Genomic DNA, 72,089 nt, shown 5'->3' with positions numbered 1-72,089 from the left:
CAAAATAGAAATTAACGTTTGCATGAACAAATCATAAGCTACAGTGGGATCCTCATTATCATATACATCGGTCCAGTCCACTCTGTTTAACTCGTCTTGTAACCTAACTATATTGTCAGGTGTCATTTTCCGCAAACTTACCATAGGAGGCTTTAAAGAAATTCTACGGTTAATGGGAATACAAGAAAAGATGGGATAATGGTCAGATAAATCTGATAAAATAATTCCGGAGGCAGGTAAAGGGCTGATGTTACAGAATATATTGTCGATAAGTGTTGCAGAATGATTGGTAACACGAGTTGGTTTTGTTATAAGCGGTAAAAAAGACGAAGAAGTCATTATATCCAAAAAATTTTGGGCAGTGTTTAAAGTCTGAAACTTTAACAAATCAACATTAAAATCTCCCATAATAAAACAATCTTTATTATTAAAAGTTCGGTTTGATAATAAGGATTGTACATATTCAAAAAAATCATAAATATTAGAATTAGGAGGTCTATATAATACTGACACAATTATATTCTTTGAATAAGGGACCTTAATTTCAATAACAAGTGATTCAACAATTTCACACATACAATTCAATTCATCATGAATAACATAATCCAGATTTTGTTTTACATAAAAAGCAACGCCTCCGCCCATTCTCTGATTTCTGCTATTATGTATGAAATCATAACCTGGGAGTGAGAACATAGAAGTGGAACCCTGAGTGGTCCATGTTTCACTAAGACCTATTACATTGTAAAAGGATCCATGAGTGCCATCCATAAATAAGCGAAAATTATCAAAATTATGATTCAAACTCCTTATATTCAGATGCATTAAAGACAAATTATTGTCACAATCATTACCTTCAACGAAAGATTTGATATTGTTAATAGTGAAATATTCTGAACTTGGATATTGTTCATTGTTATTCTGACAAAAATTAACACTATCCTCATAAAAATTAAAAGGTAACTGATAATCTTTACTAGAGGGGTCATTATTTGCCTGTGTTTCCGTGTTATTACTGAACATTTCAAAGAACTCATCACTGTTTAATGAATGAAAGGCAAAGTCTTCGACTCGCATCATCTAGGAGTCAGAAAGAAATAGGACGTACTCGGTGCCATCGAGCGCCAATGTGCGTTCGAGCAATGCATGGCAGAGACCCCAGGAGGATGAGATAAGAGAGAGCATAAAAGAATGTAAGGGGACGAGAAGGAGGAGGAAGGAACAGAAAAAGTGGTAGAAGTAGAAATAAGAAAGAAAACGTAAATACCGGAGAATTACAAGAGAGCAAAGGACAAACAGTAGACAAAAACAAGACAAACACCACAAAAAACACATACCTATCGAATCATGACTAAGGTACATTTCCGAAAGGCTAAACCCAGACATTGCTCTCCCTGCCCCCCCCCCCCCCCCTCCTCCCCGAGAAAAGTATGTCAAAACTGGTCAGGCAAGATAGACTCCGAATAATGCATTTACAATTCTTTTTGTGAGTACAGTAAGTAAGAGCACTGGATGAAAGTTGCCAGTGAACCCACACTTGTTCGTATGGGATAGGCTGAGAGCCTCGTCGCTCCTCCGTCACCCAACACACAAACTTGACGAGGGAGGTGGGGTATAAATATATTTAGAGTTTCAGTGCCGCCATTACGAGATGAGAAAGCTACATCTTTGACGTCAACCATGGAAAATTATATAAAGAAATGTAAAGAAAATAGGCATAGTTTCACGTTTCTAGCATTACAAAAGGAGCACTTGATTTACTTCTTCCAGAAGGGGGTGGGGGTAATATTACCCTTAACATTATGGCAACGACAAATAAGTTGAGGCAATTTGTACTTTTTATTTAGAATCAGATTTTATGGAATTCCCTTGATATTTTCTTCATATACGTTTCCATACATGGAAGTGACACTGAAACTTTAAAAAATGCATAACTTCCACTGGATCATACGATTTTCCATGTTCACTTATGTGTTCTTATGATATTGCTCCAATCCACGGGTACATTTGGGTTTCATTCCCCTTGAAGTACTGTTTGAGGTATCCAAATGAAACTTTGCATATGTATGTACGATTGGATGAAGTTACTTCTACCACCTTGTGGGTGCCAGCGTTCAAGGTCAAATATTGTAGGTCATTGTCAAATTCTACAATGTCATTTCGTGCTCTTTCTTTGTATCTCACCTTGTAAGCACTGTCGACATAGTATTGTGGTGTTCTTTTAATAACTTTCCACACTTTTGAGCTTTATGACCACCAAATTCACTCCCCAGAACATCTAAAGATGGCTGTCAAGTGTTGATATTGGTGAAGTCCGACTCCGTCAACAGTCAAAAAGTCAATGAGCTTACATTTGAAAATCAGTGTAATCACAAATTCGATATGTGGGCAAGACATCACTTCCCTTTTACCTTGTTAGATGGTGAATATTTGTGAAGCTTCCGTTTCTAATTCATACAGGATCAGCATACCTTATGTCTGAGAATAGTGGTAAAGAAGATTAGATACTTTGGCAACAGCGTGTAAAATTCGCAAAATTTTATTTTGTGCCTTATTTGCTGAACAAACGTCGTAGGAGGACTACAACCTGCCAGGCAGTATGGCGGAACAATTACTCTATTATTAGCGTCATAGAATAAATGACAATGATGTAGTTCTGAAGCACGTTATTCATTAGATACTTTTGCAATGACTCCATGTATACTTTTAATCGAACTAGGTATATAATCACCAATGTCTTGTACTTGAATAACGACAGAATGATTTCGGTGAGGAAAGTTTTCTGTCACGTCATTTAGGAATAAGGGAACGTGTCAATATTATGCTATTTGTTCCATAGTTATTTCTGAAGTGGTTAAATGTATTTTCCTTTAAAAAAATCATTTTATATATACCTACGTTGCATCCAGATGCCTATTCGTTGAAAAATATGGGCAATGTATTCAAAGGACAAAGATCATACACTAATGGGCCTAGGGTATACAACATTTCACTCGTTGTTGTTGTTTTGCTTTGTTTTGTTTTGTGGTTTTTTTTTTTGGAGGGGGGAGGGGGGGGGGACACGGTTCAAAGTGTCCTGAAACCTTGTATAATACATGCATTTAGTCATGTATGATGCCAAACTGTTCCCGCTCATACAAATGCAGCCGTTTCAAGGAAATAACGTAAGATTATTCTTATACTCCATGATTTGGTAATGCTTAAGTGGTTCATAAGAGTCCAGTGAAACTGTGTACAGAACAAAAAGTGGATTTGACAATGGTATACGATATCCGCAATTTACTCTTTGACGGGGTCTATCATCCGATTAATATGTATAAGCACGGTAGTCCCCTACTCAGGAAACTACAAGTTAGATAAGCTGCAAACATTTTGCACGCGACCATGGCGTTATAGCCAAAGGTGATCTGCAAATCCCTGTGTGCCTACAGAGGATTGGAAAACGTAACAACTTTCTATGTATAGAACAACGAAACAGAAACTGGTGTATGTATTATTCTCAGTCACTTTGTTAGTCATTATGATGATTTGCTCATTGCAGTTCCGGAATCTCAGCTCGAGGGACTCGAATTGATCACCCAAAACAAAATCTTAATACATAACCATGATAACTGCGATTCTGCCTATAGTCTCCATTGGTAGCCCATAAGGGCTGGTATCAAGTTCGATTTTCATATTATAATTATACCTTGTATTTAGATGTTTTCATCGAAATGCCCGTATACCTGAATATGGTATGCGTATGTCAGTTAAGTATCTAAACCATAATGAATTGTAGTCGTAATCTAAGTGCCAAGAATCTCATGATTTGAATAAGTGTGAACACCAAGACATGTCGTGATAAGGACTTTAAGACAATTGGCATCGTCATTATAAAACAAACTCCTAATTGTAAGACATGTTTTAAATTTTTAGATAAATTCATGTCTATGCTGGAAACATATCTTTTTGATGATTCATGATGACGTCACTGTTACATGAATATTGTACGCATGGAAATATGTAGGCCTATTTGTTTAAATGCATACAAACAACTTGTTAAATCCTCTTACATTTTTTTTTTTTAGATATGGTGCATACTTTAGAAATGTACGTAGCATGCTTTTGTTTTTTGAGGCTTTGTGTACTGGCAAAAAGCATATCTTATTCTTATAGATTATGTGAATAAGTACGTATTCAAGTACGTTTTGAATAAAACGTATCCAGACAAATGTATATCATATTTTTACCTCTTCCTTCATGCAGATGTATGCTCTTGCGTAGAGGGTTTGTTTGATAGATAGTGATAGTGCTCACCTCATTGGAAAGGTAATTGGGTAAATATTTGGTTTTAGTATGTCATTCAAACACAACTATAAGTTAACTTCTACATTAACATTTCAAAACTCACAAATTCCAAGCACACATTTCATGATACACAGGATCCAAATTACACCAATCTTATTTACTTTGCAGAGTGCAACAACAGCATAAGTTTGATATACTGAGCAAACAGGCTTGCATTAGTTCGCACTATTCAAGGTTTAAAGTAGTTAAGTAACCAAATTGTACCTTGTTATGTATATTAAGTATATTTACCTTATAGGTATAATGTTGCAAATATGTGGTGCTTATTTCATCCATAACTGCTGCAAAATTGCTTCTTTAAAGGAGCCAATCAGTGTCACTGCCTGTTCCTCTAGAGACGCAATATTGCCCAGTAATCTCAAGGTTCACTTGAGGTTATACTGGGCAACATTGCGCCTCTAAAGGCGTAGACAGTGACACTGACTGGCTCCTTTAAAGAAGCAATTTTGCTGCAGTCATGGATCAAATAAGCACCACATAGGTGCAACATTATACCTATATATATGGCACAAAATTGCACCCTCAAAAGAGGCTACAATCTTGGAACTTAGGGTGCTTCTTTGCACCCTCACGAAAGGTGTAAAGTTGCACCAAAAGTAGAGGCAAGAGAGGGTGCAAAGTTGCGCCGAAAATTAAAGGGAGAAAGATCGCACCCTCAAGAAAGGTGCATCTCAGCACCAATTAGTGTGGGTGGAAAGATGCACCCTCAAGAAAAGGGTGCAACTTAGCACCACTTAGTGTGGGTGGAAATATGCACCCAAGGGAACCACTTCGCACCCTCAATAAAGGGTGCAATGTTGCACCTTCTTTGGCGGTGCAAAGGTGCACCCACAGGTTGCAAGGTTATACCCTTGCGCAAGGTACCACTTTTGCACCCATTTCTCGAGGGTGCAAGATAACACCCATAGGGAGCCACCAGTGTGACATCACTTTGCACCCTTAAAAGGTGCAAGAATGAATCATTTTTTCTTAGTGTGTAGAATCAAATGAAAGCCAGTCCGTTTTACGAGAGGCTGAAGAGATGGCTTTAAAGGTGGGAGAGAACTACATCCAATGCATCTCATACCATGAATTTAACATACTGTTCAGGCAAATGGCAAATAAGGTGTGGCTTAACTTCAGAACAGTAGAAGAGTACGATAAAGAGAGCTAGTTTTCGTGATTTATTCGAATCGAGCAAGCTAAGAGTGCAAACTCAGCTCTCTCACTCACATTGAACTTTCAAACTCAAAAACAAATTCCACCCCCCCCCAAAAAAAGGAAACTTAATCAGCTGTCGAAATGAATAAGCTCTATATTGAAACGCATGAACTCGTGTGTGCATAAAGGTAAGAGGTTTGAAAGCAGAACATAATAATTAGAAAAAAAACCAATCAATCACTATTTAATCCCTAGCTATTTCCAACGGCGTTTTACATGGTTATTCTTAAACAAAAATCATGTCATGAATTTGCGAGAACCAATAGTGCATGAAAAAATGGACCATTATAGCTACTCCGGAGTCACGGTTGTGAAGAGTTAGAGCAAAAGTAAATTTTAATGTTTCCGGCGTGCATACGTCCACTGGTAATAAAATGGTAAAGTGATAGGAGCTTATTATCATGTGAAAGCTGAACATCAGGGAGAAATGTTAGACCAGTCTTCTAACGCTATTCTGGTTACTTTATGGGGAAAATGCTTCTCTTTGTCAACCGATATATGAAAGTTACATTCTATACGTTTCCGGAGATATATTTGTATCTTTGTATATATCATTATTTTTCAGCAAGAAAGAAAATGAAAGCAGGACGTAAATCAGAGTACACTGATAAAGCAAGAATTAAGCCCTTTTAAAACAAAAACAAAGTAAGAAAGGGCATGAATTGTAATTAAGGAAACCTGGTTTCCCTACGGACATAGAGCGTGGTAATTAATGACAGGCAAGATATATAGTGTAACACACAAGCAAACATTGGCATGAAAACCACAACCTTCTGTCCTATAAGGAAGAGGTGTTAAGAGATAGAGAAAACAGGAAACATACTACATCACAGCTGGCAATGCTCACAAACAGCCAGCCCCCCCCCCCCCCCCCCAGTTTCTCTCCCTCTCTGTTGCTTAAAGTACAATTCGGTACGATGTTTCATTAATGAAACTGAGTAAAATTTAACGAACAGAGCAGTAGAAATTCCATCAAAAGCAGAATGGTGTAAAATGGTGTAAAAATGGTGTAAAAGTAAAGGAATTTTAAAGGTTCACATGCATGGTTTCGTCGAATATCAGACAAAAATGGGAAGAAGCGATGATGGCGTCATCACCGCACAACCCTCTTATTGGTTGGTATACCAAAATATTTTCAACATCATGTTTTGGTCGATAATTTAGCTGTTGCTACCTCTTTCTCCTAAAATTCATGGTTGCCAAGTTATTACACGAGTATAATTGGATGCCAAGGATACATGTTTTATTATCATTATTGATATCATGTAAAAAAAAAAATAGTGAAAATTTCTGTCCAGTTCAGTGGGAGACCAGATAAGTGATGACGTCATCACATTAGCCAATTCGAATTGGCTAATGCAAAATACAAGCTTAGTTTTTTAGCATGTCTCCTCCATTTCCTGCAACTTTAGTTTTAATTCAATTTTCATTTGCTTTTTTTGATGCGTAGTATTGTTAACTTCACGTATTTTTCTTTGTTGCTACATTGTATTGATGTTGTGTTATTTTGTGTATGAAAATGTTGTTGGAAATGAAATAAATGAAATGAAATGAAAATGAAATGAATGTGTGGTTGCGAGTTATAATCACTGCATCGTTAAAACATGGGAACCTTTAACATTCTTATACAATTCTCTCATTTTAGGTCCGATTTTAACGACGCCTCTTGCATTCTTTTAACTCTTAAAGGAGACCTTCGGATGATTTTTAGTCTTTCGCATTTGAACATCTATCTACAGACCGATTCTTTACGTAATGCATTCAGATTTAATGCATACCCTGTGCACAAAAGTTGCCCTAAACAACCACAAAGCTTGCCGGAGGCTTGCCCTACCTAGCAACAACTGAGTGAATTCCTGCCTAGGAAGTGTGTGAATGAAATGTTTCGTTACCAGAGTGTAGGAAAATAAAGATCCATAAATTATTGTAATTCGTTACAGAAACGGTCTATGGTTAAATGCGTATGTATTGAATACAGAGTTTCAGAATTTATAGTGATTGGGATGAGGAGTGAGAATGTTTTCGAAATACATCTCAAAGATCACAATAAACAAATATGATGACATATAGCAGCTTCACGTAAGAATTTATGATTTGGTGCTCAAGGAAGTAGAACAAAAAAAGAAAGCATGCATAAATTCTACACAGGTGAACTTATCAAACAAGTGGTACGGTAATGAATTACATTGCTACATTACTGGAATATATGAGCCTCCTATGTCATCATTCTTGTTCAGTGTATTCTGTTTTGCGTTGCGTTTTCAGAGTATACATTGCTTTATCTGCTCAAGGACCACAATAAATTCGACAGATCTATACTGGCACTGGCGATTTATACATGTGAAACCATATAAATTGTCTGCAATACGGCTAACTTGAACATGATGAGAAATTACCCTTTAAAACGGAATAATGGGACTTTTCTTTTTTTTACATGGTGCGCAATCACACCTCAATTTCACTTTCGGCCTTTACCCTGTGGTTGTCTTCGGTGAAACTCATACGATCTAATGAGAGACTTTCATTTATAACAAAAACCATACAACATTGGAGCTTCACAACATTGTACCTGGTCATAATTGTGAAAAGATTAATCTCTAACGCGCCATTGTATGAAGAGATTTGAATTTGATAATATAAAATCTTTGGCACGTGTTTGGATGGGATTGGGGCGAACAGGTTGTGGGCTTGAAGTACTGGTTAAAAATGTAAAAAGTATAGAAACATTTATTCCTTGTTTTGTATAAGCTTTACTTAACTTCTTTAACGACATGAAAAATATGTCTTCCCATCAAATAATATACTAGCTGTAACCACTCAGCAATGAATTTGGGAGAGGAGGAGTTTAAAAGTTGCCGGACTATATTAACAGGACATGGTTTTATGAACAAACAACCAAAGGGAGGAGTTAGAGGCAACCACATCATCACATGTTTTGCATGATTATTATGTATAATATAACCAATAACATCGACTTTGAATAGTGAGTACAACAAGGTGGCTTTTTTTCGGCACTCAAAGTACGAAAAAGGTGACATGGTTAAGTAAAGCTTACTAAACAAGGAGTAGAAAAATATCGTCACGAATTTTCGAGAACCCATAGTGCATTAAAGGACAAGTTCACCTTCATATGCATGTGGATTGAGTGAAGGCAACAACGTTAGTAAAACACATCAGTGAAAGTTTGGGGAAAATCCGACAATCCGTTCAAAAGTTATGAATTTTTAAAGTATCTGTGCAATCACTGCTGGGGTAGAAGACTACTACAGTGTATGATGTCACATGCGTACAACGATATAAGGAAAATAAAAAGAGAATTTCACAAAACTTGACTTTTTGAATAAAGTGCACATTTCCTCGACTTGTTACTGACTTATGTTAGGGGTAATATTATTCCCCCTGACTTCTGAAAGAGAGAAGTCGAGTGCTCTTTTATTATGTGAGAAAAGTGAGAATATCTTGAATTTTCTTTACACTTTCTTTATGTTGTACTCATATGATATCAGAAGCTATAGTAGTCTTCTCATCCAGCCATGACTGAGCAGAAACTTCAAAAATTCATAACTTTTGAACGGATTGTCCGATTTTCCTCAAACTCTCATTGATGTGTTCCACTAATATTGCTGCATTCACTCAACCCACACGTCTATGAAGGTGAACTTGTCCTTTAAGTAAGAATGAGCAGCAATGTTAGGCAAAGTCAAGATTCTGAAAAGTAACAGCAATAGTAATTCCTAGTTACAGGTCTGCAAATACCTTCACGAGTACATAATTATTATTGTTGTAAAATAGTTAAATGATATGCTCTGTTAAAGCTGGGTATCAAAGAGGAGGAAGAGAAATATAAAATTGAAGTTTCGACCGGGTGTACGTGTTTACTGCCCTCTGACGTTATTTAGATGACTCTGTTAACCCTTTCTGCGCCAATGAGTCAAATTTGCACATATTTCATGCACAAACCTATGTATATGAAAGGGTGACGCGACACTTGCTCCTGAGACAATTCATTGCTCCGGTCTTATTTTCTCCAGGGTTTGGGTTGTGATAAGGTTTTAGGCTTAGTTTGATGCGAGGATTAGGATTAGGGTTAGGGTTATGTTTGTTGGTAAAATATATGTTTGGCTTAGCGTGTAAATATTCATGGGAGCAATTGTTGGAGGAGCGATGTCATGGAACAATACAAAAAGATCTGCCGAATAAGTAATACAGGCTACACTTCATACTTCTACTCATCGACTACTTATCATTTATTAGTTTTGGTATTTGTTTGCTTTCTTTTTTCTTTTTTTTTTTTTGGGGGGGGGGGGTAAAAGGTTTCATCTTTGGCGTTAGAGAGCTGTGCTTTCACTTTGACTTGCCTAAAAAAGAGGAAGTCAAATATAACGAATGATTGTTTTTATTGAAATCGGACAGAACATGAGAAATCGATGAGCATTTCTAGTTTCATACAACTCGAAGGAGAGAGACGGCGCACTAAGTTTTGCATAGGTAGCATACAGCGTACAATCGCGCTTCTTATGCCCGTGGTCGTATGAAACGCTGCGACTGATCAGTGGACGATTCCACTCTCCAGTGAATGGCAGAGTTCATAGAAAGCCTATCAATGAAAGCATCTCTTTCTACATGATAAATAAAATAAATATGAATATTCAAACTAAATTAGATAGTCGGATGGTTTCACTCCTGTTAGTATACAAATACTTGTTTACAGATTTACTTTTCAATCACTTTGTAGTCAAACCAAGAAGGTGGAAGAGAACCTTCCTGGACCCTTGTTGCATAGAAGTTAAGATCAAACATAAAAGTCAGCAAATCAAACATAAGTTGGTGAATACTCAATTTTGATTGGCTGATTCCTGACTCATGTCTGATTTATGTTTGATTGCATCTTTTTATGCACCAGGGTCCCTGTCAAACAAACATATGCTGAAAGGTTAAAGGGCATGATGTCTCCAGTGCTACATAATTATGTGTGTATTTATACAGTAGCCTGTGCGTTCGTTTAAACGAAAGAAGTAAATTCTCGCGATTCATATACTATCTCGTTAAAACGGGGTTTGCTTGAACATGCATACAAATATTCATATATATCTATATCTATATCTATATCTATATCTATATCTATCTATATATATATATATATATATATATATATATATATATATCAGCGCTTGACACTATTTTTTTTTCTAAAGAGCAACTAAAATCACTAGAAATGCTGGTGCCCCCCCCCCCCCAAAAAAAAGAAATGTACAGGCGCTAAATAGAAAACAGCAATCTATTTTTAATATTAGAGTTGCACAATTGATTAGGATTTTTTTGAGAATTTGGTGGCCCATCATCAATTTTTAGTGGCCCTGGGTCACTGCCAATATCTAGTCCTGTGCACACACACAGACATACACACACGCACACACACACACACACATACACACACTTTTTGTTTTATGATATTCTTTATTGGAATTTCATTCAATATAAGGTCCATGTTAACAACGAAATTAATATGAACAAAAATAAGCAGCTGCATTCTTCACTCTTGTGCCGCTAAATAATTTTTTCCAACATACAGTACAATACATATGTATATATATATATATATATATATATATATATATATATATATATATATATATATATATATATATATTTCAAATCATGCCATGTATAAGAGAAATGACATGAAATTCTGCATGACTCAGAAAAAGCTATCTTGATCAACCTCATCAAGCCAATCCATATCTGCCTCATTACACAAAAACTTTTGCTGCTGAATCACTTTTTTTTTAACATACTTTTTTTTTTTTGCAGGGCATACTCTATATACAAAAATTTTATGAAATTCTGCACTTCTCTTAGAGAAAAAAAAAATCTTGATCAACTTGATCAATATCTGCTTCATTACATAAATCCCCTTACTCTCCCTTGAGAATACAGCATTTCCCCAAACCTGCAGTAAACTGGAAAAAAAAATCATGCTTGAATTAAAATCATTTTAAAAAAAAAAAAAACCTATCAACCTACCCCCCTTTGCAAAACAGAATAACCATATGTGCATATTGTCAAAACAAACTGTATACCTGCTTAACCCCCTTAACTTGCACACCATTACTCTACTATTACCTATAACTACATCTACCCAACTCCACCCGTCACATACTTTTCTACTCAGGCATACCCCCCCCCCCCCCCTCCCCCCGGAAACTGACCCTCAACATGCACACATACAAACACAAAACGAATAAACAAAAAAACATATCCACACGCGAACACCCACAAACACAAACACAAACACTCACACACCAAATCACACTACATACAGGACGTATCATGGTTACCCGTTTCCTAGACACACACCAGAAACCAAAACTGACCAAACGTCTGACGTGGGAAAGAAAAAAAAAATGTGACCACCATAATGCTCATAAATACTGATTCCTAAACATTAATATGCCAAAAGCCGAAACTGACCATACGTCTGACATGGGGGAAGAAAGATTAAAACATGACATAATTAAAATATATAATTCAAACCATCAATCTGGACACCTATCCATGCCAACAATGGGGATGAATCATTGAAAATGCAATCTCTACAAAATCTTCAACTGTTCCCATTTTTGCAAATGAAACCCAAGCTTGCCTGCTTTTACTGCAATTTTTTTCCCCTCCTCTATAAAGTCCAAAACAATTTTCACACACACACACACACACACACACACACACACACACACACACACACACAGTATGTCTGAGTAGGTGTGTATCAAATACAAATGTACACAGGTAGTAACTTTGGCCACAGTCTACAAAAGACAAATTCCATACACTTTCTGTTTTTGTGTGACTACTAGTATTTAATTATTGAATATTAAACAAGGAGGCTTAGTCATCATGGGACACGAGTGCTTTAATCACTTGTGACTTACATCTTACACATTAAAAGATATATAAAGAATAATGCAGGAAATAAGTGTGCATACAAATAGCTTTTAGGTCAATTTACATTATACAATTGACTTTCAATATCTTCACTTGAAAGACAAATATACCAAAATAATTTCACATTATCAATATGTTAAATATTTGTGCAACAATGCACACATTCACTCTACTGCTATTTCGCTGTTTTGTGATGTACATGTGACAAACGTGACATTACAGCAGCCGTCAGGAAAAGAATTGAGATGATACAAAACATTACCAAATACATGTGCTCTGGAATTTATTTTCGTTTTGACCTCTTGGCACTCTAAAATAACATATTAAAACCATTTCTATGCACTACATATCACAATGCCCGAATTCTGGCAAGATATGAAGTACTATGGTACACTTGCAGCAACCTACATGCAATTTTGTGACATACCAGCACAGCCACTTTTCCTTCATAAGACTTGCCACATATTTTGGCTATCTCACACTGCAATCACAACAGCAACATTACACCCATGCAACTCCTACCATATTGTTGTTGCCATAGTACAGGGGAATCTTATCATAAAATGGTCCCAACAACCATGACAATTACCCTGTTAAAACATTGGGTTTCTCACTATACCAAGGTATAAAAATAAAGAAATATAATGAGTTGGGACCTGCCAAACCACCTTTGTTATAAGAGTGCTGTGTTAACCTCTTTGGCCCGAATTCACGAAGGTGGTACAAATGAAACCATGGTTTAAACCATGGACAAAAACCATGGAGCGCCAAGTGTCGCACGGAATATTTCCTTACGAAATCAGTCATTTCATCGATGAAATGAAAATTTCGTCCACGAAATGACAGCATTTTGTAACTAAATGAAAATTTCATCCACGAAATGATAATATCGTTAACGAAACAGTCATTTTGTCGACGAAATGACCAATTTCATAAGGAAATATTCCGTGCGACACTTGGCGCTCCATGGTTTTTGTCCATGGTTTAAACCATGGTTTCATTTGTACCACCTTCGTGAATTCGGGCCTTCATGTCTAGCCGGGTTCACTGTAGTTACCACGACACAGTTAACATGACACAAAGTTGCTCTCATAGTTCAACTTCTATGTGACCCCGAGTCATCATCATTCCCACATGGTGAGAAAGAGTATGAAAAACAAATACCTTGCTCCATGGGTGTCACAGGAATAAGCCAGTTAAGAGTTAGCTCATATGCACGAGTACAAATGACCCTTCTTTTTTTTTTCAGTTGGTTAGGCACGCCACTCGTTTTCAAAGTGACAAAGTGCATAAGCTTCCTTGACGTAACAACTAATGGAATTCATCAATCATATTCAAACAAATGATGAACTTTCAGAGAAGGAGTGACCAGAGTGGTTCATCAAAATCCCACTGGGGAAAACATCCATTTCATTATTCTGCATGAATGTATTAACAATCTTTTTCTAATGACATTGCCAATACCATTTTTGGTGTTGGGTGGGATGTGCTGGCAAGCACATTTACACAAATTGATTGAATAATCATTACATCACAGACGCTTATCTTTGTGAATTTAAAAACCAACATACCCTGTTGCTGTTGGTACAAATGACCTTTTTCTGCTTATGTGTAAAGTGGAACCCTGAACTGGTATATTGGTTAGGTGTAAGGATCAAACCTTGTTCAAACATGATTCTCTGAAGCAACAAATGCCCCCTCTTGCTCACACTGACTGGTACACGCATCACATTTGTATAGCGGAATGGATGTACAGACATCTTGTCTACAGGCAATGGCACTGTTCTGTAAAGTAAGCCAAAACTGAATGTTTGTATGCTATATGGCAATTGTGCTATTAATCCTATTGCATCCTTGGATGAAATGCCCACTTTTGTATTACTTATCGTCTCATGAAATTGCGGAAAACCCCTGTTCTTTGAGCATGCAACCTCAACGTTACACAGAGTGACTTACACCCTTACGAGCAGCACTGGTAAGCTCATAAACAAGTTCATTTTGATAAATTGTAGAGCAAGGACTAACTTATAAACCTCGCGTCTTGAGATTTGATCAACTAGTACATAAAAAGAAAATCAAAACCTTTTTTTCAGAATGAATAAAAATGATATGACAAACAGAAAAATAGAAATTTGATATTTACAATCATCACGCACAACCACTGGAGTATCTAAAAGCACAATGACAGGGCGATTAAAAAGACGCATAAAATTCACAAGCGCAATGCAAATCTAAAGAAACAAAACAATGAAAATCAAATCAGTCACAGCTGTGAAGTGTTCATAAATGAGGTGGCATATACATCCTGTATCGAAACTGCACCGGAGTGGCACCGCGGCCAAGATTTTAGGAGCATGAATGCAAACGCAGACGCAATTTGGAGAGATGGCCTGAAGAGAAAGAGAGAGGAGCTGGAGAGAGAGGAACTATCTTTTCAAGTGCTTGTATCACACCTAACTGTTATCAGGGAGTAGCAATCTTATGATCAAGTGGAGTAAGGACTAAATGGTACTCAGAAGTGGCTGTTGAAGACAATAGCAAGAAATGATAGCATCAGCTCGATACTGCGCACTAGAGCTGAAACTGCAAGTTTGAGTTCAAAGTGGGCATGTTCATTTTCTCCAAATTCATTAATAAGTGCCACATCTCTTGAAAGCACTCCATTCAGTCTTAATAAAAAAATCACAATACAAGACAAAAAGAAAGTGGTCTTATGGAAACATGTTTGGTCCATGATTACTTACAGTCTAAAGGGTTTTAAACGTGGACATTTACAAAGGGACAAAGGGAGGAGCAAATTCTACTTTTCCCTTTATTTCTTTTGCAATACTCTCAAAAAGGGACAAAACACACACAATAAATGCCTTCAGAAAAGACATGACATAGATTACAATAATTACTATATTAATAGGAAAAAACACTTGAGTTTAGTTAACTCAATCTGCTACCTTAGGATAAAATGGGACATCTCTTGTGTTCTTCAAACAGTTTTGAGTTGTACTTTGTTTGAGCTTTTTCATTTTGACTGTTTGTAACTTGCTGATAATTGAAATGCTTTGTCTGCCGCCAGTCCGTAATATATCATTAATAATGACAAAGACAGATACATGGATTAATTGACAAAATTTATCACATATCTATGCATCTGGAACTAAAAGTTGTGCTCCATTTACAGAAAGAGCAAGTCATTACAAGGCATTTATAGACTGATGCAACCCCTCCTCCACAAAAAAATATTTAACTTTTGATGAAAGAAAACATGAGAAACAAAATATATGATATCTGAGAAAGGACGGAAATGTCCATTACATATCAAAGAATAAATAGGGTCACCATGTCAGGTGCCTACTCTAGAGTCAACAGTTCAGTATTTGAATACTTAAAGACCCGCTATCTTTACAGATGACATATATGTACATGTAACATACTGCAAAACCACAAATTTTTTGCATGCATTTTGGTTCCGCAAATTTCACGAGAGTTACGACTCGCAAAATTAAAATGCACATGAAAGTGCTTGTCTACACTATAACTGGATGCCAGTGGCAATCCACAGAAATTTCATGCTGCTAAAATTTCTTGCTTTACAGTATTTCGCCCCAGGAGGCCCGACTGACTCCATTCCCATGGCAACCAGGTTCTCCTCCGATACGTGGACTGGGCTCTTTAATTTCTTATATAACTGCACGCATGATTGAGCGCAAAAGTGTGCAAGTTGTGCAGGTTTGATCAGTGGCGGTTGGTCACGATGGCTGCTTTGTTTAAATTATCTGGCGGTGGCCTTCACTGATAAATTCCGGGTCAGCAATAAGGCGGCTTCTCGAATCATTTCTCGCGTTTATACAGAAGCCGAAGCTCTGACTGGATCTCCTTTTCTGAATTCTGTCTGTTAATACTGAGTTGAAAGGCTGCCTCAGGCTGCTACAGGACGCTTCAGAACCCTCTATTTGCTTACACATGGTAGCATAAATGGGGTATTAATTGCCAGGACTTTGTCATCAAAATCTAAAGTCAGGAAAATATAGCTACCTCTGACAGGTCCACTTCAATATAAAAATACCATAAGAGTACAGACAAACGCACAAAAAGTTCTTTGTAAGACCCTTATCTATTATACCAACCCCCACCACCTCTACCCCTACTCCTTCCTCCCCTACCCCACCCACCACCACCACCACCACCACTGCCTCTCCTACGGTCTCCTCCATTCCTACTTCCCCATCCTCCTCCTCCTCCTCCCCGTCCACCTCCGCCGCCCCCTCTCCGGTCCCCAAATCTCCTGAAACCGCCTCCTCCCCTCCCGCGGAACCCGCCTCCGCCGCCCCGCCGGTCATCAAATGAATCCGAGGCTGCTATTATCAGCTCTGGTAGTTCCGCTGCTACTGTGAGTTGTGCTTCTGGAGTGTCTCGCCATAAGGACTGCATATTATAGGGGAAAAAAAAACCAGACAAAAATGAAGAATCAGAGATTTTGTCATGTATACATCAAACAAACCAAACTTCCCTAATACATTGTGAACATAGTCATCCGTGTATTCAAGAAGACTTGTTAATATGCATACTGGTACTGCCCTTCAGCAGTTATTGCAGAATTTCTCCTGACAGAGCTACTACCAGTGAGACCACACTAGTTACACAGATCTTTGAATAAACACAGACCATACATGTACAAGTGGTCCAAAGACTGGCCTTTGAAGCTTCCCTGGGGTCTACACAGATTGTGAGAGCACTGCCCCTACCTAGTCCTTACAGTTCAGCTGCTCATACGACCTTCACAGCTGGTACATGTATGTCCTTGCATAGACTAATTTTTAGTGAATCGTTCATATAAACGACTGAATTATTCATCAGGTGGAGTACAGCCAAGTATAACTCTCTCACATCTTACAATTTTTCTACATTATAAACAACTGCCTCCATGAGGATTTTTAACTTGTGCAAGAAGTTCACGAGATTAGTGCAATGTCAGGAAGTTCCTTGGGAGACAGAAGCAAGAGATAAGTCTCCTTTATGTGGATGTACTACAACATTCAAATTATGGCCAATGGATATCGCACACACAACTGCCACTTGCATAGTAAAAATTTCATCACTTTACAGCCAAATCAAAGTTCTCATCACAAGGTATTAAAGGGTGTGTACAGTTCTGGTCGAGGTGAAGATTTAGCTTTTAACATTTCGCGAGATATTCAGAAACCACTCTATGAGATGTCAAAGATCATGTAGTTCTAAGGGGTATCAAAAGTTTATTAGATGAAAATCGGTTTTGAAAAAGCTGAGATATCCAAAAATAAGGAGAAACAAAGAGACACTAATAAAGTTGTGGCATGTCGCCTTTTATTATTACCACTTTTTTGGATATCTCAGCCATTTGAAAACCAATTTTCATCAAATAAACGTTGAATCCTTCTTAAAATTACATGCTCTTTCATATTTCATAAGAGGCTTTTCATTATCTCACTTAGGAATGTTCAAAACATGAATTCCTACCTCAACCAGTACTGTACAGTCCCTTTATTGATACATTTGATTCATTTCAACATTAATCAAAAGGTTTTGCTGTGCTTCCCACGTAATTCCAGAATTCCAGCAGTCAAAGAGGGGCTTGGATATGTCACAGCAATGTTTTATATTTTTCACTTGACATCTGGATTTGGCATTATAGTATCATGCTGCAAATTGATGACCTGTTTGACACTGAGAAACTTACAAATAATTTGTGTTGGCAAAGACATTTAGCTGGAGATTTTTATCCTTGGATAACCATTCGTTCACTGTGGTCAAATGTTTAAAAACAAGGCTAAGATGGCACCAGAGAGCACCCAGAGCTTCCCACAGCTTTCCCCAGGACCTTAAAGGGATGGTACAGTATTGGTTGAGATGGGGATTCAGATTTTAACTTTTTGCAAGATAATTAGAAACCAAATATATGAAATATTACAGAGCATACAATTCTAGAGGAATTCAAAGATTATTTGATGAAAATTGGTTTTGAAATGGCTGAGATATCTAAAAACAAAGAGGTCCTATCAAAAGGTGGGATCGTCTTTTCGGTCCTAATAAAAGGTCGCATCCAACCTTTATTAGGACCACTCTGTTTTACTTTGTTTTTGGTATCTCAGCCATTTCAAAACCGATTTTCTTCAAATAAATTGTGATTACCTCTTAGAATTATATGCTCTCTAATATTTCATAAAAGTGGTTTCTAATCAGCTTGCAGAAAGTTAAAACCTGAATCTCCATCTCAACCAAAACTATACCATCCCTTTAAGCAGGCCCCAGACCCTTGCCCCAAGTGAAGTGAAATGCTAGAGAAATAGCTTCAAACGTAAGAGTGACTTGGGCCATGTTTGTCTGAAGGCTTACCAAAAGATGGTCCTTGTGATCGTTGACCACATCAAATACTGCCGAGGTTTGGTCCACACAGATTCTGATCCCCTTTATGGCACTCCGCGTTTCCCGGTCAAGATATCGACCCAGAGTTCGGAAGACATCACCGACATCGAAGAGGTGTGACTGCGTCTCAAGGAATAGAGTTGTCTTACCCTAGTTTCATGTAGGAGACAAGACATTGTCGATACGATGTGAAATACCAGCTCAGGATCATCTGTTCTCTGTCAAGGTCAGCTAACCACTTTTTATCACAATTACTGCTTCAACAATTCATATCTACTGACAAGGAGATTTTAAAGCATGTCTCTCAGCTGCTATTTGGTGACTTCACAAACCTGGCACTCCAACACACTCAAAGCGTGCTGAAGTGGTAGTTGTAAATTTTCTGCCTCAACAAAATAAGCCTGCATGACTTCTGCAATGACGGGATTTCGTAAACTCTAACCAATAGAAACAGTGTTGCAGTAAACTACGGCAGTATGATGTCATGGCGTATGATGTGAAATGGTGAAATAATGTTTGACTACCACTTTCAATCCAACTAAATCTAGTCCACCCAATCCAACTTGAGTTTCCTCTCAACTTTTAATATCAGGATCTTAGGGCACTGCCAAATTTTTTACTAGGATACACCACAATATCACATGATCAAGAAAAGAAATCAATAACAGATTTCTCAACACTCTTGACGCTTGGACATATGTTCTTAAATTGAAGTTATATCATTAGATAAATGAAGTGTATAATGGCACAGGACTCTAATTCGTTCTTGCTGTGGTTTTCAATATTCATGTTTATTTTTTTCTTATTATTATTTAAAGGGGGCAAAGTTGTTAGTGACAAGTATGTACTCTGAAAACAAAATAAAGAGAGATGTGGTATTTCAAATTGGTGCCTGTTTTCCTTCAAGCATCAGTTTCTTCAACAATTGAAAGCACAGACAGTTGAAGAATGAACAACTCACAAGCATCATAAAAAGCTGTAAACTACATCTTTTGTGAGGCTACAATTAATTTGAAAGAAAAGATAAGTGCAAAATGAGTTTGATAACTAACCTTCGCTTTCAAAATTAGATGAAATACTGTCATCAAGTGGTACCTCCTCAAAAGGAAAACAGTGAACAAATGTAACAGAAATAAGGGAAGCACAAATCTTTGTCATCATCATCATAATTACCTCCTCAGCTGTGAGCAGTGATCTCGTCTTCATGGCCTTTGACCCCGAGATGTGGGCCAGGGCGGCAGCCAGGGCTTCCTCTGCTCCCTTCTCCGCGATGATCTCTCGGGCTGCATCCCTGAACAGCGCCACCATGTCTAACGAAACTTCGTTCAGAAATCTGGCAGAGGACAAGAATGAACAGCCGTGCACGTGAGACATGGGTTCAGGAATCGGCAAGAAAATTCTCTTTCCTCACTGACACAGAGGCTAGACAAATTTCAAGGCCTGGGAATATATGCTTTGAATCAACAAAGTTGATATTCAGCTTTTAGTATAATCAGGCACAATTACCCTCTAAAAAAGCTTGGCACAGTATACTGAAATAGGTGTAGTGCTTTTGTATTCTTTTTATATATTTTGGGGGTTAGGAACAACCAATCTCGGAACAAGTAAATACTGTATACGCCATATATTTTGCGAGTCTAAATTTTCGCAAAATGGGAATTCCCAACGATTTTGCGAGTGGTTAAATTCGCGATCGTGGAGTCCTGAAGTGAGCGGAGAAACGTACATGCATATGTCACATCCACATCGGGATCAGAGTCAATATTTTCACATGTCTTTAATTTCGTGAATAGTACCTGACTCACGAAATTCGCGAAAATAAAAACCTAGCAAAATATTTGGCGTATACAGTATATGAATTTAAAAGCAGTGAAAACCTTCTTTCAATATTTGACACAAACCAAAAGTTCTTATCCTTTTGTTGATTTTGTGATGCATGGTCATCCTATCATCCTGATACATGGCATCATAATCAACTTTTTTTTTTTTGGAGGAGTTGTCCTGTTAGTTTGCTATCTGGGATCGACAGACAGACAGACAGACAGACAGACAGACAGACAATTTATTTCTTGGCAGAGTAGCCAAAACGAAAGTTAAAATCCCAAATGACATGTAGAAGACATGGGTTGATCAATTTTCAATATGATCTTCAATAGATACATTCTGCTCAGGTCTTAATCACATTCAGACATGCTTCTGGCTAAACTCAGATACTGTCAACTTCTCTTTCACTTTCTTACAAATCTCTTCTCACAAACAGGCTATGAGGCAAATAAATGCTGGTTTTGAAATCTAGATGATACACAAGTGGATATTTCATACACAGTTGGAGCAGTCACCCTGGTCTGTTCCATCATGATATGAATGTAGGCCTTCTTTCATGTATTATACATCTGTTAGTGTCATACAAAGCATATAGTTTTACTCGTAATCATGATGAAGAACACGCTTAAAGGGGATGGCTAGTAACTGATCAGTGGGAATCAATGGGAATGCTGGAGGATGATTGTTCCAATCCTTGTGGGATTCATTTAAGAGGACATTACTGTTATATATCTATTGTTGTGTGAAAATTATTTGCTTCAGAATGGTCTCATATTCAAGTAATGTGCAGTTTAATGTTTCCAGGTTAGTGTGCCTGGTCAGTGACGGGGTATTAATCTGCACATTACTTGAATATGAGACTGTTCTGAAGCAAATAATTTTCACACAACAGTAGATATATAATGTCCTCTTAAATGAATCCCACAAGGATTGGAATAATCATCCTTCAGCATTCCCACTGATTCCCACTGATCGGTTACTAGCCATCCCCTTTAAAGGTTGTCAGTCGTCTACACTACATGATATGTGCGCAATATACATTTGTTCACTTGTCCGCACTTAAGCCCGCCGCACACTACACGATTTTGCCCCGATTCACCGGTCTTAAGACCTTAAGACCAGAAGTGTGACGTCACAGTCAAGCCATTTTTCAGTCGTACGACTGGGTCTTAGCGCCAGTCGTAGAGATTTGACATGTTGAATTTCTACGACTGGTCGTAGGCTTTCAGCCATTCACAATGCAGTAAAATGCAAGTGCACGCAGTGCGCACCGGTGCGTGCGCTTTACAGTCGGGTCGTATAGTGTGCCGTGTCCGGTCGTACGACTGGTCTTAAGACCCAGCTTGGCTTAAGACTTTAAGACCAGTCTAATCGTGTAGTGTGCGGTGGCCTTTAGTAGGACAACTGGAGTTTGTATAGCGTGCACAGCAGAACAAATGATTTACTGTCAGTTTCTGAGTTTGCCCAAATCTGGCGCTTAGTTTGCTCAGCTGGACCCTAAGCATTTTGTGTACATCTTGTTCATGTATAATTGCCCTTGACTCTTAATCCCCATATCGTAGAACACACACACAGCCAAAGAATTGCGTTCAACTGGAGTTGTGTATGCTTTGGTTTTTTTTAATGTACTTCGGTGCACAGCAAAAAAAGGTTTATTAAATCGAAGAACCATAGTATCTGACGACAGAATCCCTTTAAGATCCTCCTTTGTACCCATCATCTAAATAATGATCAATGGCTTTGTAAAATTTTAGTAGATACTAAGGTTTTATATTAAGTGTAACACATTCAAAAAATTTATGTCAACATGAGACTCAGATTGTCACAACATCAGACTGGACTGCAATAAATGTACAACAATGGCTACAATGCTAAAATTCTGCAACGAACAAATTGTTACACAGCAGAAACAAGTCGGGGCAGATCATTAGCAAGCCTAGAATATTACTCTTACTATGAGTCAGGGGTGTTGTCGGTTCAGTAGAAAATTAATAACTTATTGGCAGGGGTGCCAATCTTTTAAACAGCATTGCACTATTCTGAGAGCTAAAAGAGCATTTTTTCTTTGTGGAAAATCAATATTTTCCATGAAACCTGCTGTATTTTTGTGGTGGGAAAAAAAAAAACACTACAAAAATACTGTTAAACGAGATATTTTCGCTGCATGAAATTTTTGCGAGTTGCCTTTAACATTCAGTGCATATAGTGTAGACAAGAAATTTTGCGTGCAGTTTAATTTTGCGAATCTTGGCTCACGCAAAATTTGCGAAATTAAAATGCTTGTGAACATTCCTTGTTTTACAGTACTGCATAAAAGTAACAGTTGGCATTTCTGTATTGGGTAGGAAAGAAATGTCCTATACAAGAATAGCTTGAAAACCTTTGAAAACATGCACATCAAAAAATCCCCTTTCCCTTTGAGGTGAAGATTGCACAACCTTTCCTAGCAAATTTGCACATTGCATATTCTAATATTATGATAATAAAACAATTTGAAGGATTACTACGCAAAATCCTTTGTGAGACATGAAAATCAATCTGTGACGGAACAGGGCAAAATTAATGTCTTTACAAGACAAGGTACCATGTGGAAAACCATTCAGTCTGCAAGTACTGTCCATCACTTGTACATAAAATAAGAAGTACCAACACAGCGTCCTCAAGAGTTCGATCACTCCACTTACCCAGTGACGTCCTTGACTGACGATTTGATGATGTCACAGGGCTGGGGTGCAGCTACTCGTTTAAATTTGATCCCCTGTGTGACGAAACAACAAAGAAAACAACACCCCAACATGACACTGATATGTTCATATATTAATATTCTGAGACTTGCAAGTAATACCATGAAAAAACAAATAACTAATTCTTTTGTCGTTCTTCATATGATGAATTAACATGTGTGTTGTTTTCATGCACTGCAGACTGAAAAAAATGTGTATTGCCATGTATGAAATGTACTTTTCAGACTACTTTCATGGACCAAATGTGAAATAACAACAAAAAATTACATACAAAGAGACAGAAGTTTTAAGTGTGACACCTTTGGAGTAAGCACCCCCATGATACCCCCATACTCCCTACCTCATATGTTAAAGGTTTATGACAAACAAATGCAAGTGGGGGACACTCACCATTATCAGTGAATCAGCAATATACCTGACCTGAGAGAGTGTATTGATGTACATGTATGTCATTGTGATGCCTACAGATGTTACCAATTGGACCACCTTGCAAGATTGCATGCGAGGGTTTGCTGTAGATGGTAATTACTTAAAGACATGGTAGCGTGGGGAAACATAGGTGGTACGATTGAATCAGTTTTCATGCACTGCCAACTGGGGTACAGTAGAAAATCACAAATACAGTTGAACCTCTCGTATCCGGACAAGTCGGGACCGCGGCTCATCCGGATAAGGGATTTGGCCGGATACGGGAGACTCACTGCTTTATACATGTACATATACATACACATGTACTGATGTAGCCCATTGTAGTACCACATGTAGTAATGTGTATGCTGCAACCTTTTCATTGTTACACTCAGTAACAGACCCCAAAATAGAGGTTCGTGTTTGCAAGAATGAAATCATTTTCTTTTATAAATTCTTGGGATGATTTACCTAAATAATTATTAAGAAATGTATCAAGTAGATCTTGAAAATAAACAGTACGATTCGACAAAACGACGCTTCAAAATTCGATCATCATGGCCCGGCAAAGTCGACTGTAGGTCGCCATTGTTAGATTGAGTTGGGAATCCCCCTTTCCTTCCATAATTATTAAAAAAATTTTTAAAAAATCACGGCGAGATTGCATCCGTATAATAGAGAGATCCGGATAAAGGGAGGCCGGATAAGAGAGGTTCAACTGTAGTGCCAGTCAGCCACATGTCAGTGAATATGTGCATGCAAGCATATGCTAATTGGTAACAGTCAACTCTAGTTGAGGTTTTTTTTTACATAAAGATCAGTGATAAAGCTATGGACAATTTGTTACGGGGATTCTTCCAGATATCCAAGCTGGGTCACTCCATGGTATCCCCATGTTACCGGGTCTTAAAATCAACAGTCTTTTTGTGGCACTCTCAAGAGGCAAATTCCTGATTACTCACCGCTTTGTATTCCACCTTCTGCAAGTCCCTCTCCTCGGCTCGTTTGTAGAAACAGACGCAGACTCCGTTCCTCCCGGCCCTGCCTGTCCGACCAGAGCGATGGATGTATGAGTCCACATCCTGCGCACGGATTGAAGACATGAGGACACTCATGTTACCTTGTACAGACATCATGATACCAAGTTCTGCCTCAATAATATTTCATGAACCTACATCCTAACTCTCAATTGCACATGTCTGAGATTGAGATGACAACTGAAGAAACCAAAAATCTGGAGTGCAGATATAAAAACGTACTTGTCAAAGTCATTTTGCAGATTTCAATGTGGTGTCACTTGTGTGACTGACAGGTACTTTGGCAATTATTTCATTGTTTAAGCACGTTTACAGATGCATTGGTGTTTCCCATCTTCTTGAGTGCTGTACAATTTAAAATACTTACGTCATATGTAGAGATCCTTCACTCATTTTTTTCTTTTCCTTTTTTTTTTCCAAGAGTGGACTCTCGCTTTTATGTCTAATATTTGTTCAGTGTATTTTTTTCTTTTGAATGACTATTACTCACTCTTTCCATATCAAGATATCACCACCAGAGGTATATTCATTCACTCACAAAGAAAGAGAGAAATATTGAAAGTAAATTGATCAGCTCAATTTTCATGTGGCATTGTAATTATACCATATGCCAAGTATATTAAAATCCAATGTAGAATCTGATTGATAACAGCCAGTAAATGGGACTGGAATCTGAAACTGCTGTGAGATGTTGTCTTGGCAGTGACCAGCAAGGTGTGTAAATTGGACTGACCTTTGGAGGGTTGCACTGGATGACCAGGTCCACCTCAGGGATGTCGAGCCCTCGGGCAGCTACGTCTGTAGTGACCAGACACTGAAACTTGCCCTCTCTGAACCCCTATGATGTAAGGAAGACGGGGAAAAAAGCAAAGGAGAGACAGGAATGAAGCAGACAGATATTTCAAAATTAAGGTAAGACCTAGTCCAGATTCTGGACGTTTTCTATCATTACGCAGCCACGCACCGCTCCACAGCTTATCGCGCTATCCCCTGTAACCGCTCGATGCCAACAAACCTGTCCGAAAAAACGTCCAGAATGGTTTGACAGTGCGTAGGGTCAAAAGTTCATATTAGGTATGCTTACGTAATGCCCTATCTCTCGCAAGCTCATTGCGTATGCATGAAAACTACGGGATCGATCAGAGAAAAGTTCTGTGGGATCGATCGATCTGCAGCCAGCTGTGTGCATTGCACCGTGAATACAGTGCGATCTGCAACAATTACTAGCACAGAGCAGGGAGGTGCACAGAGATGCCTGCATTTTTGCACAACACACATTATCACAATCAATTCCAAAGAGCCAACTCTTTGATCACAATGCAATGCGATACATGTACTCAGTTCTTCAGTGATCCGTACCATGCATTGTTGCACAGCTGATTCGTGCAACGTTTTTGACTGGCTGAAAGTTATGGTTGCAGTCATGTCCGACCTACTTTCACGTGGTGTTTTGGACTTTGTTGTGCCCATGCAGATTCGATGATGACTTGAATATTATTCTTGAGATTGAAAATGGCGAGGTAAGTCGCCAGCTCGCCGATGTATGATTTGTGATGTGCCACTTCTAACGTCCAAACACTACATAAAACTGCAAAAGAACTCTGTGAAGGTCGTGAGATGTGGACCTCAAGAAAAGTTGGAAGATTTGTTTGGCGATGTTATTGTTGGTAAAGGGGATCGATATGTTGTGTTTTTTCTTGGGGGGGGGGGATTGTGCCAATCATATTCATTAAAGGAAATAATTTTGTCATCAATTATTCTTTCTTAATAATATTGTATGATGAAATATTCAGAAATTATAGAAATTCTTTAATTGACATAGGCAATTGTATGCACCTGTTTTCACTATTATCTGGCCCACTTAATAACAATGTAATTTTGTGATGTAAGCTCAGGGCTGTGAGATGTAGGTTCTATGAACCGCTACTTAGCTATGGTCAAGGGCGTACCGAGGGGGGGGGGGGGGGGGGGTGTTTTGGGTGTTCAAACACCCCCTTTGCCAAAAGGGGGGTGTTTAAGGTGTTCAAACACCTCCCTTGGGCAAAAGGTGTGTTTTGTAACGCTGAAATATAAACATTTTCGGCTCGCTCGCTGCGCCCACTCGCCAAAATTTATCAAAAAAAAGATAAGAAGAACAAAACGTAATGATGACGTGGAAATATAAAAATTTCGGCTCACTCACTCGTAATAATTTAGAGTATTTTTCCAAGTCCTTAGTTTGTTGGCATTAATCGTTATCTATGAAGCCGTCACTATATCTTGATTAGAATTGTAAGATTTAATAACCAAAAAATGACAAGAATTCCATGTTTTGTAAGGTGAAATACAAAAATTGTCGGCTCGCTCGCTGCGCTCGCTCGCCAAAATTTATCAAAATTTATCAGATTTTATATCAACCTCAAAAAAACCCTTTTATTAATGTGCTCGAAAAAGCATTTCAAGTGGACTTTTTTTAAGTCCCTACCGGGATGGGATTGGGGTTGAACACTGTTGGTATAAATCGTTATCTATAAGACCGTCACTATTTTTGATTAGAATTGTCATTCGAAGATTTAATAACCAAAAATGACAAGAATTCCATGTTTTGTAAGCTGAAATACAAAAATTTTTGGCTCGCTCGCTGCACTCGCTCGCCAAAATTCTTCAATATCTATTACATTTAAATCACCCTCAAAAGACCCCTTTTAAGTGCTTGAAAAAGCATATCATGTGGACTTTTTTTAAGTCCCTACCGGGATGGGGTTGGACACTGCTGGTAAAAATCGTTATCTATAAGGCCGTCACTGTGATTAGAATTGTAATTCGAAGATTTAATAACCAAAAATGACAAGAATTCCATGTTATGTATAAAGCTGAAATATAAAAATTTTCGGCTCGCTTGCTGCGCTCGCTCGTCAAAATATATCAAAATTTAGGGTTGTCTATTACATTTAAATAACCCTCAAAAGACTCCTCTTAAGTGCTTCAAGAAGCATATCATGAGGACTTTTTTAAAGTCCCTACCGGGATGGGGTTGGGGTTGAACACTTTTTCAGAAATTAGGGGCGCAATTTTCGCGCTTGCCACGGGCACCGTTTTCCCTAGATACGCCACTGACTACCAAGTACAGTCAGTATAGTAGCCTACTGGAAGCAGCAAGCTCTGGAAGCTCTGGGAGTAGCAAGTTACTTGCTACTCAATGTAATTAGTAATAGCACATGGACTTGGTAATCTTTAGTAATAGTAGATATATGAATTTTTTCAATGACTGAAAGTTAAAACTGAAAGATAACTGAGTGTGAGTCTACAAATTGTGGTTGGATGACTTTATTGCGCCTAAAATTCACTAGATATCTAGGTCTAGGAACAGTGGCGTAACTACGGGGGCATGGAGGGTTAGTAAACTGCTTTTGAAATCGACATGAAAGGATGATCAAGAAAAAAAGATATTTTTCTAAGATTTCTTTTAACCATAATAATCAAAGAGGTATAACATTGTTCAAAGAGCCCGGAGACGACAAAAGATTGTGATTCAGCGTGATTCCTGGTTGGCATTTTGAATACAAGCAGGATGTGCGCAGTGTACTCAGAATATCGGAATGGCAAAAAGAGTCGCTGCAATGTTGCGCAATGTTTGATAGGTTGTACACATTTGCTATCAAAGCTTGATCATTGATTTTGCAGTGTTGCTTTACATACTAGTCTATATTAAAATGCCTTGCATTGCCAATATAAGACTTGACCTTGGCTATTTCCTAACTTTTCCATCTATATGAAACACACACACTCACAAACACAAACAAATTAGGGGATGCTCTATATAAAGCAGTGGCGTATCTAGGGAAAACGGCGCCCGGGGCAAGCGCGAAAATTGCGCCCCTAATTTCTGAAAAAGTGTTCAACCCCAAGCCCATCCCGGTAGGGACTTTAAAAAAGTCTACATGATATGCTTTTTCAAGCACTTAAAAGGGGTCTTTTGAGGGTGATTTAAATGTAATAAATTTAGATAAATTTTGGCGAAGCGAGCGCAGCGAGCGAGCCGAAAATTTTTGTATATTTCCGCGTCATCATCACGTTTTGTTCTTATCTTTTTTTGTGTGATAAATTTTGGCGAGCGAGCGCAGCGAGCGAGCCGAAAATTTTTGTATTTCAGGTTACAAAACATGGAATTCTTGTCATTTTTTGCTTATTAAATCTTACAATTCTAATCAAGAAAATTAATGGTAACGGCCTTATAGATAACGATTTATACCAACAAACTGAGGACTTGAAAAAAATACTCCAAATTAGTACGCGCGTGTGTATGAGCTGAAATTTGTATATTTCCGCGCCATCATCACGTTTTGTTCTTATCTCTTTTTTTTTTTGGAGAAATTTTAGCGAGCGAGCGCAGCGAGCGAGCCGAAAATTTCTGTATATCAGCTTACAAAACATGGAATTGTTGTCATTTTTTGCTTATTAAATCTTACAATTCTAATAAAGATATAGTGACGGCCTTATAGATGAGGGTGATTTAAATGTAATAAATGTAGATAGATTTTGGCGAAGCGAGCGCAGCGAGCGAGCCGAAAATTTTTGTATATTTCCGCGTCATCATCACGTTTTGTTCTTAGTTTTTTTTGTGATAAATTTTGACGAGCGAGCGCAGCGAGCGAGCCGAAAATTTTTGTATTTCAGCTTACAAAACATGGAATTCTTGTCATTTTTTTGCTTGTTAAATCTTACAATTCTAATCAAGAAAATTAATGGTGATGGCCTTATAGATAACGATTTTATACCAACAAACTGAGGACTTGAAAAAAAAATACTCTAAATTAGTACGCGCGAGTGAGCCGAAATTTGTATATTTCCGCGTTCTGTTCTTATCTTGTTTGATTTGGTTTTTTGCGCCCCCCCCTTATGTTCGACACCTTTGGCGCCCTCGTTTGATCCAATAGGCGATCGCTTAAGAACGAAAGAAATAAAATTGCAGCCGCTGCTCCGTGTAACATTTTGCCTTCTAACGATGGCATGTGTGAACACAATATACATTGTCATTTTGTCCGCGTCATCATCACGTTTTGTTCTTATCTTCTTTTTTCTCTTTATATGAATTTTGGCGAGCGAGCGCAACGAGCGAGCCAAAATTTCAGCTTACAAAACATGGAATTCCTGTGTGAACACAATAAACATTGTCATTTTTTGTTTTCATCTTGTTTGATTTGGTTTTCTCCCCCCCCCCCCCCCCCCCCCCACCCCCGTTCTCCCTCCTTCCCGGTCCGGGCGAGTTTTTTTTTTTTTCTTCTTCTTCTTCTTTTTTTTCCCTTCTTTTTTTCTTTTTCTTCTTCGTTTTTTTTTTTTTCTTTTTTTTTCTTTTTTTCGTTTTCGGCGCCCCCAAAAAGTGGCGCCCGGGGCACGTGCCCCCCTTGCCCCCCCCCCCCCTAGATACGCCACTGATATAAAGTGCAGATTTTGGACATCCTTCTCCCGCTTGGTCACTTCGACGCCCCTCGCTGGTCATACCTCCCCCAATCATGAACATAAACCGACACCCTTGACTACCAGTGGCGGATCCAGGGGGCGCACCGGGCACCCCCTCCCTCCAATGCGAAAAAAATATACATGTAGCTACAAACGACAGTTTTTGGACGGTAAAATGGTGCTCGCTTCGCTCCGCATTATATGCCATTATCCTGATGTTACTGCCAGTAATTGCCAGCAGTTGCGCCCGGTGCGCCCCCCCCCCCCCCCCCCCGAATTTCCAAAGCGAAAAAATATAGCTACAAACGGCAGTTTTAGGACTGTAAAATGTCAAAATTTTCAAGCGCGCTCGCTTCGCTCGCTCGCATTTAACCGTTATATGCCATTCTCCTGATGTTACTGCCAGTAATTGCCAGCAGTTGCGCCCGGTACTCCCCCCCCCCCCCCCCCCTCCCGAATTTCCAAAGCGAAAAAATATGGCTACAAATGGCAGTTTGGGGACTGTAAAATGTCAACATTTTCAAGCTCGCTCGCTTCGCTCGCTCGCATTTAATCGTTATGCAATTCTCCTGATGTTGCTGTCAGTAATTGCCAGCAGTTGCGCCCGGTGCGCCCCCTCCCCTTAATTTCCAAAGCGAAAAAATATAGCTACAAACGGCAGTTTGGGGACTGTAAAATGTCAAAATTTTCAAGCTCGCTCGCTTCGCTCGCTCGCATTTAATCGTTATGCAATTCTCCTGATGTTGCTGTCAGTAATTGCCAGCAGTTGCGCCCGGTGCGCCCCCTCCCCTTAATTTCTAAAGCGAAAAAATATAGCTACAAACGGCAGTTTGGGGACTGTAAAATGTCAAAATTTTCAAGCTCGCTCGCTTCGCTCGCTTGCCTTTAATCGTTATGCAATTATCCTGATGTTGCTGTCAGTAATTGCCAGCAGTTGCGCCCGATGCGCCCCCTCCCTTAATTTCTAAAGCGAAAAAATATAGCTGCAAACGGCAGTTTGGGGACTTAAAATGTCAAAATTTTCAAGCTCGCTCGCTTCGCTCGCTCGCATTTAATCGTTATGCCATTCTCCTGATGTTACTGCCAGCAACTACCAGCAGTTGCACCCGGTGCAACCCCCTTAATTTGCAAAGGAAATATATGTATATATATATATATATTATTATATATAGCTACAAACGGCAGTTTGGGGACTGTAAAGTGTCAAAATTTGCAAGCTTGCTCGCTCCGCTCGCTCGCATTTAATTGTACAGTTATGCAATTCTGATGTTGCTTCCATGAGGTGCGCCCCCCCCCCCCCCCCATGTCTTGACCCACGGTACGCCACTGAACACCCCCCTCTAAAAAATCCTGGGTACGCCTATGGCTATGGTATACAAGATATCAAGCATATTCTGATTAGGGGTGGTGGAGGTGAAGGGGATAGGGTACAACCACATTACACAATTTGTAGTGCAAGGTTTTGAAGTACATGTAAGGAACCAGAAGGTGCCTTTTTTAGAGAGCAGTCTAAATTTAAAGAATTGCGCTAAGTTTGTACAACTTTTATAATTTTATTACTACTTCATGTAGGGCCTACTGGGCAGTTAGACCGAAACTATTCACTTCGATAATTTCTGTAACAGAGACAATCAGACCAATATCCCTGTTGTAAGAATACCCCGTCACTCAGTTTTTTGTTTGTTAGTCTTCATGATAATAAAGCTAAACTTAGTAAACCAAGATGAAGACGCCTAAGAGCATTTTTGCTAGCTATTGGTCCATTTGTCTCTGGCATTACAAGTGAACAGTTTTGGTTGAACTGCCCTTCTGCATATGCATATATATATATATATATATATATATATATATATATATATAACAATATTTATCTTCCTTTTTTTTTTGGCAAACCATACCTGTATTTGCTATAAATAGTAGCTCCATGTATATATACATTATTAAATAAGTACGCCTATTCATATCAAAAGACAGTCTGACAAAGCAACTTGGTTTTTTTTTTCTAATTCACAAACATTTAAGGGGGATATCAGCATGAAATTATGCTTGGGAAATGTGTGGGCCATGCACACAAACACACAAACACATACACGCATGTGCACACACACACACACACACACACACACACACACAAACATACACAAACACATGCACACACACACACACACTCACATGTTAGCAATTTGATTAAACCCCCTATTACAAATCACATCCAAATTAAAACATTGTATATGTACTTTGCACATACAGCTGTACAGTGTAGTAGACTTTACTTTTTTCAACGTTTATGGCACCTGATTATTGGTAAATAGGTTTAGATTTTGTTTTTCAGTGTTGAGGTGTGGTCAGGAAATACATCAATTTATCACTATTGTACTTTGAAATGTACAATGTACAGTGTACATGTACATTACACATATGTGCAATATATGTACTGTTAAATACACTGTGTAGTCTTCATCATTTCATGTACAGTAAGAGCAGACAGCAAAGTGAAAACAAATGGACTACGAGTAGTGTAATTTGAGCATATGTATAACTTGTACATTTTTTTTAATCACAATTACTTCTTAAGCCTTCATTATAAAAATTTGGCCATGATGGTAAAATTGTTAATGTTGTACCAACTACCAAGGAAGTTTCAAAGCTAGCATCCCACTCCCAACTGTCAATAATGAGTTCAAAAAGTTGTCACTCTGGGAAGGACATTCAAAATAATTCCTCAGATGTATAAGTGTCTTTAAAGTTGGATATTCTGTGCCACCAAGTATTCATAAGGAACTGAAATTAAATGTTCTATAGTTGATAAAATATTAGGCATATTTCAGTTGTTTCTCCAAGCTCTTGAAATTCCTTCATTATACACTTTCATTTGTACATGTACAAGTACTGTAATATGCAATGCATTTACTGTATATTCATGATAGTTCATGATCATTGTTCAACAACAGTGCATTATTTCAAACAAAATACATTGTAAACTGTTTGACTCTGAATTTTGATGTCAGAGAAATAATTTTATATGTCACATTTCAGTCTGATTACCTTGTGTAGTAGACTCTCATTACACATCAAAAACACAGGATTAACACAAACTGGTTACAAGTTATGACAAAGAAATCTTTGTTTTTTCATTTGTTGCGCTTTACAACAATTCTTGGTAAAAAATATGCTTCGAAGTTCAAAAAAGGAAATAAATTCATTGCTACACAGTTCAAACTATAGGTACAAATGTTCATGTGCATTAACAGAACTAGTTTTAGTTTTATCAAAATGGGCCAAAGAATATACTGTACTTCTCATGAATGATTTTGTATGTAAAGAAAGTATATGTAAACAAGTTCTTGGTAGTTGTACAACTCAAAAACATACTCTACACATGTGTACACTTGTATGTACATGTATGCATAGATGAACATGCGATGTACAATTACATGTGCAGACAAACAGCATAACAGTTCAATTTTCAAACACCCACCCAAACACCCAAAACACACAGCCCATCCCCACTTGGCATGGTCTGTATGTACATGTACATGTAATCCACTACATCACAAAAACACAACCTTGAACTAAAATATTTCAACTTTTCCATAATTTTATCACCTGTAATTACGATATGTACCCATCAACATGTCCAATGAAATGAAAATATTCATGCCTAAAAAACAAAGCACAGTATGAAAAGTAGGTGTGTACAAATGTACATTCTATTTGCTTCTATGAATAAGAGCAAGGTACAGTAATTGCAGTGATAAAAAGAAAATTATTGTACATGTAGCATGGAACTGCAAAAATTCAGGTACAACAGAAACCAATGTACCAACCACTCACCATTACAAAAAAACACCCACAGTGGATTCTTGTTTTAAAACAATCATATGAATTCTCTAAAAAACAATTTTCAAATCCCAAAGGTACAAGCTAAGCTACATGTAGGCCCCTACACGTGTATACGTGACATTTTTCATTAAAAAAAAAAAAATCTCAGCTACAATGTACAGCTGTACAGCTGTACATGATTCTTCATGTTACCAGTATATCTGATAAGGCCTGAAAATTGAGTGCTTTTAAAAAGTGGATATAATCGTCTAGATCACTTGGGAATCCACACAAAACGGTACTGTGTACGTTGCTTACGTCAACACCCAGGCCAGACGCAATGGTAGCTATCAGAACTCTGATTTCACCATCTGTTGCTAACATGCTGTCGACAATTTCCTTTTGGATATCAGTTTCCGTGTTCCGGTGGTACATATTTAAACTAATTAACATACCTGTGGCAACCTTCTGGAAGCAGTGCCATAAAGGTCGCGTACACATTACTGCACATTTTTCTTATCATCCTTTCACAACATGCACCATGGACCTTCAAGTCATCTGCCAGCCATTTGAACATTGTATCTAAATCTCTTGCAGCAGACTTGACAACATGTTTTATATTTTGCTTGTCCGGCAACTGATTTACCCACACATAATTGCGAAGACCAAAGTTTTCGATGATACCGCTACGCACATCTCTGGTTGCAGTGGCTGTCAGGGCAACAGCGGGACTGATGACTTGAGTTTCGATCGTAATTCACCCAATTTTCCATACACTGCTCGAAATGCTTTGGTGTTTCCAGATGCAGTCCCCCTATTTGAAAAATAAGAGAAAAAAAACAGTAAGATTAAAATAAAAAACATTTTCTACATTGCACATGTGATTTCAATAATGCCTGCAGTCTCTTCAATGCATATCGCATAGCCATAAGACTGCATAATTTTAATCTATAGATGAACAAGTATTGTAAGGGAACATAATGTGTAAACGGTTGTAACAGATATGCCGAGAGAGGGCGGAAAGAAGAACGAAAAATGGCGACTGTCCTCAGAGGACCTATGTTGACAATTCGGTACCGAAGACCGAATTGAAGTGTTCAAAAGGCAAACCCTGTCTGGTTCTAGTGTCATTCCCTGTTGTGCAAAGTTGTCCCCTTTCAGTATGAGTACATTTGCATACTGAAGCATGTTCCTATTTGAGTATTTTCTCAATGTACATGCACATGAAGAATTAGTCTGTGGGCCACAGCGTGTGTCTCGATTGCTCCTCTGTCTGTGTAGAGGAGCAAAGCCGACGAGACACAGGCTGTGGCTCACAGATTAAAGCTAAGGCAGTACAGTGTAGGCCTACGGTATGTGTAATTGCATTTGATCGAGAAAGTTACAGTAGTTACTGTACTGTACAAAACAATCAAACCAGTGCAGTTACGGTGTTAACAATTTATTACAATTACACAGGATTTGACTCAGCTCAGTACACCTAGGAACAGTCACAAGAGTAGTACTGTAGTAGAAGCCTGACATGTGTTTACCCTACCCGGCCCAGAGGCCAGACATTTAACTACATTTAGTTTTACAATCATTTTTTTTGTTGTTCAACTAGGGGCCTATGACAGTTACAGTTTGTAATTCAAGACAAGAGACACGTAATGAAAGTTGCCTTGACGAATCATTTGTAGAAACTGGATAGATCTAACGTTAAAATTTAATGATTAGCTTACCGCTAGGCCGCTTGAGTCTTCGACTTTGTCACGCAGGCCAAGCAAGATCCATAGCCCTGCTCATCTGGTCCGAATTAAAGACTTCAAAGGCATGACAACAAGAGCCACAGCTTTCGGAGAGTCTGGTCCATCATGTAGATCTAGTTTGCGAAGAATATCAACGCACAACGGTGCAGCTTGGAAGTTGGAACACCACACTATTGCCGAAACCAGTCGGCATGGAGATAAACAAAATCATGAGTCTATGACCACGCACAGAGAAACGAGTACGTGTAGTAGGGACTTCTAAGTTCTGGTTCTGCTGCTGCTCCCCGAAACCGTCAACGAATCCAAGCTTCTCAGTAGCACATTGCATTGAATGCTCTTCTCATTATCACTGTCAGAAAAGCGACGCGGAGACGCTGATGTTGACATCCATTGATCATGTAAACAAGGTTTGGAGGAAATACTTGAAATGCTGCACAGATTTTGGTCGGAAAACGCAAGACTCGGAATCAATACGAAAAGCACATTTGTTGCACAAGCTGTATGCTGTATACACGCGATCCGGGGGATCCCCGATCGAGAAGTAAAAGCCACCTCGAAATTGACATGTACGATAAGTCACGATGCTTTAAATGGGCGAATATCTTTTCTACACGTATTTATCAATTTTTTTATTTGTACTTTTTAAATTATTTTTTTCTGTCGAAAAATAGATCTAAAATGCTGGTTATTGTGATATTTATAATTTAATTTATAACAGTTATGGAAACGAGTAGAAGTTAGTCTTAATTTTACGCACGGTTTATGTACGTTCTAATTTCATTCTCCTCTTATGATCTCTAAGATATATCATTTGAGCAATTTTTAATAAAAAGAAAAATGATTTTGAAATTCCATCAATATATGTGGAGATTAATACAAATATTGGCGTAAAATACGTATGTTATATTGCTACATGCAATATACATGTTTGCAATAAGACTACAAGATTAGAGATCGATCGACTTTTTTCGATCCCACAAATTGCCTGCTGGACGCGATCTCATCGACCAATCAGGATGCTCGAAATGAATGAGGGGATGGGGGTGGGGCCAATTTTTTCCGAAATATTTCGGGGAGACTTGGCAAACCAGACTGGACTGTTTTGGAGGTCGAGATGCGTGCGTGCGCGGCAAATTAATACATGAGCATACGGTGGGGCATACGCGTGCTGTAGCGGTGTGTGCGCGCGGTAAATGATCAAACAAAACAGTCCAGGCAGTGGACTAGGTAAGACCCGACTACTGTAAAAGTGGAAATTTTCGTGGTGTTGAAATTTTCACGCATTTCGCGCAATCAGAAACTAGCGCGAAAATAAAAGCACGCGAATATTTTTGCTTGCCATATCTCCCTGTAGTTGATGTCTTGATACCGCGGAATTAAAAACACGCGAAACTCTTCTCATCCGGCCGAGCGCGAAAAATTAGTCGCGCGAAAATATCCACTTTTACAGTACTGTACTACGTACTAACCATCACATTCCAAACAAACTGATCAAGCTCGCCCTTACTTTGCTTCATTCAACTACTGGCACAATCTGCAGGCCTGTCATCTCCGCAAATTGGAATCCAGGCATACTGAAATTTACAGTCACTGAACATAGATTATGTATCTCCTGGCATTCATGAAGGACTGCAGCACTGCTACACTTAATCACGGCGTTGTCTACCGTTGCATCAAATCAAGTCTTGGAGGGAGGGGATTAACTACAGGTAAATGCTAACAGAATTGCTTGATTTGTTACAAGAGCATACACAAATGGTAGGTAAGCACAGAACTTTGATCTGTTCCCTCAACAGCGGTCACTTCATTTCTTCTATACATGATTAATCAAAATTTCTATTTACACATTAAAGCAGATCAAACTAAATACTGCAAAGAGATGTCGAGATCAATTTCTACAAAAACATGCCCGACTGTGGCAGAGCAAAGTGCGATACGGCCATTGATATAATTATCCTAACTTGTATTCACATAAATGTCATACGTAACTGAACTATGCTGCGAGCAAACACATCCCCCAGCAAGTGCACATTGCGCATATTACTCTAAACTTAAAATGACAAAAACAAATAATGCATTTACAAGCTACCCTCTATATGATTCTTAAAACTTGATTCTCTATGGAATCAACACCCAGTAGTTTCTATGATATCACTGTTTCTTTTTTCTGTTGTAGTTTTTTTTTTTGGGGGGGGGGGGATCATAAATTTTGAATCACTGACTACTAAAAACAAAAAATTACACGCAGAAACTGTCAGATACCTAGCTGCCTAATGAAGTATAATTCTTTGCAGAAACAATTTCATGAACATAGTATAAAAACAAACAAACAAACATCCAAACCAGCCTTAAAACTACCTGCTAATAATGTGTTACAGACAGAGTATCTAGCATCTTCTCTCATGGATAAATACACTGAGCAATTATACTGTGATCCAAGCTGAGTTTAAATGCCATATTTCCTGCATGCTTGGCTAGATGTGAACTTAAGGTTGCTTCCTCTAAACTGTTCTGTAAAGGGCTTTCTTAAACACCAACTCTGCGATATGTTTTTATGAAAATCAAGAAAAGCAAATTATATGTAAGAAAAAGTAAGCATCTAGAAAATCCAGTAACAGCAACATTTCGAAAAATCAAAGTTTTGACAAGTTTTTAAAACTTTAGAGGAGATGAGCTACATGATTTGACATCTATGATTTGACATCTTTAACAGAAATTTTTTGACTGTAATGACAAAAGACTGTGTCAGTCATTACCTTGAGAGTGACCTCCCTCTGTGTCTGAGGTATGTCCCCATGCATGACCTGAGTTTCCTGCTTCATGGCAGAGCTCATGGCTAGCTCGTTGGCATCCTTCTTTGTCTCACAGAACACCATGCAGCGGCCGTCCAGTCCGCCGTACACCTTGATCACGTCACTGATCACCTCCGGTCTGTCAAAGTAGCTGCAATTGATGGCTAGATGCTGTAAGGGGGAGGGGGCATTGTACTGTATGACTGACCATTTTTATCTCTTGGAAAAGGGAGCAAGGTTCACATGAAACCAAGCACGACATATAAATTTCCCAGGACTCAAGGGCATAGGATCGAATGGTGTGGAATTTGTACCTGGCATATCAGAGCTGAAGATGATATGTAGTAAAGACACCCAAGAGAACATCTCAAGAATATGTGAAAAGTGTTTGAAAAGATCTCTAAAACAAAAAGTCTTACAAAAATTGGCAGCTTGATCAAACCTGGTCTGGTTACCCTAATTGTGCTTTGTTTGCAAGTTGTATGTAGTTCTCGAACTAGTCATGAACACAATGTGCTTGATTTAAACATTAATTGCATCACTGTTATATCTGAGTAAGGATGGGAAATTCACAGTCACCTTTTTCTTTTTCTTTTTTTTTTTGGGGGGGGGGGGAACAATTACATGAAAGTAAAACAGCTCGGTTGAGTGACAACTAAAACTCTGAGCTTAATATGGATGAAATGTAACAACAGTCAATATACAGCTAATATGCAAAATGTCAGAAATACAGGCAGGATGGAGAGATTGGAAATCACAAAAACAATGGTGCCACAACTAAAAACAACAATGTGTGTAATGTTTTGTGAAAGCCATCACTCAACCATACCTACCTCTACAGTGGTGGCAGTTCGGACTCGTTCCCTGCCGACCAGGTCCACCTTCTTTAGATCCTTGCTCATGTACTTCATGGCTGTCTGGTAGACCCAGGGTGGGACGGTGGCTGAGAACAGAAGGGTCTGAGGATTCTTCTCCCTCTCCTCTGAAAAGATAATCAAGACAATTAAAATGTTATGGTTACTCATACTTGAAAAGGAACCCATTAGACAGATAAAAGCAATATTAGTTTCAAGAAAGAACATATTCGCAATTCAAAGTCAAATCCAAGATCAAGCAAAATGCATGAGAATTGTCATTCATATATTGCCAACGTTACAATTATTCCCTTCACATGGGACGTATCCATTATCAACAGCGGAGTCATGACCCACTGCTGACTCACTGCAATTTTCTATAGATACTAGACGATGCTCTTTATTATTATTATCATTATTCTATTTGGCAGAAAGCATACAATACAAAATCAATGAGAAAACTCAAAATAATCAATCAATACAATAACACAATAATACTTAAACACTGGATGCACCTGACAGGGCTGCCAGGCATTGGGCAAAGTTAACTGTAGTTATTAGCTCTCTTAGTTCGCACCAACCTGTATTGTATGCAGCACTCAAGATTTCCTCCACTTCCTCTGCAAAGCCCATGTCCAGCATGCGGTCCACCTCGTCCAGGATTACATGTCGCAGCTTGGACAGGTCCAGGGTCTTCTTGCGGATGTAGTCCAGGATGCGGCCGGGCGTGCCCACGACGACGTCCAGGCCCCGGCGAATGGCCGACTCCTGCGGCCAGTAAGCCGTGCCACCGTAGATACAGGCTGTACTGAGGTGGGGGCTAATAAATTCAAAATACTCCGAGATCTGCAGAGTGAGGAACACCAAATACACTGTGTTTAACACTGGCGTCAAGTAGTATACGAATAATTTATGAGTTGTGAGTGCATAGGGCACGAATATCGCACGAGGCGCGAGATAAGCCACTGGTCTATTCAACAAGGCGCGTAGCGCCGCGTTGAATAGACCAGTGGCGAATCTCGCGCCGAGTGCGGTATTACGTGCCCCAATGCACGAACAAAACCATAAATTATTCGTTTTATACAACAACTTGTCCACAATCACAGTACTAAATTAGTGACCGCTAACTCAGGAAGGCCCAAAGATAAATGTAACAATTAGACCGAGAATTGTAAACCACCCTGTGTACTGCTTTCAAACACTCGTCATAATTCGACCACACAGTCACAGGAATCATAAACTCCGCAGGGTCTATACCCATTCTACGCTAACGTTAGATCGAGTTAGGCCTGACTGTTAAGCCTACCTGAGATGTCGGTAGATCTAGTAGTAGGTCTAGACTTTCTCTATTTCCGAAAATGATTTTGTATAAAAACACAGAAAAATAATCAAATTACGGTTTCTCAACTTGAAATGAAGTCTTGATTTTGGGATCACTGTGGTCCACGTAGCAGATCAGAGTCAAAACTAAAAACACAGCAGTACCGCAGTAGGTAGGCCGCAATACATAATGTTAGCTAGGTAAAGTAGCTGCGCGTACACGTTAACATTGCAGTACTCCGTCGCGACTGGTCTGTTTACCGGCAGCGCATCGCAGCGCAGCCGGCCAGCACGTACAATGTAGTTTGCTGGCGCTTTGCTGCTGTGAGCCACAGAACTCTGTGAGCGGCCATGCATTAGTAGCCCCCCACGAAGCCGTGCTATAGTACCTTCGAGCCGTGCAATAGGCCTATGCCAGGGGCCTATTGTATGGCTGTCACTCTCAATGAGTTTGGTAGGTATTTTCTATTGAATGTCATGTGACATGTTCTTGGCCAATCACAATTCGACATCATTCTGAGGTGTTGTATAATCAGTGATATGATGTATCAAGTATGAGAGATGGATGCAGGGCAACTCTATACTTTCATTGGACACTGAAAGCTGCTAATTTTCATATAGATATTTGAAGAGAATTCAGCATTCTTGCAAGTTATTAATTCTTTTTCAATTAGGGTGCAGCAGAACTCCCCACTCTCCAAAATAGAGCTGAGTTTTTCCCCCATCTCTTTTATAGTTCTAATTATCGTTCATGACCTGGCATGTATCAAGATTGCTACATGGAATGAATTCACATGGTGATAGTTATCTATGTCATTAAATTTGCAATATAGCAGTGATTAAGGAAAAGTTAATCAAGGTGTCCATCCTAGCATCATGTGGCAACACAGTCCTACCTGCTTGGCCAGCTCCCTGGTCGGTGCAAGGGCCAGAACAACTGGTGGTCGTCCACTCTTCTGAGGTATCTGTTGCAGCTTCTCTACCAATGGCAGGACAAAGGACAGTGTCTTTCCCGTTCCCGTACCTGGATGGAGGAAAAAAAGGGGGGGGGGGGGGCAAATTTGACAAAATCAATCACCAACCCAATACTGATTTGTTGTTTGTACTAGCTTCTTGATGCTCTTTACAGAATTGCAACACAAAAATTGTTGTTTGGAATAAAATAATGTCCAGAAGAAGATAAGCTAAGGTTTAGGGAATACAGGTAGTGAGAAGCTTTTGCAGTTTAAACACCAGTCAAATTAATAGATGAAAACCCAAGAGCCATCCTACTTTTATGACCAAGGTCTTAAGGACATGAATGTGCTGGAATCTAAATATCCCATTTGGGTACAATTTTCTTGACAACTCTCTAATTTTCCTCACAGTCCTTCATATGAAAGAAAGCAAATACAGAAGTGTTATTATCCTGGGATATTTCTGGACAGTATGCCATTCAAATGTGAGATTGCAATATGACTTACAAATCTTTTCACACCTGCACCCCAGCCTGCACTGGTCCAAAGAAAAAGTTGAGAACAGTGACTACCATTTTTTTTTTCTTCAAACTAAACCATCTTCTCAAAACTATGCTATTTCCCCCCATACCCCACAAAGATCCGAGTGTGTTTGGCTCATAAAGCTGACACTAACTAGACACAGCTCGCAGGCATCCTGTGGTACCAGTAATGCCAACTACCACAAAAAGCATATTCATGGATGGCAATACATGTCAAGCACAAGTCAAGCACAGGTCATACTTAACATTACCTACATTGTACCTTGGCACTGAAAAATACATACTGTTTCCTTGCAAGTCATCTCTTTTTCTCAATGATTCTATGAAATTTCTAAGAACAAAGAACTGAAGCATTCATTTTTGTAATCATTGTAATATAAGGCTGAGAGCAACTCCACAGTATTGTGATACACTTACACACACACAAAAAAAATAATTGTTCAATTTCATGTTGACAAACAACATAATTCTTTGAAATGCTCAAGATTTGTTCAAATGTGAAAAGATGTACTGCCCCGAATCATCAGCAACCTGTGATCCAATGTGTATGAACTAGATGACAGGGAAGGGCAACGACAGAATAAGAGATGTGGTGGTTGGCTCACAAACTTACGTGCTTGTCCAATGACATCAAAGCCTTCTGAGATGGGTTTGAATGTGTTGGCTTGGATCGGAAACAAGAAGTTGATCCCCTTGGCTGCATAAACGATATGATTACATAAAAATATCACAAAATATCCTATCATGTGGCAATGCTCACGGCATGCAATAATACTTGAGATAATGACTGATAATGCATGCACCTTTGTTTCGAGAGTTTTCTTTATTGCAAATTGGGACTTGCCACACAATTATGACAAACCTGTCTTCATGATCTCAAAAACCATATTGATGGAATGAGAAATTGACATTGTCTCTTTACAGTTGTCGGTATACAGTGCATTTGTGTTATTACAGGAGACAGTATTTTCATGAGTTGTTGATTTTTTGAATATCAGTTGACTCAAAATTCACCAAAATAAAATTAAGGGCGAAATATATTGTGTACTGTAAAAGAGGATATTTTCGCGCGACTAATTTTTTCGCGCTTGGCCGGATGAATAGAGTTTCGCGTGTTTTTAATTCCGCGGAATCAAGACATCAACCACTGGAACATACGGCATGCAAAAATATTCGCATGCTTTTATTTTCGCGCTTGGTTCTGGTTGCGCGAAATGCGCGAAAATTTCAACACCGCGAAAATTTCCACTTTTACAGTATTCTGAAAGCTTTGGTATTCTAAGATGCAAGTGATCCTACTACTTTTGTAGTCTTTTTCAAAGGTTGTCACACTGTTGTTCGTAAAGGCAATAAAATGCGGTGTGAGTTGAAGTCGAGCATGTACGTGTGAGGGCCTTCTGAGGTTGGCAAACGCTTCTATTATGAGCTGGGAGAAATTCCAACTGTTCCTAGTGAATTTCTCATGTCAGTCACTTCAACCACTGAAATACCAAGAGTCAGCTATTCACTGTCATTACGAATTATGCATGAGCATTATCTGTGTGCAGACATGCTGAAGAACAGCCCTAGCTAAAGCTTGTACCATGCTGAAATAAAATGAATTAATTAATTAATGAACAGAGCTCCACTGATTGGATAATTTTTGCTTCCTAATACTGGTAGCAGAATTGAGTAATTCAAAGGCATTAGGATATAGGAGAAGAAACAGTCTACAGAAGCACTGTCTTGCTCCATATCTCCTGTGACAACCCTTTGCTTGTTACACTTATGACTACTAAAGGGAAAGGGTCTCTAACATAGACTAGGTATGCGAAGGTAATATACCCTAGTGATCTTCTCAACACTTTTTTCTTTTAATGCCCCAGTCACATAGACATCCCGGATCGCCCCGGACCAGATCCGGGGTGATCCGGAGAGAGATCCATGTTGACACCTTGGACATCCTCCGACATCCATGTATGTCCGTGTAGATCCAGGGACATCTGGGAGGCCAACACGGCAACTTTTGGATGTCAAAAACATCCAGCGTCATTAGGGGATTGCCATGTTGGCAGAGCAATCCGGGGTGGGGTATGTACAAATGCACACCATGCACATCTACCATTTCCTTCCTTAATTTGTCCATCGTGGCTCTCAGAAATGTCAAGATGGACCATATCTGACGGTTTTATGAAATTTCATAGCCAATTACAGAAGAAAAGTAGCTAATTTTGACTCGAAAGTATGCCGATCGAGTGTGTCAGCTCAGCGCAGCATGATGGATGATCAATTATGTGGACGAGCAATATAACGATGATATTTGATCGTTGTAGTCTGTGATACAGCCGCTTGTTTGGTGTTTAACCACAATAATTACGTCGGCTCAATAGTAAAAAGTGGAAGAAAGAAAGTAATCTTGATGCGTCTGTTTTTATCGTTTTAGTTCATTTTCTACTGCGTGTGACTGTATATCTGTCAACATTTTTGCTGACTAAATGATGGAAGGATAATATGTGTACAAAACAGTAAAAGATATGAAAAAAATGAAAATTATCCATCATGAATTCATATTTCACAATAGAATGGACCTTTACTACAAAACAAAAGCAAATATGGGTTGCAGTTCTTGTATACATAATTAAAAAAAAAGAAATGGAAAAATAAATACTATCATAAAAGCAATTATTAATACTATAAATCGAACTTATCAATTAAAAACATATTACCATGTCAATTTCAATATTCTGTTTCCACAGCACCGTGAATATCTTTTTAAGTAGAATGAGCACTTTATAAGTCCATGGTTGTACACTTTTTTTAACACTATTCTCATGAATTTATTATCATTAGGCCTACATTATAGATTACTAAAAACAAATCCCCTTTGAAATCAACTTCCTTCTCATCTTCTGTTCTCTCTCTTTCTCTCTTTCTCTCTCCCTCCCTCCTTCTAATATCCTTACCTTTTTCTTCCACTTTTCCTTCAACCTCATTATATTCCCTTCACACTATTCAAATTAAATTATCATCTTTTGTCATGATGAAATCAATACTTGCCACAATTTTTAAAGAAAGGACGTCTAAATCCTGGTAGGAATGATCTGTATCTATAATTTGAATTGTGATAATCATGATAGTGGCAATGAAAACAATCAGAAAAGAATACGAAAAAGAAAATAGGGCCTACACGTATTGCACGAGTCGTGTTCGATATTGTTAGTAAGCAGCTAATTAGAGACTACCAGAATCGATTACCCTGGTATAATTGATTGTTGACATCATTCTCTGCGAAATCGATGCACTACTTACTATGTCGGAGACTATGTTCGCGACCGACGTTCTTTTCAACTCCGATTTCTCATTTTTCTTCCCTTTTCGGCTTTCTAATTCTGTGAAAACTCTCTGATATGGTTCAATTTAGCATCTCCAATAGCTGCACAAAATTTGATTGACAAACTGCGAAGCAAACGGTAGGTGTGCATTTCTACATGATTCCCGGGGTGGTCCGTGTGGCTGCCGTATAAATGCCGGGAAGGTCCGTGTTGATGCCTGGAACGACCGTGTATGTGCCGGGAGTATCCTTGGCAGTCCATCACTTTTTTTTTCACATCAAGATCACACGGACCCACTCGACTTCCCTATAAATTGGGGGAGATTTCAACATCATCTCACTTCTCTCTGCTGCCACAGACACTGCATCACAATGGATGATGAGATGAGATTGAAGCTGCTGAGCTGCTAACTTGAACTGCAAAAGAATCAAATTGAGAACAGTATTCTGATTGCAAAAGCCAAACTTGCTGAAAGAAGGAAAAGAAAACGTAGAGTTATTGCTACAACAGTCCAAAGAGTGCGAAAGATGAGACTAATGTGGGTTCGTCAATGGCTCGCCAGAAGACCAGACCTGGGACAATATGCAAGGCTAATGAAAGAATTGGAGAACGAAGATTCAAGGGGTTTCTGTAATTTCCTATGAATGGACTACGAAATTTTCCAAGAAATCCTGTCACGTATTGAGCACAGAATCAAGCCCAAGAATGCAAATCACAGAGAACCTCTCTCACCTGGGATCAAGCTAGCAATAACGTTGAGATACCTGGCATCAGGGCACAGTTACCACTCTCTGATGTATGGATTTAGGGTAGCCCACAACACCATCTCTGTGGTCATCCATCAAGTTTGTGATGCTATTGTTGCAGAGTTTGCAGAAGAACTGGTTTCTTGCCCGGGGACGCCAGCTGAAAGGAAGGACATTGCCAAGCAGTTTGGAGAGAGATGGCAGCTACCCAATTGTGTAGGTGCTTTGGACGGGGAGCACATAGCCATTCAGTGTCCTCCTCGTGGAGGATCATTGTACTACAACTACAAAGGCTTCCATTCCTTGATTTTGATGGCCTTGGTCAACACTGATTACAAGTTCATCTGGGCAGAGGTAGGCAGCAATGGATCAGCTGGTGATGCACCAGTCTTTAACAACAGTGAACTGAGCGAAGCAATCAACAAAGGAGTTTTGGGTCTGCCAGATCCCGAGCCACTACCAAATGACGACACACCTATGCCCTTCTACATAGCAGCAGATGACGCTTTTGCTCTCAAAACATACATCATGAAGCCATTTTCCAAGAGGAACATGTCAAAGTCGAGAGAATCTACAACTACAGACTATCCTGAGGCCGAAGAATTGTCGAGAACGCCTTCGGTATCCTTGCACATCGCTTTCGTTGCCTGCCGACGACCATGCTTCAAAGACCAAAGACAGTGATGAACATTGTGCATGCTTGCCTCTGCTTGCATAACCTGCCGAGACTATGAAACAAAGTCGAACATATCGGTGTTGCTGACCAGAAGGACAATGACCACAATATCGTTTCAAGAGAATGGAGGAAGGACAACCCTTTCATGGATAAAGTGTCACAGCTGCCTAAAAACTCCTCTAAAACAGCCGCAAAGAACAAAAGAGAATACCTCCGGGCCTACTTCACCTCATAGGCTGGATCCGTGTCCTGGCAGGACGGCATGATTTGAGCTTTTTTTGATACGGTAATGGCACATCAGATACATTATCATCAAACATGTCAACTACGTTACCAATAGTTTTTTATGAGTCACAAAGTGTCGCATGGCCTATTTCTTGAGGCAGGAAGAAAGGAAAATTGAATTCATGTGTATTATTTGCATATAAATCTTTTCCAATTTCATTTTTACTGTCTTCTGTGTAACTACAAAATTTCTGAACTATATAAAAAAAAAATGGATTTATGTTTGTTTGGTTCTTGTATTTCATGTTTATCTCAAAGTTTTACTGACATGAATGAAGAGTTATCTAATCTTTCTTTCTATGACGAGATCATTCTTTACGATTAGAAGTGTGGTGTAAAATAGTCACATTGTAATGTTCTTACAAGTTAAAATGAATTCATTGGCATGATTGGCGTTGGGTCTGAAATGTACACGCTAACGGAACTTCTAATGTGTCAGATATGTTACCACACTGGTCTTCTTCGGATCCAATATGTAATCTGGCGGAGATGTTACCTGGCATTTTCTATTTATGAGAAGTGTAATACTTATTCATAATGTTTTATACATAAACAATGAGATTACTGATATAATTCAAATGCAGGTAAAAGTTAAATCAGGGCAATATATTTTAAGCCGATATAGATTATACTATGATCTTGATTTCTATTTAGCCTTCACTTTATAAATCACGATCATTTTTATCACAGATTAGACCAAGGCTGTCTCAAAAATGTTTCCATGATGTTTGTTTATGTATAAGCTTGTAGTTTTACATTAGCATTGCCATTTTAAATCAAGAAATAAGCAGACAATCACAAATTTTCTAAGATGCTACCTCTGCTAACTTATCTGACATGTGGTTTTAACATGACTTGGCAAAAAAAGGACTCTGCGTTTGGAAATTTTTCTAGAAAATAAATATGAGCTCTCAAAAATCACCCATTGATTGTTATGTATTCCTACGGGATTAAATTTTCTGAATTGGTAAAAAATGAATGAAATCTGTGATGTTGAATTTTTGTCACGTGTACAACTGTAATTACACACTTTTTCGGAGAATGGCCCATACAACCCTTTAGAGATGCAACATATATATCAGTTGTGTGAATTTTTTTGATGATTTACTCAAGAAGAAAAAGCAATGTTGACATGACGAGAACGAGAAGAAGACTGATAAAAATTTAAAATTTGCTCGCTTTTTCGTCTGCAGGTGTGGCACATGGGTAGCTGCTGTGTTGGTCCGTGTTGCTGCCGTGTTAGTCCGTGTTGCTGCCGTGTTGGTTTGTGTTGCTGCCATGTTAGTCCGTGTTGCTGCCTTGTTGGACCATGTAGATGCCGTGCTCTGCCTGCATGGACTGTGTAGATGCTGTGCTCTGCCTGCATGGACTGTGTAGATGCCAGCTTTGTCCGGCATGGTCTGTGTTAGCGCCGTGTAGATGCCGTGTAGATGTCGTCTTAGTCTGGCCTCATCCGTGTAGCTGCCGTGTGTACAGTCACAAATGCTCGTCGACGCTCCATTCGGGGCAAATCTATGCCAGATCTCCCCAGATCATCGCACACATGATCTGGGGATTGCTGTGTAGATCCTTGAGCACCAGAGTTTATATGTGACTGGGGCTTAAGCTACAATGTCAGATGAGTCATTGCTCTGTGATACAACAGAAAACTGTAATGTCTACTTGAGGATTCTATGAACATCCAGGATAAATGCACTTACTGCATAGAAAAATGAAATTCAGACTCGGGTGCCTGACCACTGGGCTTTATCAGATTTTGCCTGCAAGTCTAATAAATGATTTGCCCCTCTTGAGTTGACACATATTTGATAAACTCTTATTAATCTCATTATGATTAAAAGTCTATCTTTAGTATTTGCATTACCAATGATGTCATGCTATTTCACCATGTACAACTTGTAGTAATGGGCGCTGTCACTCTAAGACTAGTGTTAACATGTAACACACTGAATACTTCTTTCTTGACAGGTTTCAAGATTTGATTAAGTCTTACAGCCTAATTGACACTCTTATCTGCAATCTACGATCCTTCCTCTCATCTTGGATGTTCTGATACATATTCACGTACCTTTGAGCCGCTCTATCGTCTTTGGTCCAATGTCAAACTTTGAGAAGGCCCCCTGCATCTCTGCACTGTCAACATCCACATCCTGGCAAAAGATAATTGCAAGAAGAATTCCAAGGATGACTGCCTTTCCATCACAATACACATGCAGTTATTTTTCTGATTTGCTTTAATACCAGATTGGGCGATGCACAAGGGAAATTTTTCATTTCAGTTATTTGTTTATAAGCCAATGATTGGCAATAATTCTCTGCAGATGTTTATATTTTCTTTTTCTACAGACTTCACCACAACATTCATCATATTACAACACAAAATGACAGTCTGCAAAATCTGTCATGAAAATGTCAATATGTAATCACCGGTTTCATTCACAGTCAGGTCTGATGCACTTGAAAAGTGATTTCCATCTCTGTCAACTTGAAAGATGTCTGTATGATGTAAAGACATGCAAATTACAGGACAGAATCGAAATGAATTTGATTGAAGGAGACTTGAGTCACTTGATGCCTAATGAGACAAGAAATCTTTCTCACTATCAGAGGAGTTAAGAGAGGAGACCAAACAGCAAGTGATACTGTACCATATTTTCTGAAGTAGTCCTCTTCTCTTTCTCAGTGCTGCATGCCGAACTCCCTTCGGTTTTTACTTTCTTCTTGGACGTAACATCGCCATCCTCCTCGGAAGAATCCTGCTTTCTCTTTTTCTTCTTCTTCTTGTCTGCTGAAGCCGAGGATGCTGATGGTTTCTCATCTTCTTCGGCGCTGCTGATTTTTCCATTTTGTGACGGCTTTTCATCATCAGGTTTACCTTTCTGTGGCCAACAAAATAGATAGGAGAAGTTAAGAAATGAAAGCAAAATCCACAAACACTGTAGAAATCCATACGAGGAAGAGTGCTGGGGCAAAACAACAACAACAACAACAAACCTCCCCTCTGCCACAGTACCGAGAGTACTAAGAGAATTGTCAGCTATCCTCTACTCAAAACAAGTGCATCTTGATCAGAATCCCCTAAGATATGCCACTGTACCCATCTGACAAGACTGTCAAAACAGTCAACCTGGATTTGGGTTTCAGGATTTCAATAAAAAATAAGTTATGTCCCAATAATACAACATGCTGATGACATTGAATTAATCATCATCGATTCAAAACAACAACAACCTCCTTTGCCCTCTGCCACAGTACTGAGTGAGAATTGTCAGCTAGCCTCTACTCAAAACAATGGCACCTTTATCAAATAGGCTGCTGCAGCAGCGTCAGGCAGGAATGTCGAAAGAGTCAACTTGGATTTGGGTTTCAGGACTTCAATAAAAAAGAAAACATAATCAACCGAGCACTGTAACTCTGCACCCTGAAGGAGACAACACTTTTCAGTGACACCAAAGACATAGCATTACTCAAGTCATAGCCAAGGCTTGACATTAGAGGTGGCCCAGTGGCCCATGGCTACCATTATATAAGAAATTATATGCTTTGGTGGCCCACTCAGGCCACCATAATATTTGTAAGTGTGTACAGTGTTTTTATGTGTTTCCTCAGTCAGGAAAGTGGAGAATAACTCCTGGCTCAGCTGGCTGGACCAGGGTTGCCAGATCGCTGCTAGTTTTCATAGCAAAATATTTACCTCAAAAGAGAAGTAGATATACCCCTATTTTGATTTCATACATATGTGGTGCACATTAGAATCATGTTTATGCCTCAATTGAATATATTGCATTATGTTAAGACTCGGTAAATTTAGTCAGAGCAAGTGATATTGCAAGCCCATAATCATAGCTGCCCATTTTCATATAATTATCATGGTTTATAATCATTCTTATGTTTCATCAAATTATTTTACTTTTTTAGTCACAGTAGGTGGAATTTGAAGCACTTTCTTCACCTGCATATTTCCACATAATCATCATGTGTTATTGTATTATTCTGATGTTTCATGAAATGAATTATCTCTCATATTTGTCTTTATTTTTCGGGCCACCAACAAATGAAGTTTTGATGGTTTTGGTGGCCCAAATGGGCCACCAAAGAAATAAAGTTAGTGTTGAGCCTTTTGGTATTGCTTGTTGATGATGAGGTCAATTGACAGTCTGACAGCGACTATACTGAAGATGAGTCGGTTGGCGGAGATGAGCCAGGACTAGCTAAAATTGAGCCAGGACTAGCTAAAATTGAGTCAGATCTTATTTAGGAAAGATGAGATTATTTCATTGGAACAAGTAATATATCAATCAGGTCTGTCAACTTTAGATGATGAATGCAAAGAGCTATTTGCAGAAAGAGGGAGTGCATCAAAAGGAAAGCACAAAGTATATTCTTCAAAGAGAAAGCCAAGTATTGGTTGAAGAACAGGAAGGTTCCAAAAATGGTATCACTAATTAGCAATATAGACCCTACTTAGACATCACTTATCAGTCAACCGTCTGCAGAGATATTGAGTCTATCGAAACAAGGAAAAGTAGAAATTACGCGGTGCGTAACATATGTCCCCGCCGGAAGTAGCATTTTGTAACAAAATGTGCAATATAGGTAAAAAATCAAGGTCAAAGGTCAAAGAAGTCAAAGGTCAAAATTCTGTGTAGAAGTTTTGAAGCCCTCACCTAGTGCCATCACATAAAGCAAATGGAATCGAAATTGGGTTAGAAATGGCGAAGGAGTATTATTTTGTAGCCAATGTACAATATAGGTCAAAAATCAAGGTCAAAGGTCAAAGAAGACAAAGGTCAAAATTCTGTGTAGAAGTTTTGAAGCCCTCACCTAGTGCTATCACATAAAGCAAACGGAATCGAAATCGGGTTAGAAATGGCGCAGGAGTAGCATTCTGTAGCAAAATGCACAATATAGGTCAAAAATCAAGGTCAAAGGTCAAAGAAGTCAAAGGTCAAAATTCTGTGTAGAAGTTTTGAAGCCCTCAACTAGTGCCATCATATAAAGCAAACGGAATCGAAATCGGGTTAAAAATGGCGAAGGAGTAGCATTTCGTAGCAAAATGTACAATATAGGTCAAAAATCAAGGTCAAAGGTCAAAGAAGTCAAAGGTCAAAATTCTGTGTAGAAGTTTTGAAGCCCTCACCTAGTGCCATCACATAAAGCAAACGGAATCGAAATCGGGTTAGAAATGGCGAAGGAGTAGCATTTTGTAGCAAAATGTACAATATAGGTCAAAGGTCAAGGTCAAAGGTCACAACTGAAATTCTGTGTAGAAGTTTCAAAGCTCCCATGTAGTGCTATCATATAAAGCAAACAGAATCAAAATTGGCTCATAAATGACAGAGAAGTAGCAAATTGAAGATTTTGATCACACACGGACGCACACACGGACACACGGACACACGGACACACGGACGGACGGACGGACAGACGGACGGACACACGGACACACACACGTACGGAGCCCGTTTCATAGTCCCCTGCTCGAACTCGTTCGGCGGGGACAAAAATATCTTTCTGACAAACAAGTTACAGAGCTGAAGTATGATGTCGACTATGCACTAAACACTGGCCTACAATAAAGTAGATAGATCTATTTCTAGACACTCTAACTGCACCAGCGACCCCAACATGTTCCTGTTACTGGTTACAGCGCTCCGGGGTTATTAGACAATCTAACGTTAGCTTTAGTGGTTAGTCATGGAGAGTGGACATTGTGTGTAACAAAAAATTACCGTGTGAACTTGCCACAATTTATATGTCAAATGTGAGATGGATTCCCCTGGAGGACAGAAGACAACATCTACGCCTCATCAGCTTTTACAAGCTCATCCATGGTGAACTTGACCAAGATCTCCACAAATATGCCTCAACAAGAAAGTAACCAGGCTACGGTCGACACACGACACACGACGAGCAGCACAACGCCGTATCAACCTTCATCTCCACAAGCCAGCTGGCAAACTCATTCTTCCCAGATGTAATTTCCCTCTGGAACGACCTCCCAAAAGAAATAATATTATCTTAGAGTAAAGAAGTCTTCAAAACCAAACTAAAAAAATCAAAGCTCTCATAAAGCAAAATAAACTTGCGCTACCACTCTCGTCAACCCTGAGTTAATTTACCCTTCCTAGTGGAGGTCTTCCATTCGGGGATAACTACTACAAGGTACAAGGATAAATAAAAATGAAAAGGGGGCTCATGAGCATCTCACCCCCGGGCCGAGCCAAGGGCCTCTGATAAGGTGATAGATTGAGCATGGCTGGGGTGCTAATGTCCATGAGGCTGAGGAGGAACAGAGTAAAATAAAATTAGCATACAAAGCAGAGCCCCCCTCATGAGCAGGTTTCCCGGACTGCTCAGTCTGAGGCATCCGGCCTGGGGCCCTGACCCTACCTCTAAATTTATACTAAAAACAGGGGCAATTGTGCACTTTATGGCCCTATATTATCGGTGCGAGATTTTTCCCTAATCGAGAAGTGCGTGCGAGTTCGAGTTCCTATAAGGCACCGCGGTTCGACAGCGGGTCTTCCGGCACTGTACTGTGTACATGTGTGTGAGATTTCGTGTTGGGATGCATGCAGCTAGTGTGTGTGAATGTGTCAACGTGCGTGTGCGTGATGAAAGCTCTTACGGTACGCCACATGGTTGCTCTAACGCCCTTCCCTGCCTGTGCGGCACGGCGTCATCGAGAGCGAGTTGTGCATTGATTGGCACACAACTGGAACGCAACGAGTGGTACACTTTCGTGCTTCAATCATGATTTTAAATGAATGAATTTTGCGTGATATAATAAGCAGGGTATCTATCACTAATTACACCTATTGCGGAGGGCATATGTCCACTGCGGCCTTGGTGGAATTATTCTGTAAAATAACGATAAAAAAACACAAAATCTTATCTCGATTCGTCAGTCTTTTAGTGTTTATTTTGTCTACACAGTCTACCAGACGCCTTGCGAAGTGTGTATTGCTACCGATTTACGGGGAGCCACTACATGGACACACACACACACACTAGCGCAAGCCTCTCGCCCACATGGTTGGTTTGCGCGATCAGCTAGCTCTGCAGAAGTGCCGTGAGGCGGGCTTTTAGTTTTAGTGACCTTATCACTTGTCAAACGGCGTTCCATACAGCAAGAGAAGCTCGCCAGCTGCTCAGTGCGGAATGGTTTATGGGATATCACCTTGGCACACGGCGAATGAGGTACTGATAGGGCCGTAAAGTGCACAATTGCCAAAACAGGCAGGGTTTTAGTGTTCTATCTAGGCCTACTACTATAGAATAACATATGCTAGAACTTAACTTAGAAGAATTATAAATATGACTACTAACGTTAGCAACTGTTAGAACCCCTATGGCTATGTTGGCTATGAATGAGTCGCCGCTAGCCGCTGGTGTGGTGGATAGACAGTAGACCTAACGTTAGAGAGAGAGAGAGAGAGAGAGTGTGTGAGTGAGAAAGAAAGGAGACAAATATTTTATGATTAATGACGTGAGATTTTAATCAGTTAAATTAACCGGTCTATCGCTGATCAATTTTTACACGTAAACTCACGGCAATATAAATTCGCACGCGAGTTCCGTACGGGATCTTCATGTTCACGTTTACTTTTATTATAAATTTACAACGACACTAACCATGGCATGGCCATGGCCTAGCCCCGGAGACCGCGCCGCCAGGCGCGGTCCTGGCGGCTTCCCCGCAGTTTCGCTTATGTTAGTTCAAGTATTCTGTGCGCTTGTGCAAGTGATTGTGAATTCTGTGAACATCGGTGAGCTGCTTATAAGACATCATTTTGTGCATCACAAGCAATGAAATGCATCAAACAGTCGCCGATGATAGTCATTTAGGTTTCATCGACCCATGTAAGTATTCCTAGTAGTTTCTGTTGAAAAATTAAGGAAATATAGCGCCGCAAAGGCACCCGTTTGTTCAACATGAAGATCTTTTATGGGAGCACGGCGCAGCCGGCGGCTGTCGCAGTTAGGCCATGCATGGCCATGCTAACACTTGCGATGTAGCGTTAGGCCCTTAGATTCTACAGACACAGTGACCGTGTAAACTTACAATTCATGAATTTGATATTTGTTTTATACTTTTCAGCGTTTTAATTGTATCTTACCCTGTTCTTCTTCGACTTTTTCTTCTTCCGGAGATCATCGTCACATGGAATATCATTACGATCAGTTTCATCCATGACTATCTTTCTAAGATTTCCTGGGACTGAGTAAAGGCTTTTCAAAGAGTCAAGTTAACCACGTTGTGCATCGAGCACACAAGTACACGTGCATGCGTGTGTCAGCTGCAGGTGTACTCAGTCGCTGTACAAAGTAGTGTGGTGAACAGTCCCACATTTCGCAATACATGCAAAGAGACATTCAGCCAAAGAGCATACTGCACTGCACTGCGTGCCACAGTCTGCATTCAGTCCACTGCTTTGACATGCGGAGTGCTCGCAGGTCATCACATAGATTGATATATATATGGTAAGTTTACCCCTCATAGACATGAAGCATTGGTGGTTCAGTGGTAGAATTCTCGCCTGCCACGCGGGAGGCCCGGGTTCGATTCCCGGCCAATGCAATATGTTTTGTTTTTTGTTTTTTTTTTTTGTTGCATTAATTTTAACTTTCATCCTTGCAGACTCTATAACAGTTTGATCTCCTTACCAGATTGAAATTTTTTTCCACTTTTTTTTTTCACTTGGCAAGAATAAGAGAAAATTTGTTTTGTAGGAAATGCAAAACGCACATCACCTGTCTGGGAAGCCTCCGGATACAGGGAGAGTGTGATTCAAATTGCACAGATTAATAGTAAGCAGAGTTTTAAAGAGAAATTATACTAAATTAACTTTGCATGGCTAATGATGCATATTATTTCTAAATGAAACTCAAAAATCTATACAGCTCTACATCGAATGTGGAAAGCCGATTCTATTTAACAACATCTGATAGTGATACTAAAGACCAACAGGATGCTGGAAATTTAATGAAAATCTGATTTCAAACAAGAAATTTGTGAAATGTTTCACAAGTTTTCACTGTGACTGCACATAGCTCTTGCATGTTATCCAGAGGTAGTGATGTCATCAACTCGAAGGAAGCTCGGGAAGCCCCAAACAAACTTTGTGAATAAATTATACTTGAACTTCATCGAAGCATTGGTGGTTCAGTGGTAGAATTCTCGCCTGCCACGCGGGAGGCCCGGGTTCGATTCCCGGCCAATGCAATATGTTTTTACTCTCCGTATATACATTCTTTTAATTTTCTTCCTCATTTCCTTCTTTAATGATTTCAAATATATCTCTTCTTCATTTTTTTTTTTTCATGTTGCAAGAAGCAGAAGAAAACTTTTAGATAAGCAACGAGCATCAGTCGACCGTTTAAAGAGTTCCAAGCATGTTCAATGTATGAATTGATAAATTGAATTAATGATTGTTGATTATCGCATTCTGATAATTCTTTCTGCTGACACAATCATACTATAAAACCAGGCAATACAAATTTTTACAGTGTCAAAAGTGAGTACAGCGTGAGTCCAAAAAAGAGACATTTTCATTGTAAATATACACTTTTTTTAAAACTTGAAGTTGTTTACTTTTTTAACACAGATTTTAACTTCCAACAGGATTCTGCATCATGGCAACTGTAGGACTACTATAAACGCTGATTAATAATACTGAGTATTCATTGCTATTTACGTCGATGTAGGAAAATTTGTCAATCAGTTGCAATAAACCTCCAACACTGTATAAGAAAGAAAAACTGGCCTGAGCATCGGTTTATCTATTTATCTATTTATTCATTTATTTATTTATTTATTTATTTATTTATTTATTTATTTATTTATTTATTTATTTATTATTTATCTATTTATTTATTTTGCATGGGGAATAATATACTCTAAAGGAGTGATTACTACGACACCTCGTATAGTTCCACTTTGCGCATATCATGCAGAAAAAGGTCATTTACCATAACAGGCATGCATGACGATGCACTGAGATAATAATCTGTACTCTACTATACTAATTATCATTTGTATTATAGAGCTTGCCAGCACGTCTACTTGCCAGCAACAAAGAGTAAATGCCATAAATGCCTCTAGTATTTGGCCATAATAAAAGAAATAGTTTGGTGATGCACTCAATGCTAAGAAGTGGAATTGATTTCCCCCAAAGTATTACCGCCATTTCTGGTCCCCTGCATGGTCTATACACAAGTCCACTTGTTCAAGACATGAATTCCACAAATTTTTAGGTCGGGCAAGCTTATGCATTATGTTGCTTCTAAATGGAGTAAATGTCTAACAGAATGAGAAAAAAAGGAAAGGTCATTTTCCGAAATGAGCACATATTTTATGAGCTAATTATGACATATAATGGTCTAGGTCTTTATAATACAGTCTCCTTGTTCACATTTATGTAGGCCTATATCACGTAAGCAGAGCTACCAAGTCTCACGCATTCTGCGTGAGACTCGAGCATTTAGGGTCCGTCTCACGATCTCACGCATAGCACCCATTTTTCTCACGCATTGGGTGAAGTATGCATCTTGGGCCTATTAATAATGAACCTAGCTCAAAGGATTAAAGTGATAGTTGCAATTGAAGGTATTTTTCTCTTTTGTCTTTCAAAGTAGGTAAAAAATAGTTACTTAAGTATGCACCTGATCGCACCATTAAGAGCTAAAAATTGAAAAAGCTCCCTATTAACCAATCCCATACCCTCGCTCGCGCGCACATGAGCGCGCCGAGACGTTGGGTCAGGTAAATCTCACTCATACAAAATTTTGAACTTGGCATCCCTGCGTAAGTTGAGCGTGTTCTGCAACAACTCTATAATTTATATACGTAGTATATCCCGATTGGGGATGGGTGCTGTTTTTACGTTGATTTCTAGTTTGGCCATAACTGGAGGGCTGCAGTATGCCTATAACAAAATAATGTAGATTTATGCGATGTCATAGCAATGCACCTGGCTCTTATAACCCAGTGAATCAGCTCTTCTTCTATGGATGTTGGAACCCCCCCCCCCCCCAAGTTATAGCCGACATAAGTCACAGTATTTTAAATGCGAATTGGTCTATGCTCTACCTGCTCATGGGGAAGTATTTCATTTTGTCACACATGAAATCACATGCAAAGTAAGTAAGAAGCTTCGAAAACAATTCTCGATCAAGCAGGAAGCATTGGTGGTTCAGTGGTAGAATTCTCGCCTGCCACGCGGGAGGCCCGGGTTCGATTCCCGGCCAATGCAATGTTGTTATATGCTTTTTGTGCTATGATCCAATTTTCTATGTTTTCATATTAATTGCTATTGTCATTTTTTTTTCTATAGGCATCGTGTTTGCTGGACCCGTGGATTTGTGTTTTCTTTTTTTTTCAACCTATATTTACATATATGTTTTGATTGTTTCATTTCTTTTTTTAATTACTTCCTTTTTTTCTGCCGGTTCCATTCTGTTTTTTTTTTTTTTTTTTAACTATTAGGAATGTACAGTTTTGCAAGCCATGTAAAGGCTTTATCATGTACATTCCATCTTACATCATTTATTTTCAGGTGCATTATTATGTAATTTGTACTGATTTGTATAGTATCAATATTTTGTGTCATCGCTGTTTTGATTTGCATGTTATGTCATAAATTATGCTTCTTTTTATCTGTCTCGAATGATGCAGATAAATAAAATGAAATGATATGATGCAATGAAATGAAACTTTTATTTTCATTACAAGTGTCACGTCATGCACAGGACATCCTTTTCTTCCTGCCTTAACGACTTCTGAAAAAACTTCCAAATCGAGCAGGAAGCATTGGTGCAAGTTTAGTGGTAGAATTCTCGCCTGCCACGCGGGAGGCCCGGGTTCGATTCCCGGCCAATGCAATACTGTATGTTTTTTGCTTTGTTTTGTTGGTATTGTTTTGTGCTTTTTGTGCTATGATATCATTTTATATGTATTCATAGTAATATTGTTCAAACAGCTTCTATTGCCATTGGGTTTTTTTTTTTTTTTCTCTCTAGGCATTGTGTTTGCTAGACCCGTGATTTGTGTTTTTTTTTTTCAACTTATTTACATATTTATATATTACGTTTTGATTGTTTCATTTCTTTTTAAAATTATTTCCTTTTTTTCTGCCGGTTCCAATTTGTTGTTCGTTTGGCGGTTTTGTTTTTTTATACTATTGGGAATGAACAGTTTTGTAAGCCATGTAAAGGCTTTATCATGTACATTCCATCTTATATACATCATTTATTGTCAGGTGTATTACTGTGTAATTTGTACTGATTGTATAGTATCAATATTTTGTGTCATCGCTGTTTTGATTTACATGTTATGTCATAAATCATGCTTCTTTTTATCTTTCTCGAATGATGTAGATAAATAAAATGAAATGAGATAATGAAATGAAATGAAACTTAAAGAGCAATTATAGGTTTTCCCGCCCAATTTCATCAGATTTGCATTCGATTTAACGATGCGTTCATTCAAGTTCGAGTGAATTTGAATAATCACGGAGATCGGCATTCAAAAAGGTAAATAGTTCATTCAATTTAATTTCATCAGCATGCGATTTCATGAGTTTCTCACACAGGGGTGTAAAAAGGGCATTCAAATTGAAAAGGCAAGTGCAACGCATTCAAATTCGCACCGCCGTGGAGAGCGTTAAGAAATTCAAATTCACGATGTATAAGGCAAACAACTACAAAGTATGGGCAGTCTTTTTCGTTATTGCTTTTATTCTTTGAAGTTACTCAGCTGTTTGAATATGCAAACTTAAATACCTTGAAATGTGATCTTTGACTCATACTAGCTAATAACTCGTACAATATAACCCCACTTTCAAAAAAAGACATTTACACTTTATTCATACACGATTTTAGCCGCTGCTATACATTGCAGAGTATACGTGAACATCTCGAATATGGGTAGAATTAGTGGATGAAGCATGACTTGACAACCAGTAAAGCTGGCAATATAACCTTTAGGTGAAATAGGTCTATCTACAGCTAATCCGATTGCGGCAACTTATGATATGGACACAGGGAACTAAGGAATGGAATCAAAATGGATCAATAGTGATTTGGACGTATATGACCCCTAAGATATTCTGGGATGTGGCTATTTCCTAAATGTTACATCCATTCTGGTAGGGATGAATTGAAAAGTGACAGAAAGGTCGACAGGAAAGAAATACAATTAAATGAGACTTTGACATGAAAATGAAATTGTATCATCCAATCGTATGACAGTGAAAAAGACCCGTAGAAGTTGTGTATGTTGATTGAATTCGAACGTTTAAAGTGCGAAGTTGTGTTCCTATAAATTAAATTGAAACTGGTATTTGGCAGGAATTTGAACGTCTATCTTGCAGCTGGCGCGAACTGAATGCCAACTTTAAGTAGTTAAATTGAATGAATTTCTCTCTAAATTGAATTAAATAAAATCTAAAAGGAATGACATGAAATGAAATTGAATACTCAAAGAATTAAAATGAACCGTGAGAGTAGAGCAGTGACCAAAATCGCTTGAATTTTAAACGCCCTTTCATTAATTCGAATGCAAATCTGATGAATTTGGGCTGGAAAACCTATATTATTTCTTTTCATTACAAGTGTCACGTCATGCACACGACACATTTTTGTTTCTGTCTTAACGACATTTGAAATAAACTTTCAAAACGAGCAGGAAGCATTGGTGGTTCAGTGGTAGAATTCTCGCCTGCCACGCGGGAGGCCCGGGTTCGATTCCCGGCCAATGCAACGCCTGATTTTGCTTTGTTTTGTTTTTGAGTTTTTGTGCTTTTTTTTTTTTTTTTTTTTTTTGGTGATTTGATATAACTCGTTTTGTGTGTGTTTTTTTTTTATTTCGTCGTACAATTTATTGTTTAAACAACCTCTTTTGCCATTTTTAAAAATGTTTCTCTAAGCATCATGTTCGCTGGGCCCGTGATTTGTGTATTTTTTCCCACCTTAAAGGACAAGTCCACCTTCATATACATAAGGATTGAGAGAATGCAGCAATATTAGTAGAACCCATCAGTGAAATTTTGAGGAAAATTGGACAATCCGTTCAAAAGTTACGAATATTTGAAGTATCTGCGCAGTCACTGCTGGAAGAGAAGACTACTACAGTGTATGATGTCACATGCGTACAACTATATAAGGAAAATAAAAAGAGAATTTCACAAAACTTTACATTTTGAATAAAGTGCACATTTCTTCGACTTGCTACTGACGTATGTTAAGGGTAATATTATTCCCCCTGCCTTCTGAAGGAGAGAAGTCGAGTGCTCTTTTGTTATGCGAGAAAAATGGAAATATGATGAATTTTCTTTATTCTTTCTTTATATCGTTGTACTCATGTGACATCACAAGCTATAGTAGTCTTTTCATCCAGCCGTGACTGAACAGAAACTTCAAAAATTCATAACTTTTTTAACGGATTGTCCGATTTTGCTCAAACTCTCACTGATGTGTTCTACTAATATTGCTGCATTCACTCAACCCACATGTCTATGAAGGTGAACTTGTCCTTTAATGAAGTGCAAGTATTTCTCTTCATCACAAGTTTTATACGCCATGCACACAACATCATTGTGGGAAATTTGATATAAACTTCAACATCAAGCAGGAGGCATTGGTGGTTCAGTGGTAGAATTCTCGCCTGCCACGCGGGAGGCCCGGGTTCGATTCCCGGCCAATGCATTTTTTTTTTTTTGTCTTTACTTTAAAGTACCTGTATCTTTTTTGTTCTTGTTGTCGGCGTTGTTGTTGGAATCTTGATGTTGTTTTCAAGAATTCCGAAAGAATTTGGGAAATTATTTGCGGTCACACAGAAAGCATTGGTATATTTCAGGTTGTAGAATTCTCGTTTACCAATCGGAATTCCTGGACATGCACATACACGTAGTTTTTATTTTTACTGTAACACACACTTGTCAATATATATATATATATATATATATATATATATATATATATATATATATATATAATTATTTCAAAACAAAAACACTTCTGTTGCAAATCTTTTAAAGGTATTGTATTCGCTGGACCAGTGATGTGTGGGGGTTTTATCAACCAATTTAGAGTGCAAATACTGATCGAATACAGCACCCACGTTCACTTGTCTTTTTTACTCTGTTATATGATAACGCACTTCAGTAATCTTTGATTTCGCTTTAAAGAAAATCAACAGAACTCCCGATACCACCTTATGCATCCTTCTTGTTTTTCTCGCTCGTTCCAGATATCATGGTTGTACTTGTACAAATTCAGAGTATATAAATTGTTTTCCAATTTTAAGTGCATCTTTAGTAACAGCCTGGTGGAATTGACAAGTTCTCCAAAATATGTACAAAAGTGTTTACATGCAGAAAGCGATTCGTTGCATTTCCTTTGTTTTCTAAGTTTGTATCATCAGTAACTTTTCGAGAAAAAAAAGTGTTTTATCACATATCTCGGTTTGATGGAACACAATGATCAATAAAAAGTTTGTATCATCAGTGACTAAAAAAGAAGAAGAAAAGTTTAATGACATACCTCGGTTTGATGGAACACAGTGATGAATAAAATATGCAGGTAGTGTATTCATAATTGTTCATTGAAATCACAGTAAATATCTACCGCTCTGACATAAAGGGGAAATTTGCAACATTTACTGTTCAGTAGCGTAAATATGACAGCTTTGTGTATAAAAGCTCTATAAAGTGCAGTGCCATGTAACGATGTTATGTTCAAGTAGACTCTATTGGATGGAATCAAAGCAAACAAACAAAATTGTGAAATTAATGTACTAGTAACTTGGGATGTAGGATAATTATGATACTTCATTATTTATGATAAAAGAGCAAAATCATGTTGTTTATTGTACACATTTTGATTTTTATCTTCTCTTTGCGTTATAATGACTTATTACGATGACTCATAATCAAGCTCTTGAGGCCTTTTGGTCTTACCTTATTTCTTAAAAAAACAAACAAACAAACAAGTATCACATTCCTTTACTCATGTTGAAAGTTGAAATGATGCTATACTTATCTATATCGAATGTTTACTGGCCAATAATATATTTATTTTTCATTGTCGGAATATGAAATAGAATTAGTCAACCAATCAATTGATTGATTAAAATCGGCAATAACAAGAAAGTAATCAAATTTTTAAGCTTCTCCCTGCAATATATTTAAGAAAGAGTGATGATACATGTTTGGTGCTATCACAATAATATAACACAATCCTTTTGGTGCTGAATATATATCTGATTTCAAAACAAGAATATTGTGTGAAGATTGTCTGTAGGTCCTTAAGAGACTTGTGAGGGGATGGCATCATCATCCTCTCTAATTGGAATTTATTGCATTTGCACCAGATTGTATTGTTTCTTGAAAATGTGTGAGATTGAAAATTCTCATAACTGTGATATTAAAAAACTACAGTTGTTCTTTGACACACCGCTCAGGGCAAAATCACTGTGATGTTTCAAGCAAAAAAAAAAAAAAAAAAAAGATCAAGCCACATCAATTTTTGCATTATGATGCAAATACACAGTCACCTCATCAAAATACATGAATGTCAGCTAAACATAGTATCATTTTATGCTTATATGTATATCATCTTTTTATTATCACTCAAACAATATATTTCGTAGTCAATTCAAGACAGTGTGTAAATAGTACATACATGTACAAGTATATATACATGTACAATACTGAAAACCATTTACATAAGGTCATAAATGGCATGTTACTTTCAGTATGTGCGACACACAACAGTTTATCAACAAGGTGACATCTTTTGAGTTATATTTCATTACCTTTCAACCCTTCCAAATTTACTGAAACTATTCCAAAGTTAATGTTTCAGAAAGGAGAGCTTTAAAAAAAACTAAAAAAAAAAAAACACCATCGAGTATTGATAATTTCATCAGAGTGATGTATGTATCAAATTCTTTGTTAGCTTACAGCTGGTCATGCCCATTGCATATTTCTGACTATGACTTCAAACATTAGGTATCATGCAACTGTGAGACAGTAATTTCTCACAGTGCCTAACAACATAAGTTATTATATACTTCATATATAGAATCCTCTCATCTGATTGGTTACAAAATGAGTCATGAAAATAGCTGTGCCCCAATTGTTGATCAAAATGACGTCATGATTTACTGTGCCCTGTAAATAGCTTTGGAGACAAGTCGCAACCCCGTACACGTAGATCACTCATATGTACGCACCAATGATACGACCGCCGTGCTGTCGATCAGCGTTGATACGAGTGCTACGGTATCTATATTTCGGAATCTATATTTTCGGTATATAAAACAAATAATGACAGCTTGATATTCGGGGCACAGTTAAACTCATGTAGGCCCTCGTTGATGTGAAAACCATAACTATGACCTCAGCTTCGCTTCGGGCATAGCTATGGTTTTCACATCACCTTGGGCCCATACTTTTAACTGTGCCCCTCATAACAGTCATTATTTGTATACTAGGAGTTGAATTCTCTCCTAACAATTTGATGCTGTATCCTTCTCATGGTAGTTATGCCAGTAACATAAATGAAAGTCTCCTCATGTAGCTGAATGCCCACTTCTGCCTAATGCACAAGATTTAAGGCTCCTACTCAGAAAGCAACACTTGGGTGTGCAGTGGATAAAGGCCAATTATACAGTCGTAATATCGCATGAAAGGAAAAACCCCTTACAGAATACCTAAAAAATAGGTATGGTATCCCAAAATATCATAATTCATGCTCGACTTTGCATAGCTTGAATGAACATGTTAAAATGTATACACTGTACACCATCCACTATACTGTATTAGGCAGCCTGCTTACAATTACAGCAGTAAAACTATGTACATGTACAACACACAAGACTTGGTGTGCTTTTTTTTTTTTAAATGCCACAACGTGTTTTGTAGAAAATTCCTGGCAAGGAAGATGAATGCTTTCTACAGATTGAAGATTGTGAGAGATAGAGTAAGAAGAGCCACCATGAAAAGAGAGTACAGTGAATGTCATGTGATACACTTTCATTTTTCTTTGACATCAAAAGAGCACTTGATCTAGCTGTTTGAGAAGGCACCAAGGAAAGAAATTTGCCCTTACATATCTCAGTTATAGGTCTACTGAACATGAATGAATGGTTTGCAGATGATTTCTTCATATTGTTTCACTTTGTGACATCATACATTGTTGTAGAGCTCCAATCTTGAGGAGGCAACACATAGAAAATTCATGTTTATTGAATGGATAAGTCCAATTGCCCAGCTTTCGCTGAGTGTTTGCCTTGATCTTTCTGCATTCACAGAATCAAAATACAGTCAAACCTATCTATAGTGGTCCCCCAAGAGAAATGAAAAGAGTGGCTGTCATAGACAGGTGGCCACTGTAGACAGGTTATCCGACATTTTGTGTGTATTGCCTACATTTTACATGGATTATCGTTGTACGTGTATACATCATTGCATACTTACACATACACACAGTTGCATACACATATATATGCACTTGCTTCATGAATTGAACAAAGCTGGTAGTGTTTGCACAGTCGCGTGCGTACAGAAAGCAAACTTTTCACAAGTTCATTATTGTGCCTGAATGGCGGGTGAATGCAGCGGTGGTGATCACTGGACTGTCGGCCATAAATGACTGGCATAGCTGCAAAGCAACAAAATAATTATGCTGCATTATCGGCTCGACTGCAGCTCTGTATCGGTCTGTGGCAGCTATAGACAGGTTAAGATCTTCCTTGGGAAACAAAATTGGTGGCCGCTTGCCGTGCTAAACAGGTGGCCACTATGCACATGGCTTTTCTCTCAGGGGGATTTTTCATCTGTGAGTTAGCAACTACATTCCTCTCCCTGTCAAAGGTAATAGTTTATAAAATCATCGCATCTTTGAATGAGATGATGCAAAGCACATGATTCCTCTTCACGAATTCATGAATGAAATTAAACTTCACAGAAGGTTCACAGTCGAGGAAATGGGAAACTATGAGAGGCAATGGGATCATCACCTCATCCAGTTTGCAAAATGACTGTAATCTATATCGGTGATAACAAGAACATACAGGGAACTTTTCTAGATGCTCAGCATATCAAAAGAGTGGAGACTGTCCACGAGAGAAGGTCAGTGAGCGTCCAACCAATCTTGCAACTGGTCATTCAGTGATCGCAGGGTTTTCACAGCCTCAGCGGATGACTTTAGGCTGCACACGGCTGCTGCATTATTTGATGGTTCCCCAAAATTCTGGAAAAGGGGGACAGAAACAAAGCATTCATAGCACCTTTCAACAAATGTTACGGTTATGTAATCACATTAAAATTGCATGTCATGAAACAGCTCCTGAAGATCATATCTGATAATTAATTATTGATTTTCAGATATGCCACACTCCCCTTTTCCTAATTAGAGCATACCAGTACATGTAAATAAGAAAAAACAAATTATGAGGATCACAAATTATTGCCTTTCAGGCAACTTGTCTTCATGTACAACAGAACAAACACAAAAGCACAAAAGTCTTTGTAAAACAGTTCTGTTTGATAACAGGGAAAAAAATCAATGATTTCATGGCTTTAAAACAGCCAGAATCACCTGGAAGAAATTGATGTACAAGGCGGCTCACATCAGCAAGCAAAAGCTACTCACAAGAGTATGCAGTATTAGTCAACACTTTGTCATGGCTTCCGTGGTATTGATAACACATTGCAAAATGGGTTTTTATTAAAGATTAAACACTTCAACATTTGATACACATCAAACAGTATGCTGCATTCTACAGCCCCAGCCATAAGATTTGTTTAATTAATCTAGAGAAAACAAGAATGGGTGCTTACCAGTGTCTTGAAATCTTTGGGATGCTTGGACGCATACTTTGTGTGGAGGTCTTGGAGATCTGCAAGGAATATGCCCGCATTTTTCACTGCCTCAGGGCTCGGCTCATCTGGCTGTGTCTTCTGTTTCTTCAACTCTGCAAGCTTGGTGTCCAGTCTGTTTTGGGCATGGTGAGGTGCAGAATGAACACATTGGAATGAATAAGAGTGCAAAATCATGCTTCTTCTTCTTCTTTTCGTATGGCTTAATGTGCTTGGCTGATACCGTTTGCTGACTACAGTGCACTACTGTTTTAATGAACACAGTTAAAACGAAATTCTGGTTACAACAAAGTTAAAATTCAGGCCCCAACATTATCAGCTCTATATTCTCTATCATTTATTAGTTCGGTTATAGCAAAAGTTCCATATAATGAGAGAAAAGTGCTAGTCCCGCAGACTTCGTCATAACAGGAGTCGGCTGTACTGCTGGTTACCTGAGGTGAAACCACGAGGAGTCAGCATCATTCACCCGTCACATTCCCAGTTTAGGAATGTGGGGTGGACCACTTCACCAAGTAAGCACCCTGCTCTTTTCAAGGAAGTGAAGTGGGATCTTTTACATGCTTGCGTTGTGACATCCTCACTTGTGGGTCCTACATTAAATGTCCTATCCGACAGACAGAGTGTTTTTGCCTCCTACTAGAGGGGACGGCATGATTACGCACAACATTGCTCATCTAGACTCAATGCTAAAATGAATATGAGGCAAACCTAATGTCTCTGGAAATGTACGAAAACTTAGTGTGTGGTTGACATGATAAATATTATCTAAGTTATTCACGGCCTCACTGTGACACCAAGGCATTGTTTGCTTTCGGAGCTGTTTGTTCCTGCCAGGATTTTTCAGTTTATGTCACATTTTGTAGAATGGAATCTCTGCTTTGAAGCGATGTAGAATTTTAAACCTAACTTTTAAAGAAGCGTAAATTTTGCAAAAAAAATACGACAACAAATGTTTTGAAGTTTCACAGTGCACTTTGCACCTCTCAGGACCAAAAAATAAAATGAAAAAGAATTTGAGGACTTATAGTAACCATTACCAAGGGACTGTAACCACAGCAGCTGACTGATTTCTATGACAAGTTTTGTAGAGGTTCTGTGGACTTTAAAGCACCTCGTGGGAGGAACACAAGGTTTCATAACATTTGAAAGCCCTTGACACAGGCTACGTGTTCTTACCTCATGTTCTGTTTCTGTAAGTTGAGTAGCTCCTGCCTGAATTTCCTGATGGAGGAGTTGGTTCTAGACACCGCCAAGGTTTGAAGCTTGAAGTCATGTTGCAGCGAGATCTGAGGAGATGAATTTGACCAGATATATTCATACGCGTGAAGTGGATTCAACTAAATGAGTGAAGTGGGTTCAACTGAATGAGTGAAGTGGATTCAACTAAATGAGTGAAGTGGGTTCAACTAAATGAGTGAAGTGGATTCAACTAAATTCAACTAAATGAGTGAAGTGGATTCAACTGAATGAGTGAAGTGGGTTCAACTGAATGAGTGAGGTGGATTCAACTAAATGAGTGAAGTGGATTCAACTAAATGAGTGAAGTGGGTTCAACTAAATGAGTGAAGTGGATTCAACTAAATTCAACTAAATGAGTGAAGTGGATTCAACTGAATGAGTGAAGTGGGTTCAACTGAATGAGTGAAGTGGGTTCAACTGAATGAGTGAAGTGGGTTCAACTGAATGAGTGAAGTGGATTCAACTAAATGAGTGAAGTGGGTTCAACTAAATGAGTGAAGTGGATTCAACTAAATTCAACTAAATGAGTGAAGTGGATTCAACTGAATGAGTGAAGTGGGTTCAACTGAATGAGTGAGGTGGATTCAACTAAATGAGTGAAGTGGATTCAACTAAATGGGTGAAGTGGGTTCAACTAAATGAGTGAAGTGGATTCAACTAAATTCAACTAAATGAGTGAAGTGGATTCAACTGAATGAGTGAAGTGGGTTCAACTGAATGAGTGAAGTGGGTTCAACTGAATGAGTGAAGTGGGTTCAACTGAATGAGTGAAGTGGATTCAACTAAATGAGTGAAGTGGATTCAACTAAACAAGTGAAGTGGGTTCAACTGAATGAGCAAAGTGGGTTAGAAGTGGGTTCTCCACACTGTGCAAAGATAAAGATCCTTTACACTACATGAAGTGTACTGCATAACCCTTATATTTAGCAATTCTAATATTTTTGTGAATTGGGACTTCCCGACAATTTTGCAAGTGATTGAATTAGTGATCATGGAGTACAGTAATGGACGGAGAAATGTACAAATGCATGCGGCATTCATGTTGGGATCTAAGTTAATACTTTTGCTTGTTGTAAAATTTGCAAATAGCACCTGACTTGCAAAAATTGCAAAAATGAAAACCCCTCGTATTATATGGCGTATACCGTATATCATACCATCTTTGTCATTTCCCTCTGCGCTTCTTCCAGGAACTGGTCGACCGCTCGCCTTTCCCTTGGTGCTTCCAACGTCTCCCTAGGAATGTGAGAGACATGTCACAAAGAACACCAACAATATAATTTTTTTCTGTAATCGGATGATGCTTGCTTTCTTTTGAAGAATTTGAAACTGTATGAAATCAAATGGAATGCTATTAGATGTGTAGGTAAACCCTGTGAGAAAAAAATTATTAAAAAATCTACCAGAAGAACAGTCAGTGACTACATGTGGCATCTTGTTCCTTCATTCTTCTTCCTCTTCGTCCCTTTTCTTCTCTAGCTTATCTAGCTTCTTCTTACTCCTCTTCTTCTTGTACTGCAAAATTTGACCAGTTGATGCATTTGACTATCACCAGTGACCCGAGGCAAGCCAAACTGGGCCTGTATCATTTACCCATTGTTCAGATCGTGTAGAGGATGGACTACCACTACAGTGGACTTCCGTTACAACAAAGTTTTCGGGACCGGCATTTTTCTTTCATTGTATTGAAATTTCATTATAACCAAACAAATAAACAATAAAAACACTGAGCGGATAATGTTGCAGCCTAAATTTTTACTTTGCTGTAACCGGAATTTCATTATAACCGTTTTCATTATAGCAGGAGTGCTCTGTACTCTGACTTTGCATCGTGCTCTTTCTGGGAAGTAAAGTGGGAACCCGTGCATGCACGAGTTGGAGATTCTTTTTACGCACAGGGTCTTCAAGTTGGGTCCCCTTAAAAGGGGCAGAGTGCAGAGATGCCAACTTCTTGACATAGAAAAACAGATGGAATATCCAAAAAAAATCAGATTTTTGAGAGGAAAATCAGATTTTCATGAAATCTTGACATCATCACTAGCCCGCTGGCTCCGGGCAAGTGAAATGTCAGAAAAAATGTTTCCCCGGTAAGAACAAGCATGTAAAAATGTTGCTACTTCATCAACATTGATGAGAAAATTGTAAAGCATCCGTGCATTTCCCGCCCATTTAGGCTCGTCATTCAATGCTTTTGTAGGGGTTGCAGGTATTTAGTACATTGGTATATCTTTCTATATGACAGCGCTGTTTTCTGCAGTCTTCTGTGGTTGATATTGGCTTCATTTTACATTTTACTTGAAAGATGAAAAGTCAACATACTTTCAGGAGGCAATATCCTATTATTGTATTTCACACTGCGTTTATCGTACTAAATACTATAAAATCGTATTGGTTGGCATCTCTGCTAGAGGGATGTCATGATCACACATTGCTAGGCTGCTCTCACTGAGACTCAGACCCCAGGAATTTTGACTGTGCGGCAGACATGGTTACCACTGCGCCTCCTTGCTGCCAAATGGAAGACGCAAGACGAGAAAAAAAAAAACAAAATTGACCAACTCAAAGCAGGTTTGTCTCTAGGTACTAAAACTTCTCATCTGCTGGAAGACTTACCGAAATTCTTTCGTCGTGTCTTCCAAGCTGTTGAGAAGAATGTCCAGGTCTGTTGTATCTCCCACCAAACGAGGGCGTGCTCCTGTTGTCCACAAACGTATCTTGGCTGTTGAGAGGTAAGATAATACATACTTGAAATAGATGACCAGAAATTGTGTCATTGGAAAAAAAAAAAAAAGTTTGCCAGTTAAGAAGAAGGTGTGTGGGGGGGGGGGGGGGGGGGGGGGGGAGGAGAATATCACTGAAACTGTGCAAAATTCATATCCTTACAGTCATGATTTGTTAACTACTAGTAATCAAAGCAGTTTAATTCTCATTAGCTGCTCATATAAACAATCCATTTGGAGCAACTTGTGTAAAGGTCTAGGAACTATTGCAACTGATTGACAAATTGCCCTAAATCGACGTAAATAAAGCACTGAACTGATCAGTGAACTGATCAATTCAGTGCTTATTTACGTCGATCAGTCGATGTAAGGCAATTTGTTAATTAGTTGCAATTAAAACATCTCGATGGAAGAATTTCATGGGTTTAAGAACTATTTTTAAAAATTCACAGGTGATCTCATGCACAAACTGTGATGACTACACACAAGAGAGTGCACAGAGGCCTAACGGCTGAAAGTTCTGCCAGCTGAATAGACTATTTAAAAGGCATAGGACCTTACCAGGTATTTGTCAACTATTGTGACTGAATAGTCATGGATTATAAGATGTTCCACTTCTACCATGGGAACAGTAATTTGGCTTACAATGAGCACATTTTATATTTGAGAACCCTACTGATGATATGTGACAGAGGCTGCTGAGCTAGAGGCAGAAATAGACACAAATTTTGGAATACTTTACATACCATTAATATTGTCAGCAGATAGATAAATTTACTGGTATAGTCCTCATGACAAAATTATCATTCTTGTAGCTGTGTGAAACAATGAGGTGTGGAAGACCAGTTC

General features: G+C 38.7%; 1 protein-coding gene and 6 non-coding genes across 7 annotated transcripts; 6 read left to right on the top strand and 1 right to left on the bottom strand.

The window, feature by feature from the left end:
* Window positions 1-16,593: 16,593 nt before the first annotated feature.
* Window positions 16,594-55,556, bottom strand: LOC139727124 (nucleolar RNA helicase 2-like). Its single transcript, XM_071638105.1, has 14 exons — window positions 55,513-55,556; window positions 50,038-50,268; window positions 49,458-49,539; window positions 42,985-43,068; window positions 41,770-41,897; window positions 40,069-40,399; window positions 39,533-39,681; window positions 38,664-38,870; window positions 25,632-25,736; window positions 24,824-24,943; window positions 23,394-23,467; window positions 20,059-20,218; window positions 18,856-19,035; window positions 16,594-16,908 (listed from the first exon to the last, which is right to left on the bottom strand). The coding sequence occupies exons 2-14, from the start codon at window positions 50,038-50,040 to the stop codon at window positions 16,594-16,596; spliced, it is 1,938 nt and encodes a 645-aa protein (XP_071494206.1). The 5' UTR covers window positions 50,041-50,268; window positions 55,513-55,556.
* A 346-nt stretch (window positions 55,557-55,902) lies between these two features.
* Trnag-gcc (transfer RNA glycine (anticodon GCC)) lies at window positions 55,903-55,973 on the top strand. The gene has a single exon. It is a non-coding gene; the product is annotated as a tRNA-Gly (tRNA).
* Window positions 55,974-56,547: 574 nt separating this feature from the next.
* Window positions 56,548-56,618, top strand: Trnag-gcc (transfer RNA glycine (anticodon GCC)). Its single transcript has one exon. It is a non-coding gene; the product is annotated as a tRNA-Gly (tRNA).
* Window positions 56,619-58,576: 1,958 nt separating this feature from the next.
* Window positions 58,577-58,647, top strand: Trnag-gcc (transfer RNA glycine (anticodon GCC)). Its single transcript has one exon. It is a non-coding gene; the product is annotated as a tRNA-Gly (tRNA).
* A 554-nt stretch (window positions 58,648-59,201) lies between these two features.
* Trnag-gcc (transfer RNA glycine (anticodon GCC)) lies at window positions 59,202-59,275 on the top strand. Its single transcript has one exon. It is a non-coding gene; the product is annotated as a tRNA-Gly (tRNA).
* Window positions 59,276-61,082: 1,807 nt separating this feature from the next.
* On the top strand, window positions 61,083-61,153 carry Trnag-gcc (transfer RNA glycine (anticodon GCC)). The gene has a single exon. It is a non-coding gene; the product is annotated as a tRNA-Gly (tRNA).
* An 874-nt stretch (window positions 61,154-62,027) lies between these two features.
* Trnag-gcc (transfer RNA glycine (anticodon GCC)) lies at window positions 62,028-62,098 on the top strand. Its single transcript has one exon. It is a non-coding gene; the product is annotated as a tRNA-Gly (tRNA).
* The last annotated feature ends 9,991 nt before the right edge of the window (window positions 62,099-72,089 follow it).

Source organism: Diadema antillarum, unplaced genomic scaffold, assembly GCF_040938485.1.
Source record: "Diadema antillarum isolate AM-2024a unplaced genomic scaffold, OU_Dant_1.0 seq00000119_RagTag, whole genome shotgun sequence".
NCBI lineage: Eukaryota > Metazoa > Echinodermata > Echinoidea > Diadematoida > Diadematidae > Diadema > Diadema antillarum.
This window is presented reverse-complemented; position numbering and strand designations above follow the sequence as displayed.

Excerpts from the sequence above, each read along its gene's own strand:
- LOC139727124 (XM_071638105.1), bottom strand. Across the intron at positions 38,871-39,532 it reads GAACTGCCACCACTGTAGAG|CATCTAGCCATCAATTGCAG; the intron begins GTAGGTATGGTT and ends TCCCCCTTACAG. Across the intron at positions 20,219-23,393 it reads TCAGTCAAGGACGTCACTGG|ATTTCTGAACGAAGTTTCGT; the intron begins GTAAGTGGAGTG and ends GTCCTCTGCCAG.